Below are 72,089 nucleotides of genomic sequence, written 5' to 3' on the forward strand. Positions count from 1 at the left end.
CCCATCCCTACTGTTCCTCCATTCCAGCCTACCTCATTGCAGCAATGGTCCCTTTTTATCATGCTCATTTTTGCTATTACTTCAGGTACTTCAGTGTACTAAGGTCTGAAGATTTGAATGTAGGAACCAGAAAGGATATGTGGCATTTGTCTTTCTGAGTCCAAGTTACCTCTCCCAATGCTATCATTTCTAGTTCTATCCATTACCCTCAAATTTTAGGACTTCATATTTCTTTATAGACAAACATTATTAAATTGTGTGTATGTACCTCCTTTTCAGTATCCATTTATTGTTTGAGGGACATTTAGGTTTTTTCCTTTTCCTACGTATTATGAATAGAGAAGCAGTGAGCATGACTGAACGAGAATATGAAGAGAAAAATGTTGAGTCCTTTGGTCATACACCAAGGTGTAGTATAGCTGAGTCATATGATAGATTTATTTTTAGGTTTTGAGAATTACCTATACTGATTTGCAGAATGGCCAGAGTCAGTTTACAATCCCCCCAACAGTGAATAAAGGTTCTTTTTTTTTCACATATCTCCTCCAGCATTTCTTGTAAATTGTTTTCTTGATTTTTGCTATTCTCATTGGAAAGATGAAATTACAAAATTATTTGGATTTGAATTTACTTAATTGCTGGAAATAGTTAACATTTTTATATTACCAAGCCACTGCTGTTACTTCTTTTGAGACATCTCTGTCCAGGTCTCTGGTCCATTAATTGAATGGAACCTTTGCTATTCTGCACCTGTTTTGTTTTTGGGTTTTGGAAAGTTATTTTGTTTGTTTTTTTTTCTTTTCTTTTTTTTAGTTTTATATGTTTTGAATATTAATCCTCTGTGAGATGCATAACTTAAAAATTAGCTTCAATTGGCGGAACTCTTTCTCACATTACTGAATTTTTAGATGCTCAGAGTATTTTAATTTTATAAAGTTCCATTTTCATTATTGGACACTGGATATTGTCTATAGGTTAGATAATTCAGGTAGTATAGGGTGCTTGGAGATGAAGCTCAAATAGACTTACTGAGTTAGATCATGAAGAAAGATATCAAGTTAAACTGTTTCTTACTAAAAGGAAAACACTAGAACACAGTCACAATCAGATAAAATCAAAACCAAAGCCTAACTGTGTAAAGCTTAATATCAGACTTTCTGGAACTCCTGATATTTTAGGTTCCTAGTGACTTGCTGCAAGACACATAGCATAACACCAGTCCATACTTACTGCTGTTCTTGGTTATCCCATGATGCTATCTTGAAAATACTGGGCTGCATCATCAACAATAGCCCCTCTCAGACTTTCTTCTGAATGCAAAAGTATCACACTAAGAGCCCTGGAAGAATCTTGGCTTACTTCTGAAACTTTGCACGTCAGGCCTTAATTGTCTGCATTTCTCTAAATACTCTCATCTTCCAAGCTCTCACAGAAGAATCCATTACAGTCTGCACACTCAAAAGCTTTTCAACACAACATTCCAAAATTCTTCCACCGTCTTCACTAAACACATGGTAAGATCTCTTATAGGAATATTATCCTGGTACCAATTTTGTCATGGTTAGGGTTTTAAACATTGCAGTGATAAAGGCCATGAGTATAAGCAATTTGAATAGGAGAGGATTTATTTCCCCCTACCATTCCTTTACACAGTCCAGGGAAGTCAGGACTGTAACTCAAGCAGTAACCTGGAGAACGAAACTGATGCACACATGGAAGATTATTGCCTACTGGCTTGCTCCCATATGGCTTGCCCATCCTGCTTTTCTATACCATCCAGGACCACCCTCGCATGGGAGGCACCTTGTACCTTCTCCCTGTGTCAATCATTAATCAAAGAAATGCTCTACAGATTTGCTTTCAGGTCAACCTGATGGATATATTTTATTAGGTATTAGGTATTCTCTATTCCCAGATATGTCCAGGATTGTGATACATTGACAAATTCAAACCAACCAGCATAACTGGCCACTTGTCAGCTTGACATACAAATGTATTACATGTATTAAACCATAGACTTCCCTTTCTTGCTTATACCCAAGATATATTAATATCCATATCACAATATAGTCATAAATAACTTAAAGCATCCCTCAGTCTTTAAAAACTCAAACATTTTAAAAGATCAGTCCCTTTAAAATATCCAAAGACTCTTAAAGTTCAAAGTATCTCAACTGTGGGCTCCTATGAAATCAGAAGTATATCACATATTCTTCAGAAAGGAAAGGCAAGAGAACATTTCCAATCAGATCAAAGCAAATCCAAGTCTCACAGTATAAATCGCTGTGTCAGATGTCTGGTCTCATGATCTGGGTCCCAAGGGACCTAGCCAGCTCCACTTCACTTCACTGGTTCTACTATCTTCAGCAGAGCTTGTCTCAAAGCTCAGGGTGGCTCCACTGAATATCATCTGCTACTTAGTAGTTTTACCATGATGCTAGCACCGCCAAAATGCTGTGGGTTTTCCTAAATCTGGGCCACACCTTCATCAATGACGTTTCCTAGGATATTTCATGAACTCTGACCCTGCTACACAGTGCAAAGCCTAGACTTCTCTCCATGATCCTTCAATCTTGGGACTCTGTTTGACTGAGACTTTGTGTAATGACCTTTCCTGGACTCTTATAATGTCCATCCTAAGATATTCTCTATAAACCCTTCATATTTTCAAAGCCAGTATCTCCTGGTAATTTTTTTATTAACTTATTTAATGATTAACTTTACATACTGATAGCAGCCCTCTCCCTCCTCTCTTCTCACTCCCGTCTCCTTCTGCTCAGAGAAGGAGAATCCCCCTGGGAACCAACTCACACTGGCACATCAAGTCTCATCAAGATTAAGAGCATCCTCTCCCAGTGAGGCCAGACAAGGCAGTCCAGCATGGGAAAAGGGATCCAAAGGCGGGCAACAGAATCTAAATCAGAAAGAGCTCCACTTCAATTGTTAGGGAACCAATATGAAGACCAAGTTGCACATTTACTACATATGTGTAGGGGGCTTAGGTCTACTTCATGCATGATCATTGGTTGGTAGTTCAGTCTCTGTAAAACCCCATGGGGCCAAGTTAGTTGGCACTGTAATGACTTCTTGTGGTGTCCTTCAAACCTCTGACTCCCTCAGTCCTACCCTGACTCCTCCCCAAGACTCCCTGAGATTTCCCTAGCGTTTGGCTGCAGCTCTCTGCATCTGTTTAGATCAGCTTCTGGATGAAGCTTCTCAGAAGACAGTTGTGGTAGGGTCCTTTCTGTAAATATAGCAGCATATCATAAATAGCGTCAGGGGTTGGCTCTCTCCCACGGGATGTGTCTCGAGTTAGACTAGTCATTGACAGGTCATTCCCTCAAACTTTGCTCCAACTTTACCCCTACACATCTGGTAGGCAGGGCAAATTTTGGGTTGAAATCATTGTGGGTGGAGGTTAGTGTCTCCCTTCCTCCACTGGAAGTCCTACCTGACTACTGGAGGTGACCATGCCAATCTCCATATCCGCAACATCTAGGAGTCTCAGCTAGGATCACTTCCATATTCTCTTAGGATCCTCCCCTGCCCCAGGTCTCAGGCTTGTCCCAGAGATGATCTCCATATATATTTTCTCTCCCAGCCCTCTCACCCCACCTCCACTCTGACCATAGCTGATCCCTACCCTTGTTCTCTTCCACGCATCCTCTCTTTAGTTCCCTCTCTCCATCCACTTTCCACGTCTATTTGATTTCCTGTTCTGAGTGAATTTCAACCTTCCTCCCTTGGGTCCTCATTTTCATCTGGCTTCTTTTAATCTGTGGATTGTTACATGGCTATCCTGTACTTTATAGCTAATATCAACTTATAAGTGACTACATACCATGTATGCCTTTCTGGGTGTGGGCTACCTCACTCAGGAAGACATTTTCTAGTTCCATTGATTTGCCTGCACAATACATGATGTTCTTATTTTTAATAGCTGAGTAGTACTCCTTGGTGAGAATGAATCACATTTTCTTTATCTATACTTCTGGTGAGGAGCATCTGGGTTATTTCCAGTTTCTGACTATTATGAATAAAGCTGCTTTATAAACACAGTTGAGCAAGTATCCTTGTGAGGTAGTGGAGCATTTTTGGGGTATATGCCCAGAAGTGGTATAGCTGGGTCTTGAGGTAGAACTATTCCTAATTCTAAGAAACCACCAAATTGATTTCCTCAGTGGTTGTACAAGTTTTCACTCCCACCAGCAATGAAGGAGTGATCCCCTTGTTTCGCATACTTACCATTCTTATGGGTGTAAGAGAGAATCGTAGAGTTGTTTTCATTTTCATTTTGCTGATGACTAAGAACATTGAACTTTTCCTAGATTGCTTCATGACCATTATAGATTCCTGTTAAGAATGTTCTGTTTAGCTTTGTACAGAATTTTTTAAATGGGTTATTTGGGTTGTTGGTGTTTAATTTCTGGGGTTCTCTATATATATTTTGGATATTAGCCCTCTGCCAGATGTAGTGTTAATGATATTTTCCCAGTCAGTAGGCTGCTGGATTGTCATACTGACAGTGTCTGTTGTCTTACAAGTGCTTTCCAGTTACATGAGATCTCATTTATTAAATGTCTGACTGATTGGTCTTCAATAGAGGAAGTTGTCTCCTGTACCAGTATGCTCAAAGCTATTACTCACTTTCTCTTCTATTACATTTACTGCATCTGGTTTTATCTTAAGGTCTTTGAGTCCCTGGAACTTGGAGTTTTATGCAGGGTGATAAATATGGATTAATTTGCCTTCACATGAAGATATCCAATTAGACCTGCACCATTTAGTGAAGATGCCTTCATTTTCCCATTGAATGGTTTTGCCTTTTTTGCCAAAAATCTAGTGTTTTTAGATGTTTGTGGAACTTCAATTCAATTCAAGTCTATTCATTGATCAATCTGTCTGTTTTTATGCCAAGAGAATGCAAATTTTGTAGTATTGCTCTGTTGTACAGTTTGAAATCAGGAATGGTGATACATCTAGAAATTCTTTTACTGCACAGGATTATTTTCCCTATTTTAGATTTCTTTTATTTTTCCATATTAAATTGAGACTTTCTCTTTCAAGTTCTGTAAATAATTGTGTGAGAATTTTGGTGATAATTTCAGTGAACCTATAATTTACACTTGGTCTTATGGCCATTTTACTATGTTAATCCTATTGATCCATGAGAAAGGGAAATCTGTCTTTTGATATCTTCCTCAATTTCTTTCTTCAGAGAATTGAAGTTCTTGTCATACATGTCATTCACTTGCTTAATTAGAGTTGCACCAAGATATTTTATATTATTTGTGGCTATTTTAAAGGGTTTCATCCCTAGTTCCTTCCTCGGCTACTTTATATTTTGTACAAAAAAAAGGGTTACTGGCTTTTTGGGGGTTAATTTTGTATCCATCCACTTTGCTGAAGCAGTACTCTGATAGAATTTTGTGGGTTATTATGTGCACAATGCTATCTGTTGCCTTTATTGTGTTTAGGTATGGGCCTTGTGTCTTGTGCTCCTGATCTTTCCAAAATTTTGTTTTGTTTTGTTTTTTATTTTGTTGTTTTTTTTTATCATGAAGGAATGTTGGATTCTGTCAAAGGCTTTTTCAGTATCCAATGAGATGATTACATAGAATTTTTTCTTCTAGCTTCTTTATATAGTAGATTACATTGATGGATTTTTGTACGTTGAGTGACCCTTGCATCCCTAGGATGAAGCCTACTATTTAAAGGTGGATAATGTTTTTGGTATGTTCTTAGATGTAGTTTGCTAGAATTTTATTGAGTATTTTTGCATCAATGTTCATAAGAACACTGGTCTGAAATTTTTTTTTTGTTTATACTTTGTGTGATTTAGGTATCAGGGTGACTGACCTCATAGAATGACTTTTGCGGTTTTCCTTATGTTTCTATTTGTGGAATAGTTTGGTCAATATTTCTATTAGCACTTCTTTGAAAGTCTGGCAGAATTCTGCTTGAAAACCATCTGGCCCTGGGTTTTTATTGTTTGGGAGACTTTTAATGACTGCTTCTATATCTTCAGGTGATATAAGATTATTTACATCATTTACCTGATCTAAATTTAACATTGTTAACTGGAATCTATTTTTAAAAAACCACCCATTTCATTTATATTTTCCAATTATGTAGAGTACAGATGTTTGAAGTAAGACCTGATGATCCTCTGCATTTCCTCAGTGTCTGTAGTTATGTCCCACATTTCACTTCGGATTTTATTAAGTTGGGTACTGTCTTGCTGTCTTTTAATTCATCTGGCTGAGAGTTTGTCCTCTCAATTTTCTCAAAGAACCAACTCTTGCTTTCATTGATTCTTTATATTGTACTCTTTGTTTTTATTTTATTGATTTCAGCCCTAAGTTTGATATTTTCCGCTGTTTACTCTTCTTGCATGTATTTGTTTCTTTTTGTTCTAGAACTTCTAAGTGTGCTTTTAAATTGCTAGTACAATTTTACTATAATGTCACCTGGTGTTATAAACTTTCCTCTTAGCACTGCTTTCATTTTATCTCATATATTTGGGTATGTTGCACCTTCATTTTCACTGAATTCTAGAATGTTTTAATTTTGCTTTATGTCCTCTTTAATCCAGTGGTCATTGAGTAGAGATTCATGAGTTTGTTGTCTTTCTGCTACTATTGTTGCTGTTGAAGTCAAGCTTTAATCCATGATAGTTTGATAAGTGGTTCTTTGGATTTTGTAGTATCTGTTAAGGCTTGCTTTGACCAGGTATATGGTGAGTTTTGGAAAAGGTTCCATGAAATGCTAAGAAGAAAATATATTCTTTTGTGTTTGGGTGAAACAGTCTATAGATGTCTGTTAGGTTCATTTCACTCATTACGTCTATTATTTTAATTATTTCTTTGTTTAGTTTTGATCTGAATGACCTGTCTATTAATGAGAATGAGATGTCAAAGTCCCCTAATAATGTGTGATGGTCAAAATGTGATTTAACCTTTAGTAATATTTGTTTTTGTAAATGTAGCTGTCCTATGTTTGAGGCAGAAATGTTCAGAATTGAGATATCATCTTGGTAGAATTGTCCTTTCTTTTTTTTCCATTGGATACTTTTTTATTTACATTTCAAATGTTATTCCCTTTTCCAGTTTCCCAGACAAAAGCCCCCATCCCATCCCCCTCCCTTTCTTCTCTAAGGCTGTTCCCCTCCCCATCCACCCCCATTCCCACTCTCCCCCACCCAAACCTTGGCAGGACCAAGAGCTTCTCCTTCCATTGGTGGCCAACAAGGCCATCCTCTACTACATATGCAGTTGGAGGCCAGGGTCAATCCAGGTATAGTCTTTGAGTAGTAGTTTAGTCCCTGGGAGCTTTGGTTGGTTGGCATTATTGTTCTTATGGGGTTGCAAGACCCTTCAGCTCTTTCAATCCTTTCTCTAATTCCTCCATTGGGGTCCCGTTCTCAGTTCAGTGGTTTGGTGCTAGCATTTGCCTCTGTATTTGAAATGCTTTGGCTATGTCTTAGGAGACATCTATATCCAGTTCCTGTCAGCATGCACTTCTTAGATTCATCGATCATATCTAGTTTTGGTGGCTGTATCTATATGGGCCATATGTCGGGCAGTCTGAATGGCCATTCCTTCATTCTCTGTTCCACACTTTGTCTCCATATTTCTTCTTAAGAATATTTTTGTTCCCCCTTTTAAGAAGGAATGAAGCATCCACATCTTGGTCATCTTTCTTCTTGAGCTTCATGTGGTCTGTGGATTGTATCTTGTGTATTTCAAGCTTTTCGGCTATGTGTGTAAATCATATTTTCCCATCTCCTTTGATACATTTTGGCTGAAAATCTATTTTATTAGGTATTAGATTTGCTATTCTAGCTTGCTTCTTTGGTCTGTTGGCTTAAAAACATTTTTTTCCAGCACTTTACTCTGAGGTAATGTCTATGTTTGTTGTTGAGGTGTTTCTTGTATGCAATATAATAATAGATCCAGTTTTCTTATCCATTCTGTTAGCTTGTATTTTTTATGAAAGAATAGAGTCCATTGATTCTGACAGATATTAATGACAAATTATTGTTAATCCTGTTATTTGATGATGTTGACAGTAGTAGTAGTAGTAGTAGTAGTAGTAGTAGTAGTAGTAGTATGTGTGTGTGTGTGTGTGTGTGTGTGTGTGTGTGTGTGTGTTGTGCACACATGCTTCCCTTACTTTGGTTTTGTTTGTGTGAGATTATTTATTTCCTGTGCTTTCCTGTGGGCATTTTGTCTCCTCTAATTGGTATCTTCCTTCTAGTCTCTTCTTTGGGGCTAGATTTATGGAAAAATACTATTTAGTTTTTATGCGGACAACCTTGTTTTCCCCATGTATGTTGATTAAAGTTTGGCTCATTATAGTAGTCTGGGTTGACATCTGTGGTCTGTTAGGGTCTGTAGAATATCTGCCTAGGCTCTTCTGGGTTTTTGAGTCGAATTTGATTTCAAATATTACATCCCGTTTCAGTTTCCCTTCCACAAGTCCTCTATCCCTTACCCCTGCCACTATAAGGGTGCTCTATCATCTGCCCACCCACTCCTGCTTCAGCTCCCTAGCATTCTCCTATCCTGGGTCATGAAGCCTCCATAGGACCAAGGGCCTCCCCTTGCACTGGTGTCAGATAAGGCAATCCTCTGCTACATATCCAGCTAGAGCCATAGTTACCACCTGTGTACACTGTGGTAGTGGTTTAGTCCCTGGGAGCATTGGAGGATCTGGTTGGCTGATATTGTTGTTCTATTCTATGAGGTCACAAACCCCTTCAGCTCCTATAGTCCATGCCCTAACTACTCGATTGGGATCCCCATGCTCAGTCCAATGTTTGCTGTGTACATCCACATCTGTATTGGTCCAGCTCTTGCAGAGCTCCTCAGGGAATAGCTATAATGGTCAACTATCAGTAAGTTCTTCTTGGTATCAGCAATAGTGTCTGGGTTTGATGTCAACAGATGGGAAGGATCTCTAGGTTGGAAAGTCTCTAGGTGCCCTTTCCTTCAGTTTCTACTCTACTCTTTGTCCCTGGATTTCCTTTTGACAGGAGGAATTCTGGATTAATATTTTTGAGAAGGGTGGGTGGCTCCATCCCTCAACTGAGAGCTGTGCCTGTTCACTGAATATGAACTCTACAGGATCTATCTACTCTTTGTTGGGTATTTTGGCTAAAGTCCTCCCTGGTTGGTCCTGGGAACCTCTTGGACCCCTGACAAATGAAACGTTCTAGTGGCTACATCCAGTTCCCCCTCCCCCACTGCTACACATGGACTTTCACATTTCTGACCCTACGTACTACTCCCACATCTCCTCCCATATCTGAATTGGCCCTCCTTTTCCCCTCCCCCTCATCTCACCCTCCCAGTTTCCCCTCTCTCTCTACTTGCTCCCCCTCAGGATTATTCTGATCCCCATACTGAGTAGTATTATAGCATCCATACATTGGTGTGATCTTCTTTCTTCTTGAGTTTCCTAAGGTCTGTGAGTTGTATCTTGAGTATTCCAAGCTTCCTTTTGGCTAATATTTACTTATCAGTACATACTATAATGTATTCTTTTGTGACTGAGTTACCTCACTCAGGATATTTTCAAGTTCCATCCATTTGCCTGTGAATTTCATGAAATTATTGTTTTTTAATAGATGAGTAGTACCCCACTGTATAAATACACAACATTTTCATTCCTCTGTTGAGTGACATCTGGGTTATTTCCAGTTTCTGACTATTATCAATAAGGTATGCTATGAACATAGTGGAGCATGTGTGTCCTTGTTATATACTGAAGCATCATTTGGGTATATGCCCAGGAGTGATATAGCTGGGTCCTTGGATAGAACTATTTCCAATATTTCGAGGAACCACCAGACTGAGTGGTTGTACCAGCTTCCAATCCCAACAACATATTCGCCAGCATCTCCTGTCAATTGAATTTTTAATCTTGGTATAAGGTGTAAGGGTTGTTTTGATTTACATTTCCCTGATGACTAAAAATGTTGAATATTTCTTTAGGTGCTTCTTGGCCATTCAGTATTCCTCAGTTGAGAATTCATTGTTCAGCTCTGTACCCCATTTTTAATAGGGTTATTGGATGCTCTGGAGTCTAACTTCTTGAGGTTTTTTTTGTATCTATTCAATATTAGACCTCTATCAGATGTAAAGCTGGTAAAGATCTTTTCCCAATCTGTTGGTTGCCTTTTGTCCTATTGACAGCGTCCTTTGCCTTACAGAAGCTTTTCAATTTTATGAGGTCCTATTTGTTGATTCTTGATCTTAAAACATAAGCCATTGGTGTTCTGTTCAGAAAAATTTCCCCTGTGCCTATGTGTTTGAGGCTCTTTCCCAATTTCTTTTCCATTAGTTTCAATTTATCTGGTTTTATGTGAAAGTCATTGACCCAAATAGATTAGAGCTTTGTACAGGGAGAAAAGAATGAATAAAATTGCATTTTTCTACATGCTGACCACCAGTTGAAACAGTATCATTTGTCAAAAATGGGGCCCTTTCTCCACTGGATACTTTTGCCTCCTTTGTCAAAGATCAAGTGACCATAGGTGTGTGGGTTCATTTCTGGGTCTTCAATTCTATTCCATTGATCTGCCTGCCTGTCTCTCTACCAATAGTATAGCTTGAGGTCAGAGATGCTCATTCCCCCAGAAGTTTTTTTATTGTTGAGAATGGTTTCTGGTATACTGTATTTGTTGTTATTCCAGATAAATTTGAGAATTTCTCTTTGTATCTCTGTGAAGAATTGAATTGAAAGTTTGATGGGGGTTGCATTGAATCTGTAGATTCCTTTAGGTAAGATGGACATTTTTACTTTGCTAATCCTAACCATCCATGAGCACGGGAGGTCTGTCAGAAGTCTTCTTCAGTTTCTTTCTTCAGAGACTTGAACTTCTTGTCACATAGATCTTGCACTTGCTTGGTTAGCATCAGACCAAGATTATTATTTATATTATTTGTGACTAATGTAAAGTGTGTCGTTTCCCTAATTTCTTTCTTAGCCCATTTATCCTTTGAGTAGAGGAAACCTACTGATTTGCTTGAGTTAATTTTGTATCCAGCCACTTTGCTGAAGTTGTTTAGCAGCTGTAGGATTTCTCTCATGGATTTTTTTCATCACTTATGTATACTGTCATATAATCTGCAAATAGTCACAATTTGACTTCTTCCTTTTCAATTTGTACCTCTTTGATCTCCCTTTGTTGCCTAATTGCCCTGGCTAGAAGATCAATTAGTATATTGAATGGAGAGCTGGAGAGTGGGCAGCTTTGTCTTTGCACTGATTTTAGTGGGATTGCTTCAAGTTTCTCTCCATTTAGTTTAATGTTAGTTATTGGCTTGCAGTATATTGCTTTTCTTATATTTATGCATGGAACTTGAAAGTTGGTCTCTGGCTCCGGAGACTCTCCCATGGAGATCTCTCCCCTGGCTAGGAGCTCAGATCAGGGAGGTGGAGAGAACTCCTGCAGGGAGGGAGAACAGCTTTGCCACCCCAGCTGCTGGTCCTTCTCCTTTGTGCTGCTGCCTGCTGCTTTGGTTGTTCAGGCCAGGCTGAGCCAGCAGGAGACAGACTAGCCAGCCACAAGACCTGCAGGGGAGCTTCTGGCAGTGATGAGTTTCGGTAAAGCACATCTCTTCCCCAAGCGGCAGTGTTATAGCTCTTATGACAGAAGCTCTCAAAGGATGGAATAGTTCCTGCACAGGTTTAATTCTGAAGACGACAGTTAAATACAGTTTTTCAGATGGGTCAGACCTCATCTACATATTCAGGGGCATGGTCCTGTTACTATGACTGATCTGTCTTGAGCCTACATGACCTGTGCTCATGTCCTTACTTGTGGAGGAAGGACTTGGTGTGTCTGTCTGGTGACTGGTCTATCTCAAAACCCTCTACAGGGTTTGTGACACCCTGATCTGGAGTCTGGGAATACACCTGCCATTCCTTTTAGGGTCCCTCAGGATTCAACCTGTCTGGACTAGGAATCAGGGTACCTTTCACTGCCGGCCACCCCACAGGTGAATTCCTCTTCTCTCTGACACATTTAGCATGAAGGGGCATTGTATTTTTTCAAAGGCTTTTTCAGCACCTAATAAGATTATCATGAGGATATTTTTTTAATTTGTTTATATAGTGGATTACATTGATGGATTGAGGGATATTGAACAATCTCTGTATCCATGAAATGAAGTCTACCTGAACATGGTGAATAATCATTCTGATGTAATCTTGGATTTGATTTGCATGATTTGTACTAAGTATTTTTGCATCAATATTCGTGATGAAAATTAGTCTGAAGTTCTCTTTCTTTGTTGGGTCTTTGTGTGGCTTCAGTATTAATGTAACTGTGTCTTCAGAGAATGTATTAGCTAGTGTTCTTTCTGTTTATTTTTTAAAAATACTTTGATAAGTATTGGTATTAGGTCTTCCTTAATCCTAGAATTTAATGAATTTCCTTAGGTCTGATAGAATTCTCCACTAAAATCATCTGGTTATGTAGATCTTTTTTGGTTGGGAGGGTTTTAATGACTGTACCTATTTCCTTAGAGATTATAGGACTATTTACATTGTTTGTCTGATCCTGACTTAACTTTGGTACTAGGTATCTGTCTAGAAATCATCCATTTCATCCAGAATTTCCAACGTTGTTGAGCATAGGCTTTTGTAGTAGGATTTGATAATTTTTTAATTCCTTCAGTTTCTGTTGTTAGTCTTCATTTTGCTTTGTGACTTTGTTAATTTGAAAGCTGTCTCTGTCCCCTCTGTTTAGACTGGCTAAGGGTTTATCTATCTTGTTGATTTTCTCAAATAACCAGCTCCTGGTTTTGTTGATTCTTTGAATAGTTCTCTTTGTTTCTACTTGGTTGATTTCAGCCCTGAGTTTGATTATTTCCTGCCTTCTACTCATCTTTTGTTTATTTGCTTCTTTTTGTTCTAGAGCTTTAAGATGTGCTGTTAAGCTGCTAGTCTATACTCTCCAATTTCTTTATTTATTTGTATTTATATACAACACTCAGAGCAACAACTTTTCCTTTTAGCACTGCTTTCATTATGTCCCATAAGTTTGGGTATGTTGTGCTTTCATTTTCATTAAATTCTAAAAGGTCTTTAATTTCTTCCCTGACCAAGTTATCATTGAGTAGAATTTTCTTCTGCTTCCATGTGTATGTGTGCTTCTTGTTGTTTTTGTTGTTATTGAAGACCAACCTTAGTGATCTGATAGGATGCATGGGATTATTTCAATCCTCTTATATCTGCTGAGGCCTGTTTTGTGACCAATTATATGGTCAATTTTGGAGAAGGTACCAGGAGGTGCTAAGAAAATGTTATATTCTTTGTTTTAAGATGGAATGTTCTGTAGATATCAGCTAAGACCATGTGTTTTATAACTTCTGTTAGTTTCATTATTTCTTAAGTTTCTGTTTCCATGATCTGTCCATTGATGAGTGGCATGTTGAAGTCTCCCACTATTACTGTGTGAGGTAAAACGTATGCTTTCAGTTTTAGTAAAGTTTCTTTTATGAATGTGGTTGCCCTTGCATTTCCATCATAGATGTTCAGAAATGAGAGTTCCTCTTTGTGTATTTTGATGCATGTATACTGTCCTCCATTTTTTGATAAGTTTTGTTGAAAGTCTATTGGATGCTAGAATTGCTACTCCAGCTTGTTTCTTGGGACTATTTGCCTGGAAGTTTTTTCCAGCCTTTTGCTTTGAAGTAATGTCTGTCTTTGTCACTGAGATATATTTCCTGTATACAGCAAAATATTGGGTCCTGTTTTTGTATTCAGCCTGTTACTCTATGCCTTTTTATTGTAGAATTGACTCCATTGATGTTGAGAGATCTTAAGGACCAATGATTGTTCCTTTCTGTGATTTTGTTGTTAGAGGCAGAATTATGTGTTTCTCTTCTTTTGGTTTGTAGTGAGAAGATTAGTTTCTTGCTTTTTCTTGGGTGTAATTTCACCCCATGTGTTCGAGTTTTCCTTCTATTATCCTCTATACGCCTAGATTGTTGGAAATATATTGTTTAAATTTGATTTTGTCATGGAATGTCTTGGTTTCTCCCTCTATGGTAACTGAGAATTTTGCTGGATATAATACCCTGGGCTGGTATTTTTGTTCCTTTAGGGTCTGTATGAAATCTGTCCAAGATCTTCTGACTTTTATAGTCTCTGTTGAGAAATCTGGTGTAATTCTGATGGGTCTCCCTTTATATGTTACTTGACCTTTTTTCCCTTGCAGCTTTCAATATTCCTTGTTCTTTGCATTTGCTGTTTTAATTATAATGTGACAAGAGTTTCCTTTCTGGTCCCATCTGTTTGGTGTTCTGTAGGATTCTTGTATGTTTATGGGCATCTCTTTCTTTAGGTTAGGTAAGTGTTTTTCTATAGTTTTGTGGAAGATGTTTACTGCCCCTTTGAGTTGGGAATCTTCACTCTCTTCTATACCTATTATACTTAGATTTCATCTTCTCATTGTATCCTGGATTTCGTGGATGTTTTGGGTTAAGAGCTTTTTTCCATTTTGCATTTTCTTAGACTGTTTTGTCAATGTTTTCTATGGTATCTTCTGCCCCTGAGACTCTTTCTTCTATATTTTGTATTCTGTTGGTGATGCTTGTGTCTATAACTCTTGATCTCTTTCCCAGGTTTTCTATCTCCAGAGTTGGCTCCCTTTGTCTTTTCTTTAATGTTTCTATTTTCATTTTTAAATCCCAGATTATTTTAATTATTTTACTTTATTGATTGTGTTTTTCTGTATTTCTTTAAGAGATCTATTTGTTTTCTCTTTAAGTGCTTCTACTTGTTTACCTGTATTGTCCTGTTTTTCTTTAAGTAAGTTATTTATGTCCTTCTTAAATTCCTCTATCACATTCATGAGATGAGATTTTAGGTCTGAATCTTGCATTCCAGGTGTTTTAGGGTATCCAGGGCTTGGTGTGGTGGGAGAACTGTATTCTGATATTGTTAAGTAGCATTGGTTTCTGTTGCTTATGTTCTCGTGCTTGCCTCTTACCATCTGGTTATCTCTAGTGCTATATGCCCTTGCTGTCTCTGACTAAATCCTTTCCATCCTGTGATCCTGGTTGTATCAGAACTCCTCAGAGTCCAGCTGTCTCTGTGATCCTGTGATTCTTTGATCCTGTGATCCTGAGATCCTGGTTGTGTCAGAACTCCTAGGAGTCAAGCTATCTCTGTGATCCTGAAATCCTGGTGTGACCAAGCTCCTAAGATTCTGTTGTGTCAGAGCTCCTGGGAGTCAAGCTTTCTCTGGGTGTTGCATGAGTGGGTCAGAAGCTAGAGCTTTCGGTCTGCACTGAAGACAGTTGCAAGCTGGAAGGAACCCATGCCTCTAGCTTCGTGGGGTTTCGTGTTTCCCTGGTTCCTGTGTATGTCCCAGGTAAGCAGGTTGCTGGGAAAGATGTTGAGGCCTCATCTGTGATCTTGAGTGTATCAGAGCTCCAGTGATCCTGAGTGTGTCCTATGTCCTGGGAGTTCAGCTTCCTCTGTGATCTGTGATCCTGTTATCCAGGGCATGTCAGAGCACCTGTGATCCTGGGCATTTCAAAGTACCTGGCAGTAGGGCTCCCTCAGGGTTTTGTAGGAGTGGGTGCAGAGCCAGAACCCCAGGTATGCCCAAAGCACAGGTTCATACCAGATGGAACCAGTGATTCTGGCTGTTCAGGAATTCCTGCAACCCTGGATCCTGGAGATCCAAGTTACTCCAGGTGGTGGGAAGATGTTGTGGCCTCACCTGTGATCCTGGGCATATTAGGATCCTGCGGGTTGAGCTTCCTCTGGGTGTTGTAGGAATGGGTGCAGAGTCAGTGACCCAGGTCACTTTTCTATGGTTTTGTTGAAAATATTTTCTGGGCCTTGGAGCTGGGACTCATTACTTTCCTCTATTCCTATTATTATGTTTGGACTTTTCATAGTATTTCAACTTTCTTGGTTATTTTGTCTCAAGAACTTTTTTCATTTAACATTTTCTATGACTAATGCATCACTTTCTTCAATTGTATCTTCTATACCTGAAATTTTGTCTTCTATCTCTTGCATTCATCACTTCATGATGCTTGCATCTGCTACTCTTCTTCTCTTCTCTAGGCTTTCCATTTCCAGGATCTTGTTAGTTTATATTTCCTTTATCGCTTCTATTTCAATTTACAGGACTTGAATAGTTTTATTCATTTCCTTGACTTGTTTGTATTTTCCTGTATTTCTTTAAAGGATTTATTCATTTCTTCTTTAAAGGTCACTGTCATCTTTATAAAACAAGATTTAAAGTAATCTCCTTGGGTTTTGGCTATGTTAAGGTATTCAGGGAATTCTGTGAAAGGATAATTGGTTTAAGGTGGTGTCATACTGCCCAGGTTCTTCTTGGTTGTGGTTTTACTCTGGCCTTCAGCTATCTGGTTGTCCCTGGTATTGGCTGAATGTTCTTGATGCATATAGATTCCTTATGGAGGCAGGCAGTGCCTTTGGCCTGACAATGGAGCTCTAGGAACAGCAAGTTGCTGACCTCTGCTGGTTATGCCTCAGGTAGAACTGAATGTTTCTAGGGTCTCTCAGGCCTTGTTGGAAAGGGAGATTTTAGGAGTCAAGGAATGATGGGCACCAGGAGAACATGGCTCACTGAATCAATAAGCAGGCTCATATGGGCTTACAAAGATCGAAGCAGCAAGCATAAGACTTTCATGGATGTGTATCAGGCCACTTTTGTATCTATTATGACTGTTACCTTGGTGATTTTGTGTGACTCCTTTGTGGGATTGGTATGTCTCTGTCTCATGCTTGCCCTTGGGATTCTTTTCCTCTTATTGGGCTGCCTTTTCCAGCCTTGATGGTGGGAGCCTTTGCCTTGTCTTATTTAATCTTGTTTTGTCATGATCATTTGATGTCTATTGGAGACCTGCTCTGTTCTGAGGGAAAATGGAGGGGGAGTGTACCTAGGGGAGAGGCACAGTTGCGGAGAGCTGGAAAGAGTGGGAGGAGAGAAAAGTGTGGTCAAGATGTGTGAGAGAATCTATTTTCAATAAAAAAAAATTCTGTCTTCCCAGATATTTCTAAGTTTGTGTCAAGTTGACAGAAGCCAACTTGTATAATCTCTCCCTCTCTCATTACGAGATTTTTTTCTGCTTTCATGAATGAAATAATCTTTTTTGACTATTTGTATTTTCTTGAAGCATTTTCTGTATTTCTGGCTCAGATGCCATGAATTGCTCTATTTTATCCTTTTTTTTTTATTAACTTGAGTATTTCTTATATACATGTCAGGTGTTATTCCCTTTCCCGGTTTCCGGGCAAACATCCCCTCCCCCCTCCCCTTCCTTATGGGTGTTCCCCTCCCATCCCTCCCCCCATTGCCGCCCTCCCCCCATAGACTAGTTCACTGGGGGTTCAGTCTTAGCAGGACCCAGGGCTTCCCCTTCCACTGGTGCTCTTACTAGGATATTCATTGCTACCTATGGGGTCAGAGTCCAGGGTCAGTCCATGTATAGTCTTTAGGTAGTGGCTTAGTCCCTGGAAGCTCTGGTTGCTTGGCATTGTTGTACTTTTGGGGTCTCGAGCCCCTTCAAGCTCTTCCAGTTCTTTCTCTGATTCCTTCAACGGGGGACCTATTCTCAGTTCAGTGGTTTGCTGCTGGCATTCGCCTCTGTATTTGCTGTATTCTGGCTGTGTCTCTCAGGAGCGATCTACATCCGGCTCCTGTCGGTCTGCACTTCTTTGCTTCATCCATCTTGTCTAATTGGGTGGCTGTATATGTATGGGCCACATGTGGGGCAGGCTCTGAATGGGTGTTCCTTCAGTCTCTGTTTTAATCTTTGCCTCTCCCTTCCCTGCCAAGGGTATTCTTTTTCCTCATTTAAAGAAGGAGTGAAGCATTCACATTTTGATCATCCGTCTTGAGTTTCATTTGTTCTAGGGATCTAGGGTAATTCAAGCATTTGGGCTAATAGCCACTTATCAATGAGTGCATACCATGTATGTCTTTCTGTGATTGGGTTAGCTCACTCAGGATGATATTTTCCAGTTCCAACCATTTGCCTACGAATTTCATAAACTCGTTGTTTTTGATAGCTGAGTAATATTCCATTGTGTAGATGTACCACATTTTCTGTATCCATTCCTCTGTTGAAGGGCATCTGGGTTCTTTCCAGTTTCTGGCTATTAAAAATAAGGCTGCAATGAACATAGTGGAGCACGTGTCTCTTTTATATGTTGAGGCATCTTTTGGGTATATGCCCAAGAGAGGTATAGCTGGATCCTCAGGCAGTTCAATGTCCAATTTTCTGAGGAACCTCCAGACTGATTTCCAGAATGGTTTTACCAGTCTGCAATCCCACCAACAATGGAGGAGTGTTCCTCTTTCTCCACATCCTCGCCAGCATCTGCTGTCACCTGAGTTTTTGATCTTAGCCATTCTCACTGGTGTGAGGTGAAATCTCAGGGTTGTTTTGATTTGCATTTCCCTTATGACTAAAGATGTTGAAAATTTCTTTAGGTGTTTCTCAGCCATTCGGCATTCCTCAGCTGTGAATTCTTTGTTCAGCTCTGAACCCCATTTTTTAATAGGGTTATTTGTTTCCCTGCGGTCTAACTTCTTGAGTTCTTTGTATATTTTGGATATAAGGCCTCTATCTGTTGTAGGATTGGTAAAGATCTTTTCCCAATCTGTTGGTTGCCGTTTTTTCCTAACCACAGTGTCCTTTGCCTTACAGAAGCTTTGCAGTTTTATGAGATCCCATTTGTCGATTCTTGATCTTAGAGCATAAGCCATTGGTGTTTTGTTCAGGAAATTTTTTCCAGTGCCCATGTGTTCCAGATGCTTCCCTAGTTTTTCTTCTATTAGTTTGAGTGTGTCTGGTTTGATGTGGAGGTCCTTGATACACTTGGACTTAAGCTTTGTACAGGGTGATAAGGATGGATCGATCTGCATTCTTCTACATGTTGCCCTCCAGTTGAACCAGCACCATTTGCTGAAAATGCTATCTTTTTTCCATTGGATGGTTTTGGCTCCTTTGTCAAAAATCAAGTGCCCATAGGTGTGTGGGTTCATTTCTGGGTCTTCAATTCTATTCCATTGGTCTATCTGTCTGTCTCTGTACCAATACCATGCAGTTTTTATCACTATTGCTCTGTAATACTGCTTGAGTTCAGGGATAGTGATTACCCCTGAAGTCCTTTTACTGTTGAGGATAGCTTTAGCTATCCTGGGTTACTTGTTATTCCAGATGAATTTGCAAATTGTTCTGTCTAACTCTTTGAAGAAATGGATTGGTATTTTGATGGGGATTGCATTGAATCTGTAGATTGCTTTTGGTAAAATGGCCATTTTTACTATATTAATCCTGCCAATCCATGAGCATGGGAGATCTTTCCATCTTCTGAGCTCTTCTTCAATTTCTTTCCTCGGTGTCTTGAAGTTCTTATTGTACAGATCTTTTACTTGCTTGGTTAAAGTCACACCGAGGTACTTTATATTATTTGGGTCTATTATGAAGGGTGTCGTTTCCCTAATTTCTCTCTCGGCTTGTTTCTCTTTTGTATAGAGGAAGGCAACTGATTTATTTGAGTTAATGTTATACCCAGCCACTTTGCTGAAGTTGTTTATCAGCTTTAGTAGTTCACTGGTGGAACTTTTGGGATCACTTAAATATACTATCATATCATCTGCAAATAGTGATATTTTGACCTCTTCTTTTCCGATCTGTATCCCCTTGATCTCCTTTTGTTGTCTGATTGCTCTGGCTAGAACTTCAAGAACTATATTGAATAAGTAGGGAGAGAGTGGGCAGCCTTGTCTAGTCCCTGATTTTAGTGGGATTGCTTCAAGTTTCTCTCCATTTAGTTTAATGTTAGCAACTGGTTTGCTGTATATGGCTTTTACTATGTTTAGGTATGGGCCTTGAATTCCTATTCTTTCCAGGACTTTTATCATGAAGGGGTGTTGAATTTTGTCAAATGCTTTCTCAGCATCTAATGAAATAATCATGTGGTTCTGTTCTTTCAGTTTGTTTATATAATGGATCACGTTGATGGTTTTCCGTATATTAAACCATCCCTGCATGCCTGGGATGAAGCCTACTTGATCATGGTGGATGATTGTTTTGATGTGCTCTTGAATTCGGTTTGCCAGAATTTTATTGAGTATTTTTGCGTCGATATTCATAAGGGAAGTTGGTCTGAAGTTCTCTTTCTTTGTTGTGTCTTTGTGTGGTTTAGGTATAAGAGTAATTGTGGCTTCGTAGAAGGAATTCGGTAGTGCTCCATCTGTTTCAATTTTGTGGAATAGTTTGGATAATATTGGTATGAGGTCTTCTATGAAGGTTTGATAGAATTCTGCACTAAACCCGTCTGGACCTGGGCTCTTTTTGGTTGGGAGACCTTTAATGACTGCTTCTATTTCCTTAGGAGTTATGGGGTTGTTTAACTGGTTTATCTGTTCCTGATTTAACTTCGATACCTGGTATCTGTCTAGGAAATTGTCCATTTCCTGAAGATTTTCAAGTTTTGTTGAATATAGGTTTTTATAGTAAGATCTGATGATTTTTTGAATTTCCTCTGAATCTGTAGTTATGTCTCCCTTTTCATTTCTGATTTTGTTAATTTGGACGCACTCTCTGTGTCCTCTCGTTAGTCTGGCTAAGGGTTTATCTATCTTGTTGATTTTCTCAAGGAACCAACTTTTAGTTCTGTTGATTCTTTCTATGGTCCTTTTTGTTTCTACTTGGTTGATTTCAGCTCTGAGTTTGATTATTTCCTGCCTTCTACTCCTCCTGGGTGTATTTGCTTCTTTTTGTTCTAGAGCTTTTAGGTGTGCTGTCAAGCTGCTGACATATGCTCTTTCCTGTTTCTTTCTGCAGGCACTCAGCACTATGAGTTTTCCTCTTAGCACAGCTTTCATTGTGTCCCATAAGTTTGAGTATGTTGTATCTTCATTTTCATTAAATTCTAAAAAGTTTTTAATTTCTTTCTTTATTTCTTCCTTGACCAGGTTATCATTGAGTAGAGCATTGTTCAATTTCCACGTATATGTGGGCATTCTTCCCTTATTGTTATTGAAGACCAGTTTTAGGCCGTGGTGGTCCGATTGCACACATGGGATTATTTCTATCTTTCTGTACCTGTTGAGGCCCGTTTTTTGACCAATTATATGGTCAATTTTGGAGAAAGTACCATGAGGAGCTGAGAAGAAGGTATATCCTTTTGCTTTAGGCTAGAATGTTCTATAAATATCCGTTAAGTCCATTTGGCTCATGACTTCTCTTAGTCTGTCGACATCACTGTTTAATTTCTGTTTCCATGATCTGTCCATTGATGATTGTGGGGTGTTGAAATCTCCCACTATTATTGTGTGAGGTGCAATGTGTGTTTTGAGCTTTAGTAAGGTTTCTTTTACGTATGTAGGTGCCCTTGTATTTGGGGCATAGATATTTAGGATTGAGAGTTCATCTTGGTTGATTTTTCCTTTGATGAATATGAAGTGTCCTTCCTTATCTTTTTTGATGACTTTTAGTTGGAAATTGATTTTATTTGATATTAGAATGGCTACTCCAGCTTGCTTCTTCTGACCATTTGCTTGGAAATTTTTTTCCAGCCTTTCACTCTGAGGTAGTGTCTGTCTTTGTGTCTGAGGTGTGTTTCCTGTAGGCAGCAGAATGCAGGGTCCTCGTTGCGTATCCAGTTTGTTAATCTATGTCTTTTTATTGGGGAGTTGAGGCCATTGATATTGAGAGATATTAAGGAATAGTGATTATTTCTTCCCGTTATATTCATATTTGGATGTGAGGTTATGTTTGTGTGCTTTCATTCTCTTTGTTTTGTTGCCAAGACGATTAGTTTCTTGCTTCTTCTAGGGTATAGCTTGCCTCCTTATGTTGGGCTTTACCATTTATTATCCTTTGTAGTGCTGGATTTGTAGAAAGATATTGTGTAAATTTGGTTTTGTCATGGAATATCTTGGTTTCTCCATCAATGTTAATTGAGAGTTTTGCTGGATACAGTAACCTGGGCTGGCATTTGTGTTCTCTTAGGGTCTGTATGACATCAGTCCAGGATCTTCTGGCCTTCATAGTTTCTGGCGAGAAGTCTGGTGTGATTCTGATAGGTCTCCCTTTATATTACTTGCTCTTTTTCCCTTACTGCTTTTAATATTCTTTCTTTATTTTGTGCGTTTGGTGTTTTGACAATTATGTGACGGGAGGTGTTTCTTTTCTGGTCCAATCTATTTGGAGTTCTGTAGGCTTCTTGTATATCTATGGGTATCTCTTTTTTTAGGTTAGGGAAGTTTTCTTCTATGATTTTGTTGAAGATATTTACTGGTCCTTTGAGCTGGGAGTCTTCACTCTCTTCTATACCTATTATCCTTAGGTTTGATCTTCTCATTGAGTCCTGGATTCCCTGTATGTTTTGGACCAGTAGCTTTTTCCGCTTTACATTATCTTTGACAGTTGAGACAATGATTTCTATGGAATCTTCTGCTCCTGAGATTCTCTCTTCCATCTCTTGTATTCTGTTGGTGAAGCTTGTATCTACAGCTTCTTGTCTCTTCTTTTGGTTTTCTATATCCAGGGTTGTTTCCATGTGTTCTTTCTTGATTGCTTCTATTTCCATTTTTAATTCCTTCAACTGTTTGATTGTGTTTTCCTGGAATTCTTTCAGGGATTTTTGTGTCTCCTCTCTATGGGCTTCTACTTGTTTATTTATGTTTTCCTGGAATTCTTTCAGGGATTTTTGTGTCTCCTCTCTATGGGCTTCTACTTGTTTATTTATGTTTTCCTGGAATTCTTTCAGGGATTTTTGAGATTCTTTCAGGCATTTTTGCGATTCCTCTCTGTAGGCTTCTACTTGTTCTCTAAGGGAGTTCTTCATGTCTTTCTGAAGTCCTCCAGCATCATGATCAAAAATGATTTTGAAACTAGATCTTGCTTTTCTGGTGTGTTTGGATATTCCATGTTTGTTTTGATGGGAGAATTGGGCTCCGATGGTGCCATGTAGTCTTGGTTTTTGTTGCTTGGGTTCCTGCGCTTGCCTCTCGCCATCAGATTATCTCTAGTGTTACTTTGTTCTGCTATTTCTGACAGTGGCTAGACTGTCCTATAAGCCTGTGTGTCAGGAGTGCTGTAGACCTGTTTTCCTCTCTTTCAGTCAGTTATGGGGACAGAGTGTTCTGCTTTTGGGCGTGTAGTTTTTCCTCTCTACAGGTCTTCAGCTGTTCCTGTGGGCCTGTGTCTTGAGTTCACCAGGCAGCTTTCTTGCAGCAGAAAAGTTGGTCTTACCTGTGGTCCCGAGGCTCAAGTTCGCTCGTGGGGTGCTGCCCAGGGGCTCTCTGCAGCGGCAGCAACCAGGAAGACCTGTGCCGCGGTTTCCGGGAGCTTCAGTGCACCAGGGTTCCAGATGGTCTTTGGCTTTTTCCTCTGGCGTCCAAGATGTGTGTGCAGAGAGCAGTTTCTTCTGGTTTCCCAGGCTTGTCTGCCTCTCTGAAGGTTCAGCTCTCCCTCCCACGGGATTTGGGTGCAGAGAACTGTTTATCAGGTCTGTTTCCCTCAGGTTCCGGAGGTGTCTCAGGCAGCGGTCCTGCCGCTCCTGGGCCCTCCCCCACGGGAGCCCAGAGGCCTTATACAGTTTCCTCTTGGGCCAGGGATGTGGGCAGGGGTGAGCAGTTTTGGTGGTCTCTTCCGCTCTGCAACCTCAGGAGTGCCCACCTGACCAGGCGGTTGGGTCTCTCTCTCACAGGGTCTGGGGGCAGAGAGCTGCTGCAGGCCGGGATCCGAGGGTGTGGGACTTCCGGTAAACACAGAACGTGCCCGGTCCTAGAGGAATTCTGCTTCCGTGTGTCCCAAGCTCACCAGGCAGCTTTCTTGCAGCAGAAAAGTTGGTCTTACCTGTGGTCCCGGGGCTCAAGTTCGCTCGTGGGGTGCTGCCCACGGGCTCTCTGCAGCGGCAGCAACCAGGAAGACCTGTGCCGCCGTTTCTGGGAGCTTCAGTGCCTATTTTATCCTTTTTTTAAAAATTGTTTATATTTATCCAATCATTCCTGTGTATAGAAATCTGGTTTAACAATTTTATAGTTTCAGATCTTATAAGAATATCACACATTTTTCTTGTTTTTAACATTGGTTATTAATTGTTTGATATTGTTCTGTTGTTTTTGCCTTTGTATGTTCATTCAACATTTTTTATTATTTATTTTTGCACTTCAGATTTTATTCCCCTCCCAGTCCAATCCCCTGACAGTTCCACCTCCCCTACCTCCTCTCTACCACCCCATTGTGTTTCTACAAGGACGTACTCATCCCACCTGGGGCCTCCAGTCTCTTGAGGGTTAAGTGCATCTTGTCTGACTGAACCAAGATCTGAGAGTCCTCTTCAGTATATGTGATGGAGGTCTCATCTCAGCTGGTGAATGCTGCCTGCCTACTGAAACAGTGTCTGGGAGATCTCAGGAAGTCTAGGTTAATTAAGACTGCTGGTCCTCCCACAGGGTTGCCCTCCACCTTAGCTTCCTCCAGCTTTTCCCTAGTTCAACTGGAGGGGTCAGAATCTTCTGTTCATTGGTTGGGTGCACATATCTGCACTTGACTCTTTCAGCTGCTTGTTTGGCTTTTTGGAGGGAAGTCATGATAGGTCCCCTTTTGTGAGTGCTCCATAGCCTCAACAATAGTGTCTGGCCTTGGGGCTTTCCCTTGAGCTGGATCCCACTTTGGGCATGTTGCTGGACCTTCTTTTCCTCAGGCTCTTCTCCATTTCCCTCCCTTCATTTCTTTCAGACAGGAAGAAATGGGTCAAAGCGTTGACTGTGGGATATCAACCTCATCCCTAACTTGATGCCTAGTCATTCAGCTGGAGGTGGGTTCAATAAGTTCCTTCTCCCCACAGTAGGGCAATTCACCTAGGGTGCCTGCCTTTGTGTCCTGAGAATCTCTCACTTCCCAGACTTCTTGTACATTTTAGAGGGTCCTTCCAACCTCCTTTCTCCTGAGGTCAACTGATTCCATTCTTTCTGCTGTCCCTCAGGGCATCAGTCATTTCTCTCACTCAATACCATATTATATCCCACTCCCCTATGCCTCTTTGCCTCCCCTTTGTATAATTTCTTCTCCCTCCCATCTGGAACTGAGGTGACCTCACTTGAGCACTTCAGCTTGTTGAACTTTTAGAATTATGTTTAATTTGAGAATTCTGTACATTATTTGCTAATATCTACTTATTAGTGAAAATATACTATGAATGTCATTTGGTTCTGAGTTACCTCCCTCAGGATGATATTTTCTAGTTCCATTCATTTGTCTGCAAAACTTGGGATGTCCTTGTTGTTAATAGATGAGTAGTATTCCACTGTGTAAATGAGTCACATTTTTATATCTATTCTACTGTTGTTGAGACATCAGGGTTGTTTCTAGCTTCTGGCTATCACAAATTACGCCACTATGAACATAGTGGAACATGTGCCCCTGTGGAATAGAAGGTATATTCCCAAGAACGGTATTTCTGGGCCTTTAGGTAGATCTATTTCCAATTTTCTGAGGAACCTCCAAATTGATTTACAAAGTGGTTGTACCAGTTTGCAATCCCACTGGCAATGAAGGAGTGTTCCTCCTTTTCTTCATTCTAACCAACATGTGTTGTCACCTGTGTTTTTATCTTAGCCATTCTGATTGCTGTAAGATGGAATCTCAGGGTCGTTTTGATTTGCATTTCCCTGATCATCAAGGACTTTGAACATTTCTTTAGGTGCTTTTCAGCCATTCGAGATTTTTCTGTCCTGAATTCTCAGTTTAGTTCTATACCCCATTTTTTGATTGGGTTGGGTTTTTCTGTTTGTTTGTTTGTTTGTTTGGTGGTTAGCTTCATGAGTTCTTCATATATTTTGGATATTAGCCCTCTATCAGATGTGAGGTTTGTGAAGATTTCCTCCCAATCTGTAGGATGTCAATTTGTCTTATTGACTATGTCCTTTGCCTTACAAAGAAGCTTTCCAGTTTCATGAGGTCCATTTATCAATTCTTGATCATAGAGCTTGAGTTGTTTAGGAAATTTCCCCATGTCAATGAGCTCAAGGTTCCTTCCCAATTTCTCTCCTATTAGATTCAGAGTATCTTGTTTAATGTTGAGGTCCTTGAGCCACATGGACTTGAGCTTTGTGCATGGTGACAAATATGAGTCTATTTTCATTTTCTACATACAGACAGCCAGTTAGACCAGCATCATTTATTGAAGAAGCTTTATTTTTTCCATAGTATGTTTTTTGGCTTCTTTGTCAAAGATCAAGTGTGTGTAAGCATGTGCTTTTTTGGGGGGGGGTCTTCAATTCTATTCCATTGATTAATCTGTCTGTCTCTGTACTGATACCATGCAGTTTTTGTCATTGTTGCTCTATAGTAGAGCTTGAGTTCAGTGATGGTGGTTCCATCAGCCATTCTTTTGTTGTTAAAAATTGTTGTGACTATTCTGGGTTTTTTGCCTTTCCAGATGAATTTAAGTATTGCTCTTTCCATGTTCTTTTTTCTTCCATTTTTATTAAATTGGGTATTTCTTATTTACATTTCAAATGTTATTTCCTTTCCAGGTTTCTTGTCCATCAGCCTCCTAACCCCTCCCCTTCCCCTTCTATATGGGTATTCCCCTCCCCATGCACTGGGCATTACCACCCCACCGCACAATCCCCTACACTGGGGGTCCAACCTTGGCAGGACCAAAGGCTTCCTCTTCCACTGGTGCCCCAACAAGTCTATTCACTGCTACCTATGCAGTTGGAGCCCAGGGTCAATCCATGTATAGTCTATGGGTAGTGGTTTAGTCCCTGGAAGCTCTGGTTGGTTGACATTGTTGTTCTTATGGGGTTGCAAGCTGCTTAAGCTCTTTCTGTCCTTTCTTTAATTCCTTCAACGGGGGTCCCATTCTCAGTTCAGTGGTTTGCTGCTATCATTCCTTTTCATGTTTTTGAAGAATTGTGTTGGTATTTTGATGTGGATTGAATTAAATCTATAGATTGCCTTTGGTAGGAAGGCAATTTTTACTATGTTAATTCTGCCAATCCATGAGCATGGGAGAGCTCTCTATTTTCTGAGACCTTCTTTGTTTTCTTTCTTGAGAGACTTGAAGTTCTTATCATACAGATCTTTAACTTATTTGGTTAGAGTTACCCCAAGATATTTCATATTATCGGTGGCTATTGTGAAGGGAGTTGTTTCCCTAATTTATTTCTCAGCCTGTTTCTCATTTGTAAAAAGGAAGGCTACTAATTTATTTGAGTTAATTTTATATCCAGCTACTTCGTTGAAGTTATTTATCAGCTATAGAAGTTCTCTGGTAGAGTTTTTGTGATCGCTAATGTATACTATCATACCATCTGCAAATAGTAGCTTTCCTTCTTTGCCAATTTGTAACCCCTTAATCTTTTTTGTTGCCTTATTGCTCCAGCCAGAATTTTGAGTACTATTTTGAATAGATATGCAGAGAGTGGGGATCCTTTTCTTGTCCCAGATTTTAGTGGAATTGCTTCAAGTATCTCTCCATTTAATTTGACTTGAGTTGTTTTGCATTTAACTGCTGTTATTATGTTTAGGTATAAGCCTTAAATTCCTGATCTCTCCAATACTTTTAATATCATGGGGTGTTGGATTTTGTTAAATGCTTTTTCTTCATCTAATGAGATGATCATGTGATTTTCTTTCTTTGAGTTTGTTTATATAGTGGATTACATTAATGAATTTTTGTATTATTGAACCACCCTTGCATTCCTGGGATGAAGCCTACTTGTTCATGGTGAACGATGTTTTTGATGTATTCTTGGATTCAGTTTGCAAAAATTTTATTGAGCATTTTTGCATTGATATTCATAAGCAAGATTGGTCTGAAGTTCTCTTTTTTGGTAGGGTCCTTGTGTGGTTTAGGTATCAGATTAATTGTGGCTTCGCAGAATGAATTAAATAGTTTCCTTCTGTTTCTATCTTATGGAGTAGTTTGAGGAATATTGGTGTCAGGTCTTCGTAGGAAGTCTGGAAGAATTATGAAATAAATCCATCTGGCACTGGGTTTTTGTTTCTATTTGGGTGATTTCAGCCCTGAGTTTGACCATTTCCTGCCTTCTATTCCTCTTGGGTGAATTTGCTTCTTTTTGTTCTAGAGCTCTCATGTGTTCTGTTAAATTGCTAGTGTAAGATCTCTCTTGCTTCTTTTTTTTTTCAAAGTTGTTTTTTTATTGAATATTTTATATACATTTGAAATGTTAATTCCTTTCCCAAATTCCTGCCCATAGGCTACCTATCCCATCCCCTCCCCTTCTTCTGTAAAGGTTTTCAACCTTGCCAACCATCCTTGTTTCCTGCCTCCCCAACCTAACATTACCCTACACTGGGGGGTGGGGCGGCAGCCTTGGCAGGATCAAGGGCTTCTCCTCCCATTGTTGCCCAATAAGGCTATCCTCTGCTACATATGCAGCTTCTCCAGTTTCTTTACCAATGCACTTAGTGTATGAATTTTCCTCTTAGCACTGCTTTCATTGTATCCCATAACTTTGGGTATGATGGGTCAACTTTTTCATTAAATTCCAGGATGTCTTTAACTTCTTTACTTTATTTCATCCCTGACCAAATTATCATTGAGTAGAGAGTTGTTTAGTTTCCACATGTATGTGGATTTTTCTATTGCTTTTGTTGTTATTAAAGACCAGTTTGAGGCCATAGTGGTCTGATAGGATGCATGAGATTATTTAAGTCTTCTTGTATCAGTTGAGGCTTGTTTTGTGACCAATTATGTGGCTGATTTTGAAGAACACACCATAAGTTTCTGAAAAAAGGTGTATTCTTTAGTTTTAGGGTGAAATGTTCTATAGATATCTGTTAAATACATTTGTTTAATAACCTCTATTAGTTTCAGTGTCTCTGTTTAGTTTCTGTTTCAGTGACCTGTTCATTGGTGAAAGTGGGGTATTAAAGTCTCCCATTATTATTATGTGGTGTTCAATGTGTGTTTTGATCTCTAGTAAAGTTCCTTTATGAATGTTTATGCCCTTGTATTTGAAGCATAGATGTTCAGAATTGAGACTTTCTCTTGGTGGATTTTCCCTTTGATGAATATGAAGTGTCCTCCCTCATCACACTTTTTGGTCGAAAGTCCATTTTATTAGGTATTAGAATGGCAACTCCAGCTCGGTTCTTGGGACCCTTTGCTTGGAAGACCTTTTTCCATCATTGTACTCTGAGATAGTGTCCGTCTTTGTTAATGAGGTGTGTTTCTTACATGCAGCAAAATGCTGAATCTTGTTAGTATATCCAACTGCTAGTTTATGTCTCTTTAAAGAATTGAGTCCATTAATACTGATAAATATTAAAGGAAGATGACTGTTGGTTCCTCTTATATCTGTTTGTGTAGGTAGCTTCATATGCTTGTGGTTTTCTCCTTTTGCCTTTGTTGTGAGATGCTTAATATCTTGTCTTTTCTTCAGTAGAGGTGTCTTCCTTGTATTGGGTTTTCCTTCTAGGATCCTCTGTAGGACAACTGATCAATAGATACTGTTTGAATTTGGTTTTGTCCTGGAATATTTTGGTCTCTCCATCTATGTTGATTGAGAGTTTTGCTGGGTATAGTAGCCAAGGCTGGCATTTGTGCCCTCTTAGAGTCTGCATGACTTCTGACCAGGCTCTTCTGGCTTTTATATTGTCTGTGGCGAAATCTGGTGTGATTCTGGTAGGTCTGCCTTTGTATGTTACTTGGCCCTTTTCCCTTACAGCTTTTAATATTCTTTCTTTTTTCTGTGCATTTAGTGTTTTGACTATTATGTGACAAGAGGATTTTCTTTTCTGGTCCCATTTGTTTGGTGTTCTGTAGGCTTCTTGTACCTTTATGGACATCTCTTTAACTCAGGGAAGTTCTTTTCTATTATTTCGTTGAAGATGTTTTCAGGTCCTTTGAGCTGGGAATCTTCATTCTCCTCTATTCCAATTTTTCTTAGATTTGGTCTTTTTAATGTGTCCTGAATTTCCTGGATGTTTTGGGTTAGGAGTTTTCTATGTTTTGAATTTTCTTTGACCATTTTGTCAATCTCTTCTACTGTATCTTCTAGACCTGAGATTCTCTCTTCTATCTCTTGTATTCTGTTGGTGATTCTTATCTCTGTAATTCCTCACCTCTTTCCTAGGTTTACCAGGTTTGCCTCCATTTGTATTTTCTTTATTGTTTTTCCTTCCACTTTTAGGTCTTGGACTGCTGTATGTAATTCTTTATCTGTTTGATTTTGTTTTCCTGTATTTCTTTAAGGGATTAATTACTTCCTTTTAAAGCTTCTACTTGTTTACCTGTGTTTTCCTGTATTTATTTCAGTGAATTATTTATATACTCCTTAACGGACTCTATTATCTTCATGAGATAGGATTTTAGGTCAGTTTCCTGATTTTAAGGTGTGTTGGTGTATTCAGGGCTTGCTGGGAGCCTGGGTTGTGATGATGCCCACTTACATTTGCTTCTATTGCTTATGGTCTTACACTTGCCTCTTGCCATCTTGATATCCCTAATGTTTGTTGATCTGGGTGACTCTGTCTGGAGTCTGTTCTTTTGTTCCTGGGTTGCAACAGGTCTCCTGTGGCCCTGGCTGTAGCAGACTTTCTGTGGAGCCTTCCAACTGGCAGATTTTCAGAGGGGCAGAGAAGCTGCTGATTTGTTGCTTTAGCTGCAATAGATCTTCTGGGAGGCCTTCAGACCATTGAATCTTCAGAGGAGCAGTCACACTCTTGTCCAGTGTGAAGCTGTTCTCCGGGAGAGGAGGGTACGTAGGTGTGAGGGGGTTGTCAATGGACTGTGGTTTCTGTTTGTTTTTGTGTGTGTGTGTGTGTGTGTGTGTGTGCAGCCAAAGTCCAGGGAGGCTTTCAGTCTTTCAGGTCAGTTGCCCTGAATGCCACAGAGCTCCTGAGAAGTCTTCAGACTGTGGTGTCAATTGCCCAGTTGCCCTCTGTACAGAGGAACTCCTGGAATGCCTTCAAGCTGTGGAATCCTTGCTGCAGTGGATCTCCTGGGATATCTCTGGTTGTGGTATCAAATGTTTTGAGTGCATTAGCCTTCTGGTATGCTTCAGGATATGGTGTCAAATGTTGTAAGAGCAACAGATACTCTGGTAAACCTCAGGATATAGTGTCTTCCAGGAAGCAGACTAGCTAGTAGTCTGTCCCAGCAAAAAGTTCCAGGCAGAAGGGGATTGGTATTTGGCAGGTGGAGTTTTAGGGGTATGGTGGGTCCCCAAGTTTACTGGCCCCCAACAGCAACTGTAGGATTTTGGGGCGGGGGTAGCAAATGCTGAGTGCAGCAGATGTATTCAGCATTTTTATATCACTATTTTGATTTTTATTTTTGAAATTTGCATGTGGTATTTCATGGACAGTTTATTCTTTGGTCAAGTCTATTTTAGTATTCAAAATCCCTCTTAATCTTGTTCATTTTATTGGTTAGTATTTCTTTTACTATGTTAGATCATTTGTTTTTTCCACTTTAGTTTTCTATTTCTGTGTAAAAGTGGAATTAGTTTTGATTTGAATTACATTGTGTACTGCCTTTGATAAGAATAGACATTCAACAATGTTAATTTTGTCCATCCAAGATGGCCTTTCCATCTTCTAATGTCTTTCTGTACTTCTTCTTGAGTATTTTAAATCTCCACTGCATACTTCATTTATTTTCTTTGTTACTTTCATTCCACAGTGTTTGAGATTGTTGTGAATGGGATTGTTTCCATGATGCATTTCACAGATACTTGTTAGTGATGTATATGAAGACTGGTTGTTATGCATTAATTTTATGTCATTTATTTTCTTGGCAGTATTTACCAACTATTAGAGTTTTCTGTTAGAATTTTAGAGTCTTTTAGGTGTAGAATCATCCCATCTACAAATACTAATAGTTTTAATTCTTCCTTTCCAGATTGCATCTAATTTATTTTCTTCCATTTTTAAATTTCTCTAGCTTATGTTTCAAGAATTGTATTGAAAACGTTTGGAGTTGATATAATTATATTGTTCTCAATTTTAGTGAAAATGTCAGTTTTGATCTTGCTTACCCATTAGAACTAGATGGTAGGGCTCTATGGAGGAAGACAGCAAAACCAAATATCTTGGTTGCAAATGCAGCTAAGTTGGACATATCTTCTTAACTATCTAACATTCGTGGTGTAGAACATGTTTGCTGCTGAGGAAGATAAAGTGTCTGTGTTTTTACTTAGCTGTCCATCTTCAGAACCACAAAGCCAACCTGACAGCTATTAATGTGCTTACTGGTGCAACAGTGACATATCTATTATCATGGTAACCAATTGTTCTGTAATAGGATTTGAGGCTTTCTGCACAGGAGATACATTTTAGGTACTATACATCTGGTTAAAACACATAGCTGGGTAGATCATTGTCTCTAGGGAAAGGTATATACTACTGTTGCTTGGCTAAACTAATATAATGCTGAACTGTCTTTTAAAGATGATCATGCTCATAAACAAATTCTTTCAGCCTTCATCAGACCAGCATCTCTTTATAATGAATAGTGTTGAATGAAGTTACTCATGGTTGCTCAAGAGTCTTAGAATAAATGATAGTTGAGTTTTCAGCCTAACAGAGGACATTTATACAACTATCTCTACAGCTCACTCAACTTTGGAGAAGAGGGAGTGGAAAGAATGTAAGAGCTGGAAGACTGGGAGAAGGGTTGTGAAATGCTATCTTCAGGTCATGACATAGCCATTACAAACTTAAACTTACAGCAGCTGCAATTGACTGAACTGGACTTGCACAAGACTATGCTTGTTAGTGGCTAATCTTAAATAAAGAAGAATCTCAAGGAACCCTTATCTCTTCTCCTGAATTATTGGCAGTCATGAATTCTGAAGGGGAGACAGTCATTGCCCTCAGTTATATAACAAAATGTGAGCTTTTTAGACTTTATTGGATGCTTCCAACCCCTAGGCCACAAAGATGATCATGGCTATACTTTGTAACAGAACAAAATGTAATAAAACAAAAAAGGCAGGATTGTGGGGAGGGAACCTGTTGGAAGGAGAGGATATGATAGGTACAAAGAAAGATAAAAGAAGATGAGTGAAGAGACCAAAAAATGCACTAAATATATTTGTAGAACTGTAAGTGTATTCAATTAAAAGGTTACCAAAAAATTCTTAAACAATGTATCAGCTAATATAAAACAAAAATGGTTGAAGTACAAATGTATTAAAAATAATAAAACAAAAATAAAGAAAGCTAAACAAAACTAAACATAAAATAATATGATGACAGCTAGAATCTTTTCCTTGTTGGAATGAATGCACTTGCTCCACAACTTCAATTGTCTTATTAACTGACTCCAGTATAATGAAGACATCAAGTCTCAGTAATTCAAAACAGGTACTTTAGTACGATCTTCCTGCTTGGGGGGAAGTTGTAGGACTCCTTTTGGAAGGAATTTTCCATTTTGAAATTCCTTTCCTGATAGAGATTTGTGTCTAATATCCTGGTGACATTGTTTTACAAGCACTGCTTTCTGTGGCCAAAGTTCAAATTGAGTAAGGGGAACATTTCCATTCTTGCAGTTTTTTGGGTTTTTTGTTTTGTTTTGTTTTGTTTTGTTTTGTTTTGCTTTGTTTTGTTTTGTTTTGTTTTAACCTGTGGATATGACGTTCCTTGATGGATCTCAATTGTTTTTCTCAATGAAGTCCTCCCATTCTTTCCTAAGCATTCTTGTGCCTGTCAAGGAGATGGTGTCAAGATCAGGTCTCTTCTCACATTTCTGTGCTGTCAATTATCATAAAATGGTGTGGCTGGTGCTTTCTGTGTGTTCCACAGGTAGTGACCCTGGCTCACTCATGTGGAATTACAGGTTCATGCTTGCAAGCTGTGCATCTGATGCATCCCTTTTATCCACAGCTGCTCTAGCTCTTGTTGAGAATTATCCTGTATGGTTTTGATATTTATTTATTTATTTATTTATTTATATAGTTTGAATTTTTATCTATATTGCCATTTTTTTTAAAAATCAGGATTAATTTTATTATAGACAAGTGAATTATCCAGAGGAATATGTATTAAAACTCACTAAAAACCAGCAAATATTGCAACTGAGATAAAAATTTACACTCAAACAGAACTATAAAAATTTACACGTAAACAAAACTATCATTAAGGACCCAGGGCTGAGAAGGGCAGGTGGCCTTTTCTGAGGAGTCGTCACTCCTTGATGTTCTGAAGCAGCTTCAACAGGTGTGACTCAATGACCTGTTGAACTACAAGGACAGGTCACCAAGGTCACATCACAGAGACACAAAACCAAGCAAACAAAATCCAGTCCATAAATTCAACTGAGCCTGAGATTTTGAACAGTGAAGTTATTGCTATTAGGACTGATTGTCATCTGAGGACAAGGTGCAACAGTCATTCTTAAAATTAAGGCTGATCCTAGTTCGGCAACTGCCCAGCCTTCTGAGTTTTCTGTCCCGAGGTTTTATTACAGAGTACAATGCTGTTACATAATTTTTTTATGAAAACATTTTTGAAATAAATCTTGCAAATACTGCCACTTGTCTTCTAGTAACCATGTGCGTTTATGAGAAAGTACAATGAGTGAAGTCACTCCTTAGCTTTACAGGATCTCTCTACTTGGCCCTTCATTAAAGCATATGTCTGGAGTTAGAATAACGGTGTTTATGCATGGAAGGGAAGAAGGTTTGGAGCACTGGCATTGCAATATATGAAGCTTTTCTAAAATGGCCCGAGAGTTCTAAGACACTTACCACTTCTGTAGCCCAGAGCTACAGCCAAGTCCATAGAATTATAGCCAGAGTCTGTTTCAATTGTTGGGTCAGCTCCATTTTCCAACAGCATCTTCACGCACTTCCCGTGGTTCCCGTGGACAGCATAAAGCAAAGGGGTGCCTCCGTTCCAGTCATACTCATTTACGTCAACTCCACAGTCTAGCAGCATTTTGACAATGTCTGTGTAGCCCTTACTGCAGGCCAACGACAGGGCACTTTCTCGACCTTTTCCTAAGAGCTGGGGATCTGCACCGTTCTGAAGGAGGAATTCTACCACAGCTATTTGCCCGTGTGCCGCAGCCCACATCAGGGGAGTAAATCCTTCTTCATCCGTGTGATTGATAACATTTTCTTGTTCAATACGAGTAGCCAGGTAGAGCATCTCTCCCTGAGCTGCCAACTGGTGAACAGACAGAGAATTTGCTAACAGAGGTGTGGTGGAGACCTCGTTTCCCCTGTGCTTGTTGGTTAAAGTAGTTGACTGTTTTATGGGTGAGAAATGTTTAGTTGTAGAGGGTGTGTAGACGTGCCTTACTTGAATTCCAGGAGAAGGAGAGGTATGGATATTGCATTCAGCTTTAAATAAGACAGACGCCACCTCCAGGTCAGAGTTAACTTGATCTTGAATATTTTTACTATCCTCTTCGTTTAAGGACTTCACAAAGCGAGAGCACACGTTCATATCAAATCGGTTTGGCAGTATGAACTTCATCCCCATGGCGACTCCCTGAGCTGACCCTTCATCTGAGTTTGGGTCTGGCTGGTGCTCTATTTTGATGTCTGGCATCCCAGAGAGGCCATAGCTGCTGGGACACTCTTCCACGACCAGTTGGGCCCCAATGTCCAGATTTGCAGATGTAGCCATGGTTTTAATAATTAAAACATTTCTTCATGATTTCTTTTTCTTTTTTTTCCCCCAAGGGTGTTATCCAGTATTTTACTGGAATTGAGATAGTAAAGTATAAGCGACAGGTGTCCCGGCGGGCGTTCCCGCTCTATGGCCGCGGGGTGACACCCGCTCCCGCACGGTGAGCGGTTCCGGGGACAGAGGCCTGTCCGGCGGGTGATATGACTACCCAGAGCGCAGCGGGAGAGCGGCTCGGGCCTGGCCAGGGCCAGCAGTGGATTGGTCCCGAGCTCGGTCGGCTTCGGGCCCAGACGTCACTTCCTATTTTTTATCTCTTCTGGAAAAAAACTAGAGCGTTCAGTGAAGGCGAGACGACTACAAGTGATCTCTTCTGGTTTCCCTAGCGCTCCGCGCCCCATCCTCTCGCAGAACTAAAGGTCGCCTATATTGCCATTTTAAATAAAACATTTACCTTAAAATAAATTGAAATTGATGAATATCTGTTAATCTACTTCACTTACTAGAAAAGTTGTATATAGTAATATTTCTGAAACTGTTAAACAGATTCTTTGAGGTCACAGATATGCTTTAAATTTCTGAGAAAAACTGAACACCAAAATGATAATTCAAATAAGAGATTTTAAAGTATTTTTTGACAGTTCATGTGTATATAAAAATGAAGTTTAGTCATTTCCATCCTCCATTGCACCCTTTCACACCCTCTCCCATTCCAGTTGAATCTCATCTTCTCCAAACCCCCTCCTGTGTGTTTGTGTGTGTATGTATGTGTGTGTGTGTATGTGTGTGTTCAAGGAACCAAGACTAGTTAGTGGTGTGTGTATGAGCATGGGTGGGAGGATACTTATTGAAACATGTGCACTTTATCACTGACTATATCGCAAAGAAATTGGTCAATTTTTAAGGAAGTCATGAACATTTATAAATATGTTATGCTTTTTATCATCTATGTTATTCCATGAGCCTTGGTAGTGGTGTTAATAAAGGTATCCCACTTAGGTCTTAGCATTCAGTATGCAAATTTCAGAACATGAACCAGCTATGTATCTCTATTAACTGGTCTCCATTTCTAAAAGAAGCTTTTCTGACCAAGGTTGCCAGAAGGGGGGACCTATAGGTTTATACTTATGTAAACATATAAATGGTTACCTATGGCCTCTCAGTTTTCTATGAACAGGGTTTTAACAAGAATTACAGTGCTATATATTAAACTCAGTCCTGGAGAGCAGACCTCAAATTGGAACATTACCCCACAACGATTATACCCCAGTTGCCCCAGTAGGCACATTTTTCCTGAAAATTTGGTATTGCAATATATAGGTTCTAGCACTGAATAAAAGTCACTGATGTCTTTTCTACCCCATCAGCTTGCACAGCACCTTCTAGAATTATGAAAGCTAGCCAGCAGGAAAGAAGTTTCCCAGTCAGTTTGAGATCAATTTCTCTATGTACTGCAGCCAAAGTTGTGTCTTCGGGGTTAACCATATGACTTTGTCGAGTAGCCAAGATCATTGATAATAGCCTGTATTGTTTTGGAGACCTCTGGGGTCTCCCTGACCAATAACACAAAGGAAGGTATCCAATTCTTTGTACAGTAATTTTTCATTTAATAACCTAGTATACTGGGGGAGATTGCCCCCAATTCAAGATTATCCCCTTCTAAATATTTGTGTGTATATGCTTAATTATATTTTGAAATTGACTTAGTAGTTGCTGAGTTACCATGAGGCTTTTCCATATAAACACGGTTTTGGTTAACTTGCCCACTAATCTCACTTTTCCCATCCCTATCCATTGAATTCTTTTTTTTTTCTTTTTTCAGAGCTGGGGACCAAACCCAGGGCCTTGCGCTTGCTAGGCAAGCGCTCTACCACTGAGCTAAATCCCCAACCCCTCCATTGAATTCTTTAAGTTCCATTATTCTCCCTTCAACTTTCCTTTCATGCACACTCTATTATGCCTATTTTTATTTTTATTTAAGTTGGATTGAGAGAGTGTCCTCATTAGCTTTATATCAACTTGACAAAACCTAGAGACATTTGGGAAAAGAGAACACCAACTGAGAAAATATACCCCATAACAACTACTACACACACACACACACACACACACACACACACACACACACACAGAGAGAGAGAGAGAGAGAGAGAGAGAGAGAGATACTTTTATCTAATTTCATCCATTTTTCTGAAAATTTCATGATATTATTTTTGACAGCTGTGTATACTCTTGTGCAAATGTACCACATTTTCTTTATCCTTTCTTTAGTTGAGGTAAAAACTAGTTTGATTACAGTTTCTGGTTATTGCAATTAAAACTGCTATGAGCATATCTGAGCAAGTTTCCTTGTCATAGGATAGAGTGCCATTTGGTTATATGCCCAAAATATGGACCTGAAGTATACTGATTTCCAGTTTTCTGAGAAACTGCCATATTGACTTCCAAAGTGGTTGTACAAGTTTGCAATCCCAACAGAAACGGAGGAGTGTTCCCCTTATTCCACATTCTCAACAGCATGTGCTATCTCTTGAGTTTTTTTTTATCTTAACAATTTTACATGTATAAAATTGAATCACAAAGTTGTTTTGATTTGCATTTCCCTGATGTCTAAGGATGTTGAATGTTTCTTTAAGAATTTCTCAGCCATTTGAGATTCTCTCTTGAGCAGTCTCTGTTTAGATCTGTACCCCATTTTTAAGTGCATTATTTAGTTTGTGGATTTATAGTTTCCATATATATATATATATATGTTCCTTTAGAACTGTGTATTGTGCCTTGGGTATTCTATATTTTTTGGCTTATATTCACTTATTAGTGGGAACATACCATACATGTCCTTTTGTGTCTGAGATATATTTTTGATATTAGCCCTCTCTCAGATGCAGGGTTGGTGAAGGTTTTTCCCATTCTCTAGGCTGCTGTTTCGTCCTATGCCTTACAGAGGCTTTTCAGTTTTACAAGGTCTCATTTAATAATAGATGATTTCCTCTGTATCAATGCCTTCAAAGCTATTACCCACTTTTTATTCTATCAGGTTCAGTTTATCTATTTCTTTTTCTTTTTGACTCATTTGATTCAGGTGGACTTGAGTTTTGTGCAAGGTGATAGATATGAATATACTGTATTCTTCTACAAACTAACATTGAAGATACATTCATTTTATTCATTGTATAATTTTGACTATTTTATCAAAAATCAGGTAGGTGTCCATAGGTGTGTGGATTTATGTCTGGGACTTCAACTGGATTCTATTCATCACCCTGTCTGTTTTAATGCCAATACTGTGTGTAGTTCATTACTAATTGCTCTATCCAAGAGCTTGAAATCAGGTATGGTGTTCTTTTATTGCACAGAAGTTCTTTTATTGTACAGAATTCTTTTAACTATCCTGTTTTTCATTTGTTTGTTTGTTTGTTAGTAGGTTGTTTCCTTTTTTGCCATATGAAGTTGGGTATTATTCTTTCAAGACCTATAAATAACTGGCATGAGATTTTGATGGGAATTTCATTGAATCTGTAGATTCCTTTTAGTAACATAGTCATTTTCATTATGCTTATCTTGCCAATCTATGAGCATTAGAGAACTATTCATCTGCTATTTTCAATTTCATTCTTATAAGACTTGAATATTTTAATCACACAAGATGTTCATTTACTTGGTTAGAGTTACTATAAGATATCATATATTATTTCTGACTATTGTGAAGTGTTGCCTTATTGAATTTTTAGCCCATTTCATTTGTATATAGGATGGCTGCTGCTTTTTTATTTTTTATTTTTTGAGTTAATCTTGAAGTAAATTAACTTCAATTGGCTGAAGGTTTTTTTTAAAGTGATGTCAAATTTTATTTTATTTTATTTTATTTATTAACTTGAGTATTTCTTATTTACATTTCAATTGTTATTCCCTTTCCCAGTATCCAGGCCAACATCTCTCTAACCCCTCCCCCTCCCCTTCTATATGGGTGTTCCCCTCCCCATCCTCCCCCCATTACCACTCTCCCCCCAACAATCACGTTCACTGAGAGTTCAGTCTTAGCAGGGACAAGAACTTCCCCTTCCACTGGTGTTCTTACTAGGCTATGAGGTTGGAGCCCAGGGTATGTCCATGTATAGTCTTTGGGTAGTGGCTTAGTCCCTGGAAGCTCTGGTTGCTTGGCATTGTTGTACATATGGGGTCTCGAGCCCCTTCAAGTTCTTCCAGTTCTTTCTCTGATTCCTTCAACGGGGGTCCTATTCTCAGTTCAGTGGTTTGCTGCTGGCATTTGCCTATGTGTTTGCTGTATTCTGGCTGTGTCTCTCAGGAGCGATCTACATCCAGCTCCTGTCGGCCTGCACTTCTTTGCTTCATCCATCTGGTCTAATTGGATGGCTGTATATGTATGGGCCACATGTGGGGCAGGCTCTGAATGGGTGTTCCTTCTGTGTCTGTTTTAATCTTTGCCTCTCTATTCCCCCAAAAGGGTATTCTTGTTCCCCTTTTAAAGAAGGAGTGAAGCATTCACATTTTGATTATCCGTCTTGAGTTTCATTTATTCTAGGCATCTAGAGTAATTCAAGCATTTGGGCTAATAGCCACTTATCAATGTGTGCATACCATGTGTGTTTTTCTGTGATTGGGTTACTTCACTGAGGATGATATTTTCCAGTTCCAACCATATGCCTACGAATTTCATAAAGTCATTGTTTTTGATAGCTGAGTAATATTCCATTGTGTAGATGTACCACATTTTCTGTATCCATTCCTCTGTTGAAGGGCATCTGGGTTCTTTCCAGCTTCTGGCTATTATAAATAAGGCTGCTATGAACATAGTGGAGCAAGTGTCCTTTATATATGTGGGGGCATCTTTTGGGTATATACCCAAGAGAGGTATAGCTGGATCCTCAGGCAGTTCAATGTCCAATTTTCTGAGGAACCTCCAGACTGATTTCCAGAATGGTTGTACCAGTCTGCAATCCCACCAACAATGGAGGAGTGTTCCTCTTTCTCCACATCCTCGCCAGCATCTGCTGTCACTTGAGTTTTTGATCTTAGCCATTCTCACTGGTGTGAGGTGAAATCTCAGGGTTGTTTTGATTTGCTTTGCCCTTATGACTAAAGATGTTGAAAATTTCTTTAGGTGTTTCTCAGCCATTTGGCATTCCTCAGCTGTGAATTCTTTGTTTAGCTCTGAACCCCATTTTTTAATAGGGTTATTTGTCTCCCTGCGGTCTAACTTCTTGAGTTCTTTGTATATTTTGGATATAAGGCCTCTATCTGTTGTAGGATTGGTAAAGATCTTTTCCCAATCTGTTGGTTGCCGTTTTGTCCTAACCACAGTGTCCTTTGCCTTACAGAAGCTTTGCAGTTCTATGAGATCCCATTTGTCGATTCTTGATCTTAGAGCATAAGCCATTGGTGTTTTGTTCAGGAAATTTTTTCCAGTGCCCATGTGTTTGAGATGCTGCACTAGTTTTTCTTCTATTGGTTTGAATGTATCTGGTTTGATGTGGAGGTCCTTCATGCACTTGGATATAAACTTTGTACAGGGTGATAAGCATGGATCGTTCTGCATTCTTCTACATGTTGACCTCCAGTTGAACCAGCACCATTTGCTGAAAATGCTATCTTTTTTCCATTTGATGGTTTTGGCTCCTTTGTCAAAAATCAAGTGCCCATAGGTGTTTGGGTTCATTTCTGGGTCTTCAATTCTGTTCCATTGGTCTATCTGTCTGTCTCTGTACCAATACCATGCAGTTTTTAATCACTATTGCTCTGTAATACTGCTTGAGCTCAGGCATAGTGATTCCCCCTGAAGTCCTTTTGTTATTGAGGACAGTTTTAGCTGTCCTGGGTTTTTTGTTATTCCAGATGAATTTGCAAATTGTTCTGTCTAACTCTTTGAAGAATTGGATTGGTATTTTCATGGGAATTGCATTGAATCTGTAGATCACTTTTGGTAAAATGGCCATTTTTACTATATTAATCCTGCCAATCCATGAGCATGGAAGATCTTTCCATCTTCTGATGTCTTCTTCAATTTCTTTCTTCAGAGTCTTGAAGTTCTTATTGTACAAATCTTTTACTTGCTTGGTTAAAGTCACACCGAGATACTTTATATTATTTGGGTCTATTATGAAGGGTGTCGTTTCCCTAATTTCTTTCTCGGCTTGTTTCTGTTTTGTGTATAGGAAGGCTACTGATTTCTTTGAGTTAATTTGATACCCAGCCATTTTGCTGAAGTTGTTTATCAGCTTTAGTAGTTCTCTGGTAGAACTTTTGGGATCACTTAAATATACTATCATGTCATCTGCAGATAGTGATATTTTGACTTCTTCTTTTCCGATCTGTGTCCCCTTGACCTCCTTTTGTTGTCTGATTGCTCTGGCTAGGACTTCAAGAACCATATTGAATAAGTAGGGAGAGAGTGGGAAGCCATGTCTAGTCCCTGATTTTAGTGGGATTGCTTCAAGTTTCTCTCCATTTAGTTTAATGTTAGCAACTGGTTTGCTGTAAATGGCTTTTACTGTGTTTAGGTATGGGCCTTGAATTCCTTTTCTTTCCAGGACTTTTATCATGAAGGGGTGTTGAATTTTGTCAAATGCTTTCTCAGCATCTAATGAAATGATCATGTGGTTTTGTTCTTTCAGTTTGTTTATATAATGGATCACGTTGATGGTTTTCCGTATATTAAACCATCCCTGCATGCCTGGGATGAAGCCTACTTGATCATGGTGGATGATTGTTTTGATGTGCTCTTGGATTCGGTTTGCCAGAATTTTATTGAGTATTTTTGTGTCGATATTCATAAGGGAAATTGGTCTGATGTTCTCGTTCTTTGTTGGGTCTTTGTGTGGTTTAGGTATAAGAGAAATTGTGGCTTCTTAGAAGGAATTTCGTAGTGCTCCATCTGTTTCAATTTTGTGGAAAAGTTTAGATAATATTGGTATGAGGTCTTCTATGAAGGTCTGATAGAATTCTGCACTAAACCCGTCTGGACCTGAGCTCTTTTTGGTTGGGAGACCTTTAATGACTGCTTCTATTTCCTTAGGAGTTATGGGGTTGTTTAACTGGTTTATCTGTTCCTGATTTAACTTCGGTACCTCGTATCTGTCTAGGAAATTGTCCATTTCCTGAAGATTTTCAAGTTTTGTTGAATATAGGCTTTTATAGTAAGATCTGATGATTTTTTGAATTTCCTCTGAATCGTAGTTATGTCTCCCTTTTCATTTCTGATATTTTTAATTTGGACACACTCTCTGTGTCCTCTCGTTAGTCTGGCTAAGGGTTTATCTATCTTGTTGATTTTCTCAAAGAACCAACTTTTGGTTCTGTTGATTCTTTCTATTGTCCTTTTTGTTTCTACTTGGTTGATTTCAGCTCTGAGTTTGATTATTTCCTGCCTTCTACTCCTCCTGGGTGTATTTGCTTCTTTTTGTTCTAGAGATTTTAGGTGTGCTGTCAAGCTACTGACATATGCTCTTTCCTGTTTCTTTCTGCAGGCACACAGAGCTATGAGTTTTCCTCTTAGCACAGATTTCATTGTGTCCCATAAGTTTGGGTATGTTGTACTTTCATTTTCATTAAATTCTAAGAAGTCTTTCATTTCTTTCTTTATTTCTTCCTTGCAGGTTATTGTTGAGTAGAGCATTGTTCAACTTCCACGTATATGTGGGCCTTCTTCCCTTACTGTTATTGAAGACCAGCTTTATGCCGTGGTGGTCTGATAGCACGCATGGGATTATTTCTATCTTTCTGTACCTGTTGAGGCCTGTTTTTTGACCAATTATATGGTCAATTTTGGAGAAATTACCATGAGGAACTTAGAAGAAGGTATATCCTTTTGCTTTAGGATAGAATGTTCTATAAATATCTGTTAAGTCCATTTGGTTCATGACTTCTCTTAGTGTGTCTACGTCTCTGTTTAATTTCTGTTTCCATGATCTGTCCATTGATGAGAGTGGGGTGTTGAAATCTCCTACTATTATTGTGTGAGGTGCAATGTGTGCTTTGAGCTTTAGTAAGGTTTCCTTTATGTATGTAGGTGCCCTTTTATTTGGGGCATAGATATTTAGGATTGAGAGTTCATCTTGGTGGATTTTTCCTTTGATGAATATGAAGTGTCCTTCCTTATCTTTTTTGATGACTTTTAATTGATAATTGATTTTATTTGATATTAGAATGGCTACTCCAGCTTGCTTCTTCTGACCATTTGCTTGGAAAGTTGTTTTCCAGCCTTTCACTCTGAGGTAGTGTCTGTCTTTGTGTCTGAGGTGTGTTTCCTGTAGGCAGCAGAATGCAGGGTCCTCGTTGCATATCCAGTTTGTTAATCTATGTCTTTTTATTGGGTAGTTGAGGCCATTGATGTTGAGAGATATTAAGGAATACTGATTATTGCTCCCTGTTATATTCACATTTGGATATGAGGTTATTTTTGTGTGCTTTTCTTCTCTTTGTTTTGTTGCCAAGACGATTAGTTTCTTGCTTCTTCTAGGGTATAGCTTGCCTCCTTATGTTGGGCTTTACCATTTATTATCCTTTGTAGTGCTGGATTTGTAGAAAGATATTGTGTAAATTTGGTTTTGCCATGGAATATCTTGGTTTCTTCATCTATGTTAATTGAGAGTTTTGCAGGATACAGTAACCTGGGCTGGCATTTGTGTTCTCTTAGGGTCTGTATGACATCAGTCCAGGATCTTCTGGCCTTCATAGTTTCTGGCGAGAAGTCTGGTGTGATTCTGATAGGTCTGCCTTTATATGTTACTTGACCTTTTTCCCTTACTGCTTTTAATATTCTTTCTTTATTTTGTGCGTTTGGTGTTTTGACTATTATGTGATGGGAGGTGATTCTTTTCTGGTCCAATCTATTTGGAGTTCTGTAGGCTTCTTGTATGTCTATGGGTATCTCTTTTTTTAGGTTAGCGAAGTTTTCTTCTATTATTTTGTTGAAGATATTTACTGGTCCTTTGAGCTGGGAGTCTTCACTCTCTTCTATACCTATTATCCTTAGGTTTGATCTCCTCATTCAGTCCTGGATTTCCTGTTTGTTTTGGTCCAGTAGCTTTTTTCGCTTTACATTTTCTTTGACAGTTGAGTCGAGGATTTCTATGGAATCTTCTGCTCCTGAGATTCTCTCTTCTATCTCTTGTATTCTGTTAGTGAAGCTTGTATCTACGACTCCTTGTCTCCTCTTTTGGTTTTCTATATCCAGGGTTGTTTCCATGTGTTCTTTCTTGATTGCTTCTATTTCCATTTTTAATTCCTTCAACTGTTTGATTGTGTTTTCCTGGAATTCTTTCAGGGATTTTTGTCATTCCTCTCTGTAGTTTTCTACTTGTTCATTTATGTTTTCCTGTGTTTCTCTAACGGAGTTCTTCATGTGTTTCTTGAATTCCTCCAGCATCATGATCAAATATGATTTTGAAACTAGATCTTGCTTTCCTGGTGTGTTTGGATATTCCGTGTTTGCTTTGGTGGGAGAATTGGGCTCCAATGATGCCATGTCTCTTTGTTTCTGTTGCTTGGGTTCCTGCGCTTGCCTCTTGCCATCAGGTTATCTCTAGTGTTACTTTGTTCTGCTATTTCTGACAGTGGCTATACTGTCCTATAAGCCTGTTTTTCAGGAGTGCTGTAGACCTGTTTTCCTGTTTTCTTTCAGCCAGTTATGGGGACAGAATGTTCTGCTTTCGGGCGTGTAGTTTTTCCTATCTACAGGTCTTCAGCTGTTCCTGTGGGCCTGTGTTTCGAGTTCACCAGGCAGGTGGATTGGAGCAGAAAAGTTTGTCTTACCTGTGGTCCCAAGGCTCAAGTTTGCTCGTGGGGTGTTGCTTATGAGCTCTCCGTGGGGGCAGCAACCAGGAAGATCTGTGCTGCCCTTTCCAGGAGCTTCAGTGCACCAGGGTTCCAGATGGCGTTTGGTGTTTTCCTCTGGAATTAGTAATGTGGGCAGAGTGTAGTCTCTTCTGGTTTCCGAGGCGTGTCTGCCTCTCTGAAGGTTTAGCTCTCCCTCCCACGGGACTTGGGTGCAGAGAACTGTTTATCTGGTCGGTCCCTTCAGGTTCCGGTGGTGTCTCAGATGCAGGGGACTGCTGCTGCTGTGCCCTTATCCAAGGGAACCCAGAGACCATATACAGTTTCCTTTTGTGCCAGGGATGTGGGCAGGGGTGGGCAGTGTTGGTAGTCTCTTCCGCTCTGCAGTCTCAGGAGTGCCCACCTGTCTAGGCGGGAGGTCTCTCTCCCACAGGGTTTGGGAGCAGTGAGCTGTTGCAGGCAGGTTATTTTTTCTCTTTTTATTGGAAAATTTTTCTTTACATTTCAAATGTTATTCCTTTGCCCAGTTTACTTTCCATTAGCCCTCTATCCCATCCTTCCTCCCCCTTCTTTTATGAAGGTGTTCCTAATCCCCAAATACCCTCCTTCCCGGCTTCCCGCCCTGATATTCTCCTACCATAGTAGGTCCAGCTTTGGCAGGACCAAGGGCCTCTCCTCCCATTGGTGCCCAACAAGACTATCCTCTGCTATATATGGAGCTAGAGCCATGGGTTTGTCCAAGTATAGTCGTTTTGCAGTAGTTTAGTCCCTGGAAACTATGCTTGGTTGCTATTGTTGTTCTTATGGGGTTGCAAGCCCCTTCAGGTCCTTCAATCCTTTCTCTAACTCCTCCAACAGAGAACCCATTCACAGGTCAATGGTTGGCTGCTAGCATTTGCCTCTGTATTTGTCATGCTCTGGCCAAGCCTGTAAAGGGACAGCTAAATCATGTTCCTGTCAGCATGCACTTCTTGACTTCATAAATATTATATAATTTTGGTGACTGTATATGTGTGTGTGTGTGTGTGTGTGTGTGTGTGTGTGTGTGTGTGTGTGCATGTGCTGGATCTCCAGGTGGGGCAGGCTATGAATGGACATTCCTTCAGTCTTTTCTCCAAACTATGTCTCCGTATCTCCTCATTTGAATATTTTTGTTCCCTCTTTTAAGAAGGATTTAAGCATCTGCCCTTTGGTTGTCCTTCTTCTTGAGCATCATGTGATCTGTGGATTATATCTTGGGTAATTTGAGCTTTTGGGCTAATATTCACTTATCACTGAGTGCATACCATGTGGATTTTTCTGTGATTGGGTTACTTCACTGAGGATGATATTTTCAAGTTCAATACATTTGCCTATGAATTTCATGAAGTCATCGTTTTTGACAGCTTAGTGGTACTCCATTGTGTAGATGTACCACATTTTCTATATCCATTCCTCTGTTGAAGGGCATCTGGGTTCTTTCCAGCTTCTGGCTATTATAAATAAGGCTGCTATGAGCATAGTGGAGCATGTGTACTTGTTATATATTGGATCATCATTTGGGTATATACCCAGAAGTGGTATAGCTGGGTCCTTAAGTAGCACAATGTCCAACTTTCTGAGGAATTTCCAGACTGATTGACAGAGTGGTTGTACCAGCTTGCAATCCCACCAACAATGGAAGAATGTTCTTTCTCCACATCCTTGCCAGCATCTGTTGTCAACTGAGTATTTTATCTTAGCCAATCTGACTTGTATGAGGTGGAAGCTCAATGTTGTTTTTATTTGCATTTTCCTGATGACTATGGATGTTTAACATTTCTCTAGGTACTTCTTAGCCATTTGATATTCCGCAGATGAGAATTTTTTGCTTAGCTCTGTACTCCATTTTAATAGGCTTATTTGGCTTTCTGGAGTCTAACTTCTTGAGTTCTTTGTATATATTGGATATTAGCCCTCTATCAGATATAAGATTGGTAAGGGTCTTTTCCCAATATGTTGGTTGCCATTTTCTCCTAATGACATTTTCCTTTGCCTTACAGAAGCGTTGTAGTTATATGAAGTCCCATTTGTTGGTCCTTGATTTTAGAACATAAGCCATTAGAGTTTTCATTCAGGAAAATTTCCCCAGTGCACATGCATTCGAGGTTCTTCCTCACTTTTCCTTCTATTAATTTGAGTGTATCAGGTTTTATGTGGAGGTCCTTGATCCACTTGGACTTGACTTTGTACATGGTGATAAGAATGGATCAATTTGCATTCTTCTATATGCTGACCTTCATTTGAAACATTACTATTTGTTGAAAATGCTGGATGGTTTTCCACTGGATGGTTTTAGTTCCTTTGTCAAACATCAAGTGACCATATGTGTGTGGGTTCATTTCTGGGTCTTCAATTCTATTCCGTTAATCTACCTGCTTGTCTCTGTAATTGCTCTGTAATACTGCTTGAGGTCAGGGATGGTGATTTCCCCAGAAGTTTTTATTGTTGAGGTTAGTTTTTGCTATCCTGGGTATTTGTTAATCCAAATAAATTTGCAAATTGCATTTTCTATTTCCATAAAGAATTCAGTTGGAATTTTGATGGAGATTGCCTTGAATCCATAGATTGCTCTTGGCAAAATGGCCATGTTTACTATATTAACCCTGCCAATCCATCAGAATAGGAGGTCTTTCCATCTTCTGAGATCTTCCTCAATATCTTTCTTCAGAGACTTGACGTTCTTGTCATACAGATGTTTCGCTTGCTTGGTTAGAGTCACACTGAGGTATTTTATGTTATTTGTGACTATTGTGAAGGCTGTCATTTCCCTCACTTCTTTCTCAGCCTGTTTATCCTTTGAGTAGAGGAAGGCTACTGATTTGTTTCACTTAATTTTATACCCAGCCACTTTGCTGAAGTTGTTTACCAGGTTTAGTAGTTCTCTGGTGGAACTTTTTGGGTCACTTAAGTATACTATCATATCATCTGCAAATGGCGATATTTTGAATTCTTCCTTTCCAGTTTGTATCTTTTTGACCTCCTTCGTTTGTCTGATTGCTCTGGCTAGGACTTCGAACACTATATTGAATAAGTAGGAAGAGAGTGGGCAGCCTTGTCTAGTCCCTGATTTTAGTGGGATTGCTTCAAGTTTCTCTCTATTTAGTTTGATGTTCGCTACTGGCTTGCTGTATATTGCTTTTACTATATTTATATATGGGCCTTGAATTCCTGATCTTTCCAAGTCTTTTAACTTGAAGGGGTGCTGAATTTTGTCAAGTGCTTTCTCAGCATCTAATTAGATGATAATGTGGTTTGTTTACATAGTGGATAACTTTGATGGATTTCTGTATACGGAACCATCCTGGCATCCCTGGGATGAAGCCTACTTGATCATGATGGATGATCATTTTAATGTGTTCTTGAATTAAGCTTGTGAGAATTTTATTGAGTATTTTTGCATCAATATTCATAAAGAAAATTGGTCTGGAAGGTTCTTTGTTGAGTCTTTTTGTGCTTTAGGTATAAGTGTAATTGAGGTTTCATAGAAAGAATTGAGTAATGTTACTTCTGTTTCTATTTTGTGGAATAGTTTGAACAGTATTGTTATTAAATTTTATATGATGAGCTAATAGAATTCTGCACTAAACCCTTCTGGTCCTGTGCTTTTATTGTTTGGGAGACTTTTAATATCTGCTTCTATTGCTTTAGTAGTTATGGGGCTGTATAGATGGTTTATCTGATCCTGATTTAATTTGGTTACCTGTTATCTGTCTAGAAAAATGTTCATTTCATCCAGATTTTCCATTTTGTTGAATATAGACTTTTGTCATAGGATCTGATGATTTTTTGAATTTCCTTAGATTCTGTTGTTATATGTCCCTTTTCATTTCTGATTTTGTTAATTTGGATACACTCTCTGTGCCTTCTGGTTAGTCTGGCTAAGGGTTTTATCTATCCTGTTGATTTTCTCAATGAATCAGATTCTGGTTTTGTTGATTGTTTGTACAGTTCTTTTTGTTTCTACTTGGTTGATTTCAACCCTCAGTTTGATAATTTCCTGCTGTTTAATTCTGTTGGGTGTATTTGCTTCTTTTTGTTCTAGAGCTTTAAGTTATGCTGTCAAGCTGCTAATGTATGCTCTCTACAGTTTCTTTTTGGAGACACTCGGAGCTATGGATTTTCATCTTAACACTACTTTCATTGTGTCCTATAAAAGTGTGTATGTTGTGCATTTGTTGTCATTAAATTCTTTAAAACGTCTTTAATAGCTTTATTTCTTCAAGTTTCATTGAGTAGAGCATTGTTCAACTTCCATGTATATGTGGGATTTCTGTGGTTTTTATTTTTATTGTAGCCCTGCCTTAGTCTATGTGATCTGATAGGATGCATGGGATTTTTTCAATCTTTTTGTACCTGTTGAGGCCTGTTTTGTGACCAATTATATGGTCAATTTTGGAGAAGGTACAATGAGTTGCTGAGAAGAAAGTATATTCCTTTGTTTTACATTGATATGTTCTATAAATATCTGTTAAATCCATTTGGTTCATAACTTCTGTTAGTTTCTCTATGTCTCTGTTTAGTTTCTGTTTCCATTGATGAGAGTGGGGTGTTGAAATCTCCCACTATTATTGTGTGATGTACAATGTGTGCTTTGAGCTTTAGTAAGGTTTCTATTATGAATGTAGGTGTCCTTGCATGTAGAGTATAGATGTAGAGAATTCAGTCCATTGATGTTAAGAGATATTAAGGAATAGTGATTTTAGTTTCCTGTTATTTTTGTTGTTAGAGGTGGAATTCTGTTTGTGTGTCTCTCTTCTTTTAGGTTCATTGCATTGAGATTACTTTCTTGCTTTTTCTACGGTGTAGTTTTCCTCCTTGTTTTGGAGTTTTCCATCTATTATCTTTTGTAGAGCTGGATTTGTGACAGGAGGGATTTCTTTTCTGGTTCAATCTATCTGGAGTTCTGTACACTTCTTGTATGTGTATGGGCATCTATTTCCTTAGGTTAGGGAGTTTTCCTCTATAATTTTTTGGAGATATTTACTGGCCCTTTAAGTTTTGAGTTTTGGTTTCTTCTATACCTCTTATCCTTAGGTTTGTGCTTCTCATTGTGCCCTGGATTTCTTGGATGTTTTAGGTTCAGAGTTTTTTGCGCTTTACATTATCTTTGATGATTATCTCAATGTTTTCTATGGTATCTTCTGCTCCTGAGATTCTCCCTTCTGTCTCCTGTATTCTGTTGTTGATACTTGCATCTATGACCCTGATCTCTTACCTAGGTTTTTCTCACTCCATGGTTGTCTCTCTTTTTGCTTTCTTTATTGTTTGTCTTTCCATTTTTAAATCCTGGATGGTTTTAATTCTTTCACCTGTTTGGTTGTGTTTTTCTGTAATTCTTTAAGGGATTCTTTTTTTTTTTTTTTTTACATTTGTTAGAATTTATTATTTAATTTGAAAGATTTTTTTTTTATTAACTTGAGTATTTCTTATATACATTTCAAGTGTTATTCCCTTTCCCGGTTTCCGGGCAAAATCCCCCTCCCCCCTCCCCTTCCTTATGGGTATTCCCCTCCCAACCCTCCCCCCATTGCCGCCCTCCCCCCATAGTCTAGTTCACTGGGGGTTCAGTCTTAGCAGGACCCAGGGCTTCCCCTTCCACTGGTGCTCTTACTAGGATATTCATTGCTACCTATGGGGTCAGAGTCCAGGGTCAGTCCATATATAGTCTTTAGGTAGTGGCTTAGTCCCTGGAAGCTCTGGTTGCTTGACATTGTTGTACTTCTGGGGTCTCGAGCCCCTTCAAGCTCTTCCAGTTCTTTCTCTGATTCCTTCAACGGGGGAACTATTCTCAGTTCAGTGGTTTGCTGCTGGCATTCGCCTCTGTATTTGCTGTATTCTGGCTGTGTCTCTCAGGAGCGATCTACATCCGGCTCCTGTCGGTCTGCACTTCTTTGCTTCATCCATCTTGTCCAATTGGGTGGCTGTATATGTATGGGCCACCTGTGGGGCAGGCTCTGAATGGGTGTTCCTTCAGTCTCTGTTTTAATCTTTGCCTCTCCCTTCCCAGCCACGGGTATTCTTTTTCCTCATTTAAAGAAGGAGTGAAGCATTCACATTTTGATCATCCGTCTTGAGTTTCATTTGTTCTAGGCATCTAGGGTAATTCAAGCATTTGGGCTAATAGCCACTTATCAATGAGTGCATACCATGTATGTCTTTCTGTCATTGTGTTAGCTCACTCAGGATGATATTTTCCAGTTCCAACCATTTGCCTACGAATTTCATAGACTCGTTGTTTTTGATAGCTGAGTAATATTCCATTGTGTAGATGTACCACATTTTCTGTATCCATTCCTCTGTTGAAGGGCATCTCGGTTCTTTCCATTTTCTGGCTATTATAAATAAGGCTGCGATGAACATAGTGGAGCATGTGTCTCTTTTATATGTTGAGGCATCTTTTGGGTATATGCCCAAGAGAGGTATAGCTGGATCCTCAGGCAGTTCAATGTCCAATTTTCTGAGGAACCTCCAGACTGATTTCCAGAATGGTTTTACCAGTCTGCAATCCCACCAACAATGGAGGAGTGTTCCTCTTTCTCCACATCCTCGCCAGCATCTGCTGTCACCTGAGTTTTTGATCTTAGCCATTCTCACTGGTGTGAGGTGAAATCTCAGGGTTGTTTTGATTTGCATTTCCCTTATGACTAAAGATGTGGAACATTTCTTTAGGTGTTTCTCAGCCATTCGGCATTCCTCAGCTGTGAATTCTTTGTTTAGCTCTGAACCCCATTTTTTAATAGGGTTATTTGTTTCCCTGCGGTCTAACTTCTTGAGTTCTTTGTATATTTTGGATATAAGGCCTCTATCTGTTGTAGGATTGGTAAAGATCTTTTCCCAATCTGTTGGTTGCCGTTTTGTCCTAACCACAGTGTCCTTTGCCTTACAGAAGCTTTGCAGTTTTATGAAATCCCATTTGTCGATTCTTATGTTTCCTTTTTAAGGGCTTCACTTGTTTACCTGTGTTGTCCCGTATTTCTTTAAGGGAGTTATTTATGTCCTTCTTAAAGCCCTCTGTCATCATCATGAGATGTGATTTTAAATGCAAATCTTTCTTTTCCAATGTGTTTGGATATCTAGTACTTGTTTTTGGAGGAGAACTTGGCTCTGATGATGACAAGTAGTCTTGGTTTCTGTTGCTTAGGTTCCTGTGCTTGCCTCTCACCATCAGGTTGTCTCTGGTGTTAGCTTGTCTTGCTGTCTCTGACAGTGGCTTGACCCTCCTGTAAGCCTGTGTGTCAGCACTCCTATAGACCTATTTTCTCTCAGCCATGTCTGGGTACAGAGAACTGTGGAACTAGGTCAGCTCTGTTTACAAGCATACACTGGAAGCATCCTGATCCAGACTGCTCCTGGGTTTGTGTGTCCTGAGGGCTCCAGGTAGGTTCCTCAGAACAGAAGAGTTGGTCTTACCTCTGCTTTTAAGAGTGTCAGCCCTCTGTTGCATAGCAATAATTTCTGCAGGGGAAAACTTTTGACCACAGACCAGCCTGTAGGTCATAGAACCCCTGAACTTTCTTGAGTCCTCACCCATGTTGCAGTGGGCTTTTGATGATATATATGCTTCTGTAATTAATCTGTCTCCCACACTCCTATAGATAACCACAATAAATTTGTGGTTTAATGAAATTATACTTTTGTGGAAATCCTGTCCTTCTGACTTTTTATTGTCTCTTTTTTGTTGCTTGTTTTAGAAAATGTGAATTAAATTTTATTTAATCCCTTAAAAAAAAAAAAAAAGAGTGTCAGCCCTCCTGGTGACTTGCTTTCAGCTCTGGGAGCAGGCAGAAACCAGAAAGTTCCCGCCCCTGACTGCTCCTCGGTTCCTGTGCCAAGAGGGCACAGAGGGCACTAGGTGGGTTCCTCTTGGGCCAGCAATGTGAGTAGGAGTAGTTCTATCCTCTGAGCTCTCAGCATTGGTTGCACTTGTTAGACTCCAGCTCTCTCCACCATTGGGTTTGGTTACAGAGGTTTCTGCCCTGACTGCTCCTAGGTTCCTGTATCCAAAGGGCACTAAGCAGGTTCCTCTTGGACCAGGAACTTGAGTCGACGTTGCAGTCTCCCCTGAACTCTCAGGATTGTCCACACTTCTGAGAGTCCAGCTCTCTCCTCGATGGGATTTGGGTACAAAGAACCATGGGACAGGTTCAGCTCCAGGCACAGGCAGAAACAAGAAGGGTCCTGTCCCAGACTGCTCCTGGGATTGTGCACCCTGAGACCCCAGGTCAGGTGTTCAGAGCAGAAGAGATGTTCTTACCTCTGCTCTCAGGTGTCTTGGGGCTCTTGGAGATTGGTTTTCTACCCAATCCAGAAGGATCCTGCCCCTGACTGCTCCTAGGTTCCTGTAACCAGAGGGCAATAGGTTGGTTAATTCTTACTACTATTGTATATTTCAATTATTACAAATTCATTTTTTCTTTCTATAGCCACTTGCTATCCTTATTCCTTGCTTCAGTCTCAGATATTACTTCAAATAGTTTCCGCAGGGTTTTTGTGGACCTAAAATCTTTTAGTTTGCTAATATGAACTTTTTCTACTTCAACTATACTTGATTTTATTCCTGAGTACAGTAGTGTAGGCTTTTATCCATGGACTTTCCGAACCCAGATGGAGTGCATTGTTCTATACTCTTCTAGACTTTCAATATTTCATTGAGAAATCAGATGTTATTCTGATGGGCTTTCTTTCATATATAACTTGTGATTTACTCTGGAAGCTTTCATGTTCTCTCTTGCTGTGTATAGCTAGTTTCTTAATGGAAATATGCCATGAGGCATTTTTTTCTGATCTTTTTGTATTTGGTATTCTCTGGACTACATTTTTCTCTCTGTGTGTGTTAGCATTCTGTTGTTGAGATTAAGAAAATATGAACAGTGCAATTCAAAAACAAAGAAAGCATTTCATTTAGGGCTTATAATTCCAGAAGGATAGAATTCATGCCCCTCATGGCAGGGAGCAGGGGAGCAGTCACGAAGGGATGGCACTGGAGCAATAGCTGAAATGTTACATCTCACTCCATGAGCATGAAGCAGACAGAGCTAACTGGAAATGGTGTTTAATTTTGAAAGCTCCAAGTCCACCTTCAGTGAAGCACCTCTTCCAACAATTTCACATATTCTATTCCTTCCTAAATGGTTGCATCAACTAGTGATCAAGTATTTGAATATACGAGTACATGGGAGCCATTATCATTCAAACCACCACAATGGTTATGCCTTTCCTCAGTTTGGGAAAGTTTTCTTCTATGAGCTTGTTGAAGATTTGGTCTATGCATTTGACCTAGAGTTCTTCTCTCTTATCTTTTCCAATAGTTAAAAGATTTGATCTTTCATTTTGTTTCAGAGATTTTCATCCACCTTTTGTATGATTTTTAAAACTTCATATATACTTTGCTTGAGTGGACTAACACTTCTATTTTAAATTCAGGTTCTAATATTCAACCATCTACTTGTTCCATTCTATTTTTAAAGCTTTTAACTGAGTTATCTAATTGGCTCATTAGTTTTCATTTCCATCTTCATTTCAGCCTTGGCTTCTTTTTAATGTTTCAATATCTTTACTGAATTGAGTTTTCAAATCCTAAATTGTCTTTCTTATTTCATTCATCTTTATATTTGTACTTTTGTATACATCACTCGGGAATTTGTTGTCCCATTTAAGTTCATTGAGCTGATTGTCATATCTTCTTTCATATTTTTGAATCCCTTGACAAAGTCTATGATTATTTTTTAAATTGTTTCCTGAGTACAATCTTCATAATTCTTATTGTAGAACCCTTCTATAGGATTAGTGAGTTTGAGTGTGAACATACTTTCCAGGCTGTTCATAATGTTTGTGGGTTTTTTGTTGCTGTTGCTGCTAGTGTCATTTTTGTTTGTTTTTGTTTTTTGTTTTAATGTAATTTTGGCATGTGGACTTCTTGGATTGTATGTGTATCTGATAGGAAATTCTAATATTCAATTTTTCTAACTACTTTAGGAACTATAAGAGCTATGTGACAAGAGCTAGGCTGAGGACAGCCTATTTGAGGGCTGCTTGATTACAGTAAGTTTTGTGAGTGCAGAGTTGGAACAGGTGAGCTTGGTTCAGAGAATATAGTTGGTATAAGAGCTGTGTGTCTGAAACTAACTAGACATTAGGTGTGGACATAACAAAAGCATGAGACAGAATCAGGAGACATCATGAGACAATGTTGACTCATGAGTAGCATGTCTGGGCTTAAGCTGAAGACAGCAGAAAGGGCATTTGCATGGGAGAAGATCCAAATAACTTTGAATTTATTTCTCCAGTATTTTACTGAGAATTTCTGCATCTATGTTTAGGATGGAGATCTGTGTAAAATTTTATGGTACTGTCTTTCTTTACTTTTTTTGGGGGGGGTGGGGGAATCTTGTCCATTTCTTTTATCTTTATCTGTTTTTGTTATCAGGGTAACATTTTGTCCATAATATACTTGGGCGTATGAGAACCACATTAAGTTATACAATCCATTTGGGTAATTCTGTCTACCTACCAACATAATCGGTTATATTGAAAGTCTACATGGAACCTTCACACACATCCCTCAGGTAGTACTGCTTATCCAGTGTCACAGCCTCTTCCTCCTAAGAACAGTACAGTGATACACACCTTACACAGTTAATACAGACCATTTCACAGACACTGACCTAACTGTCTGAATACCATAAGGAACCACATACCTCCTGATTACATACTCACCTTCCCAAGAGCTGCCATCCACAACCTTGGGCTGACCAGATCTTACTCAAGGTAGAACAGCTAAACTTGGAGGGCCTGACTAAAAGGTAGTAGAAGAGAAGTCCAGCAAAGGGTATTCTTACACTTCTATAGATGTCACTTCAAATGTGCAGTAGTATTTTTAAGATGAGGCATAGACCTGTTATATAAAAGTAAATAAAACCTTAATTCTCTCACATCTTAACTCTCTTCAGATGATTGTGCGCATACCTACTCTGAAAAAAGATATAACAGATGTGTAAAGCCTAGTGTACAAACAAAATAATATTAAAAGTACTGCCCCGAAATTTATCAATCCCCTCAAACTAAACGTCAGTGAAAAAAGACCTATGAAATCTTCTGGACAAAAAAGTAAAAAGAATGATAATTGTGGTAAAAAAAAAACCCTCAAAGTAGACAAAATTAAAAAGTGAATGAAATTAAAAAGCCAATATAATGTAGAAAAATTAAATCCAATAAAGGAAATTGATGATGAATAAGCCAACTGAAATAATGCTGGAAGAAAAAAAAAACCTCAATAAGCCAAATAAAAGCATCAAAGGAAAGCCTCATAAACAGAATAGATCATATGGTAAATATGGTAAAGCAAGGATAGACTACTCAGCGAACGTCAATGATAAATTAAAAGAGAGAAATGAAAAGACACTAGGAAGTTTTGAGGTACTATAAAAAGACACACTCCTAGAAATACAGGAATAGAAAAAGAAAATAATATCACAGCAAACTTGTAGAGAATACTTCTGGAAAATCACAAAAGAAAAATTCTGAACCTAGAGAAAGAGACTTTTACCCAACGACAAGACATCTATAAAACAGCAATTAAACAAGACTAGAAAAGAAACTCCTCGTGATACGTTATAGTCAAAATAGAAAACACAAAATAAAAAACAGGATTAGCACCAGTGGAAGGGGAAACCCTTGGTCCTGCCAAGACTGAACCCCGAGTGAACGTAATTGTTGGGGGGATGGCGATAATGGGGGGAGGATGGGGAGGGGAACACCCATATAGAGGGGGAGGGGGAGGGGGAGGGGAAGGGGGAGGGGGAGGGGGAGGGGGAGGGGAAGGGGGGAGGGGGAGGGGAAGGGGGAGGGGTTAGGTGGATGTTTGCCCGGAAACCGGGAAAGGGAGTAACATTCGAAATGTAAATAAGAAATACTCAAGTTAATAAAAAACAACAACAACAACAAAAAAAAAAAAACAGGATTACAGCTACAAAAGAGAAAGTTCAAATTATTTATAAAGGCGGGCTTATTACAGTAAATTCTATTTTTTCCAAGAGAAATGTTTAAGATCATGAAGGCCTGGAAAATTTGTATTCCAAGTTCTGAAAAATCACAACTGTCTACCCAGATTAGTAAACACACCAAAACCATGTTAAAATTGAAAGATAAATTAAAACTTTCCATGATAAAAATGTATTGAATGTCAATTCTAATATTATCTATATGGAAGTTAAATCAGATACCATAAGTTAAAGGACAAGGTTCTAAGTCTTTCTTTACATAATTTTACTTCTGATATCAGCTAAAAATAGGATCCCTTGTTTAATTTCATTTCTTCCTAGTCCTTTGCAGATTTTGGGGTTTTCTAGACCATCTCAAGTTCTGCATAATTAACTAAAATAAAGCAAAGAGCTCAAGAAACCTATGATTATGATTATCATCATTTGATAAAGATTACAAGTAATCAGATAAGTAGCGTATAGGGCAAAGTCTTGGAAAGTTTGAATCATGAGGACTTCTTTTCCAAAAGAACTAAGGAAAAGTATATTGATCTATTTTCTGTGTTTTATTGTTCAGAGTAATTTATAGGGTTTCATTACATAAGTAGAGTTGATAGCATAATTGGCCATATGGTTCAACGCAGTATGTCATTTCCCTCCTCCAGGAGTTAGATAACCAAAAGTTCTACCCGAGACAGAGCTAAGAGAAGAAAGTGTTTCAAAGAAAGAAAAGTGATAAATTGTGTAACATACTTGTAAAATAAAGAATAAAATGAGTGTGTGTTTGGAAATTGTAAAGGTCATTTATGTCATAATAAAAGACTTTAATGGGGCGATGAGAGTAAAATATAACTGGAATGCATTTGGTAGACAATGAAATAGGTAATTTAGGTGGAGAAAGTTAAGGATGATACCTTTGAAAAGGGGATTTTCCATGAGAGTTATTATATATATTTGAAAGAGATGTCAACGATAAAGGGTTTAGCATTTAGAAACGTTTATCTTGCTGCTGCTGTTGCTGCTGTTGCTGCTGCTGCTAATATTTAAGATGTGGACTATTTTGACATGTTTGTAGGATGTAGTGGTAACATGCAAGATAGCCTGATAATGCAGAAGCCAAAAAAAAACCTTACAATTTGCAAGTATATTAAAGTAGATTTTATATGGAAAGATTTTTTTAGATGGATTATAATGTTTTTAAGATTGATTCTGCTTTCACAGTGAAATAAGAAGACAGTAAAGCAGGTGAAACTGAAAATAGAGAAGGTATGTTGGATTCTTAAAAACAGAAGACAAAAAATATTGGAACCAGAGGAAAGAGGGATGACGAGTGTTAACATTTTTTCTAAGCTCTATCCCACAGTTACCTGGCAACAGCCAGGTATGCCTGACTCACTATAAAAGGGGTTGTTTGCCCCCTTCTCTCTCTCTCTTGTTCTCCTCACTTCTTGCTTCCTCAATCCTCTTGACCCCTTCCCCTTCTCTTTCCACTCCCTTCTCCCCCTTCTCTCCACATGTTCATGTCTGGCATCTATTTCTCTATTCTGACTTTTTCTGTCTCTACTACCCTCTCAACTCCCCTTCCTATTCCCTGAATAAGCTCTGTTCTATACTATACCACACTGGCTGCTCTCTCAGGGGGGACCGATGCCTCAGCATGGGCCCGCAGAGGCATCCCCTTCCCCCACAACTGACTACACATCCAGCAAACATATTCCTTCTCTTCTCCTTATCTTTTTATAAAACACAATAATGGAGAGCTAGAATAGTCTGATCACCTAGATGTTTGGGAGTTCACTTGAAACAATCATTGTAAAATTAAGGTGAAATAAGAGATAATGAAAGTAGTCTTAACAGTGTATGTATTTCTACTAATTGGAAAGTGACAATCTAGTGCCACAGCTATCTTCCCAGAAAGAGAAGTGTATCCAAAATTCTACCATAGATGATAAACCAGACACAGAGAGACAAGCATGGCATGTAGTCACTTATAAGTGGATATTAACCATAATGAAAAAGATAACCAGGCTACAATCCACAGACCCAAAGATGCTAACAAGGAGGGCCCAAGGGAAGATATTTGAATCTCACTCAGAAGGAGAAAAAAAGAGATATCTGATGTAATTGTTGGGAAGAAACTGAGTGGGATGATGGGAACAGGGATGAGGTTCAGGTGTTGGGAGGTGGCTGAGAAAGAGAAAACAGAAATCAGTGGGGGAATCTCTGAGAGAAAGGAGGCTTTCAGGAGGCTTTGGAGGTGGCCCTAGCTGAGACCTCTACCAGCAGGGGATATGGACCCTGAAGCGCCCACCTCCTGGAGCCAGGCAAGACTTCTAGTGGAAGAAGGGGGACACCAACCCACCCATAATGTCTTTAATCCAATATTTGCCCTGCTTACAAGATGTACAGGGATAAAGAAGGAGCAGAGATTGAGGGACAGGCCAACCAATGACTGGCTCAACTTGATATTCATCCCATGGGAGGGAACCATCTGACACTATGATACTGTGCTATGCTTGCAGACAGGAGCCTAGCACACTATCATCTGAGAGGCTTTATGCAGGAACTGATAGAAAAAAATTCAGAGACCCTGAGCCAAACATGAGGCAAAATTCAGGGAGTCTTGTGGAAGAGTTGGGGAAAGGTTTAGCAGAGCCAGAGGAGTCAAGGACACCAGAAGAAGATCTAGAGACCCAACTAACCTTGGCCTATGAGGGGTCACAGGGACAAGCATATGCCTGGGTGGGACCTAGACCCCCTACACATGTATAGCATATGTGCAACTTGTTCTTCATGTGGGTCCCCTAACTAACTTTGGACCCCTTTCCCATAGCTGAGCTGACTTGGCTTCAGTGGGAGAGGATACACTTAGTCTTGCTGTGACTTGATGTAGCAGGGTGGGTTCCTTCTCTGAGGAAAAGGAGATTGGGGGAGTGGGGAAGAAGGTGTGTTGGTGAGATTGGGAAAAGAAGAAGGAAGATGGCTGCAATTGGGATGTAAATTGAATAAATAAATAAATTAATGAGAAACAAAGAAATTCTACTCTGGCACACAGTATTTGAACCAGCGTGAATTCTACGACCCTGTGTCCCTCCAATGTCTCTGATCTCTCTGTGTTCTTTCTTCTATTTCAAAAAGGAACCTGCTCTTATTGATACAAAAAATAACCCACCTCTGGACATATTTCTTGACTTAACAATTGTTGGAAACAGAGAAGAGAGTGATGAGGGAATTTATAATAGTTAAATCACTTGAAAGTGCTAGGAAACCACTGACACTGTCATCATAAAAAATAAAACAAAAAAGCAGATTGAAATGTTAATGATAGCTTATTTAGGTTAGAACTTGAATAAAAGCAGAGAAATATTTGCTATTACATAATTTCTTCATGATGATACTGGGCAAGACATATTATTCCTTGACAATCTATATAGATAGAATCTTGTTTCAATAAAGAACAGCAGGCAGGGGTGGTCAGGGCTTTACTGCATACTGTGAGGATGAAGGAACAAATATGTAGTTGGTTACACTTCTGAAATTATTTATGTTATTTTTTCAGGTTATACTATAGTAACATTGCCTTTCCCTTTCTTTCCTCCAAACCTTTCCATATAGCCCACTGTGATGGCTTTGCCTAGTTGTCAATTTGACTATATCTAAGATTAACTAAAAATTCATTTGTCTGGGTATACCTGTGAGGAATTTTTTTCCTCACTACTTTTCATTTTTATTTTATTTTTTTGGATATTTTATGTATTTACCTTTCAAATGTTATCACCTTTCCTGGTTTCCCTTCAGAATCCCACTCTCCCTTCCTCCTTTTCCCTTGCTTCTATGAGGGTGCTACCCCTCCCCGCCACCTACTCTCACCTCACCACCCCGGCATTCCCCATACACTGGGGAATTTGACACTTCACAGGACCAACATCTTCTCCTCCTATTGATTCCAGACAATGCCATCCTCTGCTACATATGCAGCTAGAGCCAAGAGTCCCTAATGTGTACTCTTTTGTTGGTTGTTTAGTCCCAGGGAGCTCTTGTGTGTCTGGTTGGTTGATATTGTTGTTCTTCCTACAGGGTTGCAAAACCTTTCAGCTCTTTCAGTCCTTTCTTTGACTCGTCCATAGGGGTCCCTGAGCTCAATCCGTGGTTGGCTGTGAGCCTCTTACTTTGTAATTGACTGGCTCTGGCAGAGCCCCTCTGGATGCAGCTATTTCCTAATTGAATCATTTGAGATGGAAAGACCCACCCTAAATCTGAGCTATGTGTGGCAGCCTATAACAATGACAAGGATAAAGGGAGTTATTGCTCTTTGCTGACTTGTCCCGACCATCCCTGGCAAGGGGTTTCCTGAACTAGTACTAGAACCTACTTTTGGAAATTCCGACTTATCCAGAATATCAGTTGAAACATCTAGCCCTGTGTACCAAATACCATTTGATTTTTGAACTTCCCCTTGGCAAACAAACATTTTTGGAATAACCAGACCACACCCAGTATGCTATTTTTATCAATTCCTAATTCTGTCAGTTCTGTTTCTCTAGAAAACCCTGACTAATATACCCTCCTTGCTCTCAAATTCACAATTTCTTCTTTCATTAAATGTTATTGCATGTATTCATATACATTCCTAAATATAACCTGCTTAGTGTATATAAGGTTAATTGTGTCTCTGACTTTAGCAGTGACCATTTGGTATTTGATAACTACTTGTGATCTTCCCTGAAATGATTTTCAGCATTTCTTTAAGAAGGTTTTGTGTAGGATTGAGGCCTTGTAGGTTTTCTGCAGTCCGTTTTAGTATGTTTTTTGTTGTACTTCTTTATCCCATATTTAGGCAGTCATATTGGTGAGATTTTATGGGTGTGAGTTCTGAAATTACTAGGAAAGCAAATGATACAACTTTTACACATAAGGCTCAGGGAATTTTGGGAAAGAGTTGCTGTTAATATTTTCAGAGGTAGGGATAGCAAAGAGTTTATTTGATAAATTTTAACATAAAGATAATGCATGTTGACAAACTAAATTTATTGATATCATATTGACAGTAAATGACAGAAAAAATAACCTTTCCTTTGCAAATAGGTCATAAGAGTTCAGCTCATTAAGATGTATATTTTCTCTATTTTTTATTCAGAATTATATATTTCATTTGACAAGAGTTTTATCAAGAAGAGTGGGTCACAAATATCAACTTTGATTAGAGTCATTTGGAAGGCTTTTCAAATCATTGGTTTCTAGATGCCACCCCAGAGTGTCTGATTTAGTAGGTTTGGTGTAGATGCAAGAATGAGAATGAATAAGAAGTTCCAAATAATGTTGAATGATGTTACTCATTTCTGGATACATAGTGACAAACACTGACTTCTAGGAAATCTCCTCTTGCTTGGAAATTGTTACCTGATTGAGGTGTTAATTGACTTTGCCCAAGGGTAGAGATGCATCATAAGAATAAAGACATTAACATTAATTTACTGTCATGATGTTAAAGAGAAACTAAATTCAGATCCTCGGTGCAGGTGAAGAAAGGCTCACTCTTGTTCCTTTGCAGAGAATTTATTTATTTAAAGTTTATAGTGAAAGATAAAAATAGGGTTGGGGATTTAGCTCAGTGGTAGATTGCTTGCCTAGCAAGCGCAAGGCCCTGGGTTCGGTCCCCAGCTCCGAAAAAAGAAAAGAAAAGAAAAGAAAAAGATAAAAATAAAATACAAACAATTCTTGTTATCTTTTTCTTATATGAGTTGAGTAAGAGGTTTGCTGAGACTATATGCTTCATGATTCTGGTTTTAGAAGACAACATTCACTCCAGTTCCTCACTTTGTGTGATCTCAAGACCACTAAATACCTTGTTGCTTTGATCATTAAAGCCAGTCTAATCTTCCTAGGACAGCTGCAGCTTCAAATCAGTTGTTGCACTGGTTTTGAATTTCTTTTCTATTTGAGGCTTGCATTTCCTTGCATTATGTTAGGTCATCCTGTATTGATATTTATGTTGTACACTCAATTCTACATGTATAGAGAATATTTTAGGCCATTCATTTATTTAATTTTCGGATGGTGAATCACAAACCAATAACTTTCAAATGTTAAAAATTGTATATCGGAGTGTACAGCATAATGTTTTGAAACCTAATCCTTTGGCTACATTAAACTAATTATTTTCAATTATTTCTTCCTAACTGAAATTTGTTATTCCTAATGAATAACTAATGATTTACATAAATAATCTTTCCAAATGCAAAAATACTGTTTCTAATAATATTAGATCACTAAGAGTGTCAAATTACAACATAATAGAGTAGGTCAAAGGGTTATCATATATAACTGTTAGAATCATAATAAACAGATCTTACTCCATCAATCACTAATTCCAAGTATCATCCAGTCAACAACATGAATATGACACTAGTATAGAAGTTGACAATAGTTTCAATTTGAGAATCAACATCAATAACTTGAAGTTGCTATGCCTGCTAAACAGAGCACCATAGTGAGTTTTTGAGGTTAAATCCCTATTTAGCTTCAAATCTGTGAAAAAAAAATTGGATAAGTTTTGTGAGACAATCTGTTAATTGTTGATAATTTGAATGCTTTAAATGTGTTCAAGACCACGATTAATGTCTAGACTATTAGTTGTGTTGCTTAAAGAATTAAATGTTTTAATAGTACGATTCCCATCTCAAAAAGAACTATGTGTTAGAGAAGTTAAATATTTTTCCATTACTTTTAGCTAGCTAATGGCATAGCAATGATTAGTGCTTGAGCCTAAAGTCTTAACTGATTGTGACACAGTTTTTCAAACTTGATAGTTTTTTTAAAAGCACCATATTTTACTGTTAAAATTATTGCCTTGAGGTCAGATGTGGATTAATACTTGTAATCTCAGCACACGGAAGTATGGACAGAAAGGTCAAGAAGCAAACATCAGACTCAACTACACAGGGAATCAGCCTGGACTACATGAGATCCCATCTAAAAAAATATGTGGTTGTCTGTATTATTTCAATATTCCACAATGTAAAAATATACTTTGGCCTTGCAATAGTTTATGCAAAAGTGAGAAAGCATCAAATGAATTTATAAATTATTTACAAATAAAGATACAAAATAAATTAGATAAATGCTATTGTTAGTATACTCTGGAATTTTTATTAAGCTGAACAGAAAACATGACTTTAATCATAAGTCAACTATTTTAATGAATTAGATTACTAACACTTTAATAAGTAATACTCAAAATTTTTAAATCATCATCTAATAAAATATGTATTGAATAATAATAATAATAATAGTGTATTGCTTATTATTTTCTATTTTTTTTTTTGGAGCTGGGGACCGAACCCAGGGCCTTGTGCTTGCTAGGCAAGCGCTCTACCACTGAGCTAAATCCCCAACCCCGCTTATTATTTTCTAATTTTGAAGTACTAAATGTTGCATTAAAGTCCACTGACAAACTATAATATCCATTCCTGATATAGAATCCTAGAGAGACTACATATGAAACAATAAAGGCTATTGTATTAGTTACTTGTCTGTTACTGTGATAAAACCCTATGGCCAAAGACAACTTAAGGAAGAGATTCATATTTGGAATAGAGTTCTAGATTTGCAGTAAGTACAGAGTAGTAGACTCTACTATAAGCTGAGCATGACAGCAAAAGCTTTTAATTCTAGCACTCTATCAGAGGCACAGGCAGGTGGATTTTGGTGAGTTAAAGGCCAACCTGGTCTACATAGCCAGTTTGAGGACAGTCAGGGCTACATAAGAGACAGGTTTATTAAAAAATTAAAAATAAGTAAAAGCTTTTATCTTGGTAGAGTGGGAATATGAAAGCAAGAGATGAGAATGGTGTCAGGAGAAGGAAGCAAAGAATTCACATATTCAAATGGAAACATGAAACAAGAGAGAGCAGACTGGAAGTGGGGAAATGTTATATAATGTAAAAGCCTATCTTCAATGATGTACTTACTCCAGCAAATTTGCACCACCTAAATCTTCCCATGCAGCACCACTAGCTGGGGACCTGTATTCTGGTGAGGGAAGTAACATATTTAGTTGAAAAATATGACCAATTATTTAATTAACCATACATGTAATGAAACACTATATAAGACAATGGACAATAAAACTTGAAAAAGAGTCCTGGTTGCAATATATATTTGTGTGTGTGTGTGTGTGTGTGTGTGTGTGTGTGTGTGTGTGTGTATTATTTGGAACTTTTCTAGACTTTACCTTATGTACCTTTTATTTGATTATTTATAATTTTATCAAACTGAAGTAATCATAACCATAGTGCTTCCTGAGTTGTTTGAGTGAATTATATAGAATATAAGAAGATTTTTAAAAACCTCAAATTTGTAACAGTCTAGGCAGAAATTAAGGCAAATAAGGAACCCCACTTAGAGCTGATAGCTGAAGTAAAAGCAGACTTGTGAGCGATCTTTATCTTACGGTATCAAATTCTAATGCCATTCATTATGTCTAAGAATTAATGCCATAACATAAATAGCTTCTCACAAAATCTTTGCTAAACATTCTGATATTTATTGTATAATATAAAGCCTTGGAAACAATTTACTTTGACTATGTGATGAAGTCAAGACCAATTTTGGTTTTTTATTTAATCCAATGAATTAACTGTTAAATTTGATATTGTGTGGGTTCCAATTTGTGTAGAAGCTGGCACCACATTGATGTTAAATTAATGTTAATTAGTAACAACATTAAAACCACATAAATCCTTCAAGCCACTTACAAAGCACATGTCACCATCTCTTTATTTAAATGAACTTTAAACATTTTATGGGCTTAAATGTTTGGAGACTTTTCAGTATTAGTGCTTATAGGAATAAATGTTAAGCTTTTAGTTAAAAGACTGTGTTAAATCCCAAGCAGGGAAGAAGAATGAATAGCATAATACACATAAAAGGAAATACATTTTTAAATTGTTTTCAATTTTCTTGGGAATTTAAATCTCAAGAGGGAAGCAACATGAATACCTACTACATGTTGTTCTAATTAGAATCAACTTAAGAAGAATCATTTATCTTCTAGCAGGGATCAAATATTTTATACTAAATTATTATTTGAATTGCAAAAAGTCGATTAATTATGTGGTCTTTCAGGTACAGTTTTGTATTAAGATCTTGTCAGACTAGATGCTGTTATTAAATTTTGAGTATGCATGTTCCATTTTAGCAATAACCCTTGCACTCAGCAGGCAGGTACTTGTTATACATGCATTAAGCTACCTTTTTATTAAATGCCATGTTCAAAAAGAAGCCTTATAACCATGTTTGTCCTTAATCACACTTATGTCAGGTTGCCTTAGATTTACTTTTCTTGAATCACATGTCTTGCTACTGAAATTGACATGAAGAAACATACATTTCTGATCATTATAGAAAATATTTTCTTTAAGAAGAATGAAGATCTGAAACAGAATTTTTTTCATCATTGTAATTAATGCCTTCTAGAAAAAAAGAATGCTAAAATGTATAATATGTGTCAAAAAGGGAACAAAACTTGATTCAGAAACATTCCAGCTCTGTTTGTTAGTATATTAGTTTTGTGAAGCTGTACAACAAATGAGATAGCTTAAATTGCAGAAATTTATTATCACATAGTTCCAAAGATTGGACATGTGAGATCAAGGTATTGGTGGGTCCATGCTTCTTCAGAAGGGAAAAGTCTGTCTCAGATCTGTCACCTAGTTTGTACTAACTTCTTAGGAATAAACTACATAATTGATCTCCAAAAGTAGATATATATCCAAATTCCCTACTTGTACAAAAAGTCATAATGACTTAAAATTCCAGTGTACACCCAGTGTGGCCTCATCATAACTTAATTAATTTTATCTTTAATGACTTTATTTCCAAATAAGGTAATTTTCTCAGGCACTGTAGGTTGGAACTTCAACATACGAATGGGAGTGGGAATATACTCTTCAACGTATAGTAAATAGGAATTAATAATAGCTAACACTTCAGGTATATACTGTAGTTTGGGTCCCAAGTTTAGGTAGTTTTATGGAGTATTTTATTTAACCTTTACTATATTTTCTAGTTTCCTTTAGAGTATATATCTTATACAGTAGCCACTAAGGTTCAAGAAAACTGAACATTTTCTAACAACTAATTGTGTCAAGATCGAAACTCAAGTAATAAGTTACTATAACCCCACTATTAGGCATCATGGACTGCTGAAGACCTAATATACCCACAAGTTCGAAGATAAATTTAACCAACAATTCACAGGAATATGTTTTATACCTGACACTAGGATTTTACTTTGTCTATGGTTTTTGGGGTGGTTCTATTCCCTATGAAGGATAACTCCAATAAAACTATTCTATGTGAATACAAATATGGTATATATGAAGCTTATAAAATAATTAGACTCTATATGACTTCAAACATCCTTTGTCTTAAGTCCTCTTTTCCATACTCTCTTTTGCCCACTCTCTTATTGTTCTTTGCATATGAACCCCCACTTGCAGTATTCCTTTTTCCACTTCATAGCATCAACATCATGCTATCTAACCTCTTTAATATCTTTCTTCCTTTTCCACATATTGGTCCTTTCTAGTTTCTTCAGTTTTATGAGCATTCCAAGTTGAACATACAAACATAAAGATTTGATATTAAGTTTAAGTTATACCCACATATGAGTCAACATATCCAAAATTAATATTTCTTAATATGGGTTACTTCACTCACTATAATACATGGTGGTACTATCCTATTGATAAAGACACAGCATACTTGAGACCTAAAACATGGAGAAATCAAATTGGCACTTAACAGAAATTTTCTTCTGCATAGGATAGCTTTTAGAGCATTAGAGGGTGCAATATTAAGGGGAAAAATCACCCACAGCCTTACTGAGATGTAGGCTTTGTCAACTACAGTAATGACTGGTGTGGCAAAATATGTTCATGGGTCCAATTGTGACACAAATGTTATGGGACTTAGCAACCTGTTTCTGATTGTAATAAAGATATACTCCACAATAGGAAACTCATGCCAGATACTGTAATTATGACCTCAATGCATGGTTGAGGCAGCCATTAGCCTCAGGGACAAATCCACTAATATTATTTCAATAAATAAACTTAGAATCAAACTGTACACTAAATTAATATTTCTATATGCACAGAATAGTGCAATTTCAGACCCTATCAAAGAAGTTTTGTGCAGGGGATTGTGGTTAATTCAGAAACTCATGACTGCTCAAAATGCACAGTGGAGCACTGAGCCACAAATATAATAAAATCTTTTCTTTGACCTATGGTTCAGAGACTATCATGAAAGTGGGAACATAAAGATCATAAGAAGTGAATCTCAAGAAGGGCCAGTGCAGGAAATAATATTTTCTGCATGTGAAAGGACTGCTACCCCCATAACTCATTGCAGTTGTAGTTATCTGTACAATATTTTAACTTAAGCTCTCAACCATACATGATTGGGAAGAGAAATTGATGAGAACCTATTCTAAATGAAGAACTGCTGATATTTGATGGTGTCTGGTGGGAAAAGGAAGGTATACTTTGCAGGTTGTCCATGCTCAAGTGTATGGTCCTCCACCTATGAGTGTATGGGCAGTACAAATTAGACTCACTGAGTTATCAAACAAAACAGTTTAGTATGAAGAGAATGAGAAACATTTTCCCATCAATCCCTACATTGAACGTCCTTATCACACTCCTCTTGTCACAGTTTGGAGATTTATGCAGAAGAGGATGTCAAAGGAGCCACAAGGGACAGACAACTCAAGGAAAACATTTTTCAGAGCCAATAAATCACATAGACATCACAGAGACTGTGAAAGCATTCATAAGACTTACACAAATTCAAGCCAGATGAAATCCTAGTACAAAGTCCTACCCCTAACCAAAAATCTATTTGTAATTGATAGCATTACAATTAGGAGATGGAATAACCAGTTCTCTTCAAAAGAATGACAGTTGAGTATATCAACCACACTCAGGGACAATCTTCATGCTCAGCAGTAGCTTACCTACACAAAAGGGACTCCATATTTTACTTTTCTATTGCTGTGATCAAGCACCATGACCAAGACAACTTATAAAAAGAAACATTTACATTGGTTCTTATCATTTCAGAGGGATAGAGTCCATGATCAGCATGGAAATGAACATGACTGCACAGAGGTAGACACTGTAGGTGGCTGGAGCAATAGCTTAGTACACACACCTTGAGACAAAATCATGAAGCAGAGACTGATGACTTGGAATGGCAGGAGTCTTTTGAAACCCCAAATCTGATTCATAGTAGCACAACTCTACCAACCAAGTCATACAACATAAACCTTCTCATAGAGTTTAACCACTGAGGACAAAGTATCAAACAAATAAACCTATAGTTCCAATTCTCATTCAAACCAGCAAACCCCTTTCCTCTATGATGAACCTTGAACTTTGATGGGAAGGTATGTATATAAATGTCCTAAAGTGAACTTATCACTTCACAGACTAATTCTTTCCAAGGTTACCAATTGTGGGTCTTTGTGTTAATCTACATATACTACAAAAAGAAGCTTTTTAATGAGGGGTAAGAGGTGCACTAATCTATATGTATAGAGAGAAATCATAGAAGATAATGCATTGCTATTTGCAATATCATAATTTAGCAAAATCATAATACTAGGAGAGGCCATATGACTTAAATAGCATAGATTTTCTGATTTTTGACTAAATAAAAAACTAAAACTAAATTGTGATCTAGAAATTTACTTTATGGGTATCTATCCAAAACAATAAAAGCATCACCAATTCCAACAGACTTCTTTACAGACCTTGAAAGAACAATCATCAACTTCATGTGGAAAAAATCCCAGAATAGCCAAAACAATCCTGTAAAATGAAAAGAAATTCTGGTGGTATCACCATTCTTAATTTCAAGTTGTACTACATAGCAATAGTAATGAAAAGCTGCATGATACTGGTATAAAAACAGAAAAGTTAGTCTGTGAAATTGCTGAGTACCAGTCTTAGCCTGGTCAGGGGTCCTAATGAAGGGTTGTTAGGAAGCAGTGGAGAAATGACTTAGAGTCAGTGATGGATGCAAGGTGACAGCTCTGTATTCTGATCAGAGATAGCTTTCTATTCTGGATAGTTCTCTTTAAGACCAAAGCCCAGTCTTTCATTTTGCATAAGCTACTTCCCTTGGAATTTGCATATCAACTCAGTCATTCACTCCAATATCCCTTTGGATTATCCCACAGATCAGCATATCATGACCTTACTCTAAAGACAGAGCCACATGGCCAAAGCTGCTGTGTTCTGATGCTTGCTGGAGTTGGAATATAACCCCATTACTCTATTGTATTATCACAAGTTTTCTGTTTTCCAACTCCTTCACTGTCTAAGTTTGGCTCTTTTAGAACTTGCTATGTAGATAAACCTTGAACTCAGAGATCTGCATGGCTCTGTCTTCTTTTACCAGATCACCTGGACATAAGCATTTCTTCACCTAGAACTTACTCTGTCCCAGGCCAGCCTAGAACTCAGAAATCTGCTTGCCTTTCTCTCCAAGGATTAAAGGTGTGTACCACTATGTCTAGGACTAAGCTTTGCATGTCCACTATTCCTCAAGATCCTGATCAAAAGCCTATCTGTGTCTTCCAACCTAAATATCTGAATCACAAGTCTGCCCTCCATTTCTATATTATAGCTCATTCCAGTTTAAAAGTCCAAACTATTCTTTGTTCAACTTTCAACACAAATACTAAGCTTAGCTAGGTATAATCTTGTCCTCCACTTCCTTAATATCTGCTTGGAAAAGCTGACTTATTAGTATAACAGTCACTATTCTTTCAAGCCTGTGAAGCCTCTCATACAATTCATATTGCATTCTTATATTTTGCATCGTTAGGAAATTCTGTAAAAACAATTCTTACATTGATTTGTATATTCTTCTACTTATGTTTTCAGAGATTTTTCCTACAGCCTCAAGAGCTGTCCTGAAGGTCACAGCCCACCATATTGCTGAGGATCACTAGACACATTCTCACATCCTAGAGTCCTGCTGTTTCTGACTATCATGGAGTCCTTAACATTAGCAGGAAGACTGTTTCCCAATAACTTTGGCAGGGACAGCATTTTGCAATGGAGGAACTAAATGTAAATATATACATTATTATACAAAGAAGCCTTATACATACAGGAATCATCGTCAGTGCTTAAGAAGACCTGTCCCCGCCAGCAGAGACAAAGTTATTCAGGATCCCGAAGGGGCGCTACCCTTGGGCCTAAATGGGGGGCAAGAGAAGAAGGAGACCAAGCAAGATTCTATTGTCAAGGTCTCGTTTATTGGGATGAACATTACAGCTTTTAAGGCTTCCAGGTAGGGGGAGTGACCTTTGTGAAACATGAAGGAGGAGGAGATGAGGGTATAGGCAGTGATAGCTGGAGGCAAAGAGGTCAGGCGATGAGGTCAGGTGGTGGAGACACTGGGTGTTGACTGAGAAGATAACTGGTATCTGCTGGAGCTGAGGCATCCCTTGAATGTTATCTTCCTGTGCCGTAAATTCATGGGAGAGGCCTCTGTCCAACAATCTTAAGACTTATGGCAGTCATCTTAGGGGTGAATATCTGTGGCCAAACAGCCCAGAGTCACCTAGCCACTTTGAGCC

At 38.6% G+C, this 72,089-nt stretch overlaps 1 protein-coding gene across 1 annotated transcript; it reads right to left on the reverse strand.

Moving 5' to 3' along the window:
* Positions 1 to 33,994: 33,994 nt before the first annotated feature.
* On the reverse strand, positions 33,995 to 36,054 carry Ankra2l1 (ankyrin repeat family A member 2 like 1). Its single transcript, NM_001409373.1, is given in 2 exon segments — positions 33,995 to 34,246; positions 34,754 to 36,054. Coding segments are annotated over 2 exon segments (942 nt in total). The 5' UTR covers positions 35,640 to 36,054; the 3' UTR covers positions 33,995 to 34,190.
* Positions 36,055 to 72,089: the final 36,035 nt, after the last annotated feature.

The sequence above is a fragment of the Rattus norvegicus genome, chromosome X (genome assembly GCF_021556685.1).
Source record: "Rattus norvegicus strain SHRSP/BbbUtx chromosome X, alternate assembly SHRSP_T2T, whole genome shotgun sequence".
NCBI lineage: Eukaryota > Metazoa > Chordata > Mammalia > Rodentia > Muridae > Rattus > Rattus norvegicus.